At 36.6% G+C, this 72,089-nt stretch overlaps 2 protein-coding genes across 6 annotated transcripts in view; both read right to left on the bottom strand.

The window, feature by feature from the left end:
- Positions 1-19,873: 19,873 nt before the first annotated feature.
- CCDC53 (coiled-coil domain containing 53) lies at positions 19,874-58,180 on the bottom strand. Of its 3 annotated transcripts, none has more exons than XM_005880721.2 (7): positions 58,012-58,180; positions 57,344-57,442; positions 49,398-49,463; positions 46,850-46,945; positions 42,671-42,778; positions 26,306-26,370; positions 19,874-20,155 (listed from the first exon to the last, which is right to left on the bottom strand). In XM_005880721.2, the coding sequence occupies exons 1-7, from the start codon at positions 58,060-58,062 to the stop codon at positions 20,071-20,073; spliced, it is 570 nt and encodes a 189-aa protein (XP_005880783.1). In that variant the 5' UTR covers positions 58,063-58,180; the 3' UTR covers positions 19,874-20,070. The 3 variants fall into 3 exon arrangements, with proteins under 3 accessions (XP_005880783.1, XP_005880782.1, XP_014384230.1); XM_005880720.2 differs by having other exon boundaries at positions 42,671-42,781; positions 58,012-58,179; XM_014528744.1 differs by lacking the exon at positions 42,671-42,778.
- Positions 58,181-68,094: 9,914 nt separating this feature from the next.
- The window catches only part of NUP37 (nucleoporin 37kDa), a 35,019-nt gene continuing 31,024 nt past the window's right edge, over positions 68,095-72,089 (bottom strand). For 2 of the 3 annotated variants that reach the window (XM_005880717.2, XM_005880718.2), the window contains exons 8-11: positions 71,856-72,037; positions 70,789-70,839; positions 69,116-69,209; positions 68,102-68,292 (exon numbers count right to left, since the gene is read on the bottom strand). In XM_005880717.2, the coding sequence (XP_005880779.1) occupies positions 68,179-68,292; positions 69,116-69,209; positions 70,789-70,839; positions 71,856-72,037 (441 nt within the window). In that variant the 3' untranslated portion in view covers positions 68,102-68,178. Of the gene's footprint in view, positions 68,293-69,115; positions 69,210-70,788; positions 70,840-71,855; positions 72,038-72,089 lie in introns of all 3 variants that reach the window. The other variant, XM_014528746.1, reaches the window with a different exon arrangement.

The raw sequence follows: 72,089 nt of genomic DNA, 5'->3' as shown, positions 1-72,089 counted from the left end.
ATAAAAAGTTGTGATACAATTTCTAAAATTTGAAGACCCAGAGTTAGAAGAGGATCTTTCAATCCAAACCATTCATCTTACAATTGCTAACTCCATAAAGGTGAAATGATCCCCCAAAGACCCAAAAAGGTGAAATGACTTGTCTAAGACTACACAACTAGGAAATTGTCAAGTCAGGGCTTGAACCTTAATCTCCTGGATTTCTGGCCCAATGCTCTTACCACTCACTTTTCTCTAGTCAAAGCCTAAGCAGTTATTCCCTCATTGGCTGACCAGGAATACCTGAATTGCCACTGGATAGAGCTTCTTGGAGGTCTTAGTTCCAGGAGTGAAGACATCCCATGATTAGAGACAGAGGTCAATCTCTATTAAGGGACTCCCCAAAATAGTTAAAAATATTTAATGCCAAATGCTTTACGTATATAATTCATTTACTCATTCACTTAAGTTTTTATTCATACCTACTGCATGCCAGGCATATATGTGCTAGGATACAATAGTGAAAAGACATACATGGTTCTTGACCTCATGGGACCTCTAGCCTTCCCCATAATAGATATTTCATAAAGTTTGTTTGTTTATTGCATCCATTTTACAGGTGAAAGAAAGCGCTCAAAGGGTAACAATGATAGCTGCTGCCATATATTGACCACTTCCCCACACCAGGCGCTTTCTCACACACTCTCTAAGTTAATTTACACAACAGCATATGAGATAGGAAATGAAGGCACAGGAAGCGGAAGTGACTGGCCCACGGTCACATAGGTAATAAGTGGTATAGAGAGGATTGGAACCAGGGCTGTCTGGTACCAGTGTTCATGATTTTAACCACTACATTATACTGACCAGTTGGATTCCTGCTCTTAATCTCTCCACTAAAAGATAATGCATATTATGTCAAAACATTGTTAGCGAGCGATAAGACCCCAGGAAGCAAAAATTGTGTTGCCTACAGACACATTCTGGGTTTTCAGCAGATGTATGTAGAAAATATTAGTTACTTGAGTGGTTATCATATGAGTACTGCTCCTGTAACCTGACATATAAGTGAAACACCCAGCATAATGCTGGCCCTTAGCAGGTCCTCAGTTATAGTAGGCAAAAAGTAAGCAGTAGGGATAAATTTGTAAGTCAAGAAGAAACCTAGAAATTATTGAGAAGTAGGGACTGCTAGTAGCAATATTGCTAGATTTTTATTTGGACAAAAACATGTCATTATTTTGTGAGTCTGGGTTTGCTTTATTTAAATATAGGCATAGCAAGAATCTACATAACTTTTACGTATCTGTTAGAAAGAGGGCAATTTGTATAGAATTATATTTCAGCCACACAATTTATTGCCACTGCATAGAACTTCTTGGAGGTGTAATATAATTTACCCATCTGTTTAAGCTATCATATCACAAGGCACGGACACACTCCTTGAGAATAAGAAACAGATTTGAACAATTTTCAGTTTCACATAAATTCTATTAAAGAAGAACAAAACAGTGCAATCGCAAAATTTCTCTTCTCTTCCACCATATGTTTTTCTTTGAGGTTTAATAATATTATAAATAAAGCAGCTTTGAGATGAAATACAAAACAGTGAACAACAACTTAGGAACATTTTGAAGAAATAAGTATTATATCCTAGTGCTGCCCGGCTTTCAACATAAAAGTAAGATGGAAAACAGAGTGAGAACTCTCATTTGTTCTATCAAGAAGGCATAAATACTGACTCTGTATTTAGCCAACCTCTTACAGCTGTACACCAGTTCTCAACTATTAAAAAGATTCCTAAATTCCCAGGGAAACAAAAATCAATTTCAGCCATATAAGTCCGTACATAAATCTATTGTGCTTTATTCCAAATATTTTCTCATCAAGGAGTTTGGAACAAAAACTCTTTTGCAAGAGAACATCTTCAGTTTACCCATTCCACCACTATTATAAATATTTGAATGACTTCCAGTAACCTTGCTTAGAAAATCTCAATGTCTGCATAACATGCCAATGACAGCTCAGCAGTATGTCAATACATTTGGTTATTTGGCTAGACAACACTTAAGAGCAATATATTAGAATTCTGATTGCCACTCTCATATATTATATTTTGCTTTTGTCAAAGCACACTGATGGCTACCCTTGCCCTCTTGGCAAGGTAGTCATTTCCGGGCTTATATTAAAAATCTATTTTATCTGTTAAAGCATAGAATGAGCTAAGTGATTACTATGTTAATCCCAAATCAATATGTATAGTCAGGTCTTGAAAGAATTCCAGTCACTATAGTCCTTGTCCATATTTTAGGTCAGTGGTTCTCAACCTTCCTAATGCTGCAACCCTTTAATACAGTTCCTCATGTTGTGTTGACCCCCAATTTCATTGTTACAAATTGAACATAATTAAAGCATAGTGATTAATCACAAAACAATATGTAATTATATATGTGTTTTCCGATGGTCTTAGGCGACCCCTGTGAAAGGGTCATTCGACCCCCAAAGGGTCGCGACCCACAGGTTGAGAACAGCTGTTTTAGGTGGATAATAATGCTATTGGATTGTTTTCCCTAAAGCTAATTTTACATATTTTGTTTGTTGGAATTATGATTTTGGGCATAATAACTATTGTTCACAGTGTTCAAATAAAGAAATGAATTGATATAAATTTTCTGGGTTTGTAAGAATCTGTACTGGCCAACCAAAATATACATATCGGCTAAAGTTTGGAGATATAGAATAGGATGGAGATGTTCTTCTCAAACTTTGTGTGCATTAGAGTCTCTCGGAGAGCTGGTTAAAACAGTCTGCGGTCCCACAACCAGAGATTCTGATCCAGCAGGTCTGTGAGGGGATCAGGACTTTGATATCCAACAAGTTTCCAGGTAATGCTGGGTTGTCAGTTCAAGGACCACCTTTTGAGCAGCAGTGGAATAAATGGAGTGGTCACTAGCAAAGGCTAAAATCTTCCCTTTGCCATTATAGACTTGTGGATCTGGAGTAATTTACTTAGGGGGGAGGTCAATGGGAAAAAAATGAGACATATGTATTACTATTTGTAATACCTTAAACAATAAAATAAAAAAAACATTTTTAATTCATTTCAGAGAGGAAGGGAGAGGGAGAGATAGAAACATCAATGATGAGAGAGAATCATTGATTGCCTGCCTCCTGCACACCCCAGATTGGGATTGAGCCCACAACCTGGGCATGTGCCCTGATGGGGAATCAAACCATGACCTCCTAGTCCATAGGTCGATGCTCAACCACTGAGCTATGCTGACCAGGCCACTTAGCCTATTTTTAAGCCTTAGTTTCCTCATCTGCTCAATGAGGATTTTGTAAGGATTAGATAAGTCTGTAGGGCACTTGACACAGGGCTGGACAGATACCTGGTACATGCTCAATCATGACAGCCATGGTTACTGGAAACTCCTTTTCCAGGGTCCATCTGGTTGAAGATGCCATGCTTCCACATCATATCTTGGTGTCTTTGCCAAATTATTTGTTAAGTATGTCTAGATAAGGAGTTCTCTGATTAGCAGCTATTCAGGACTTGAATTGCTCAGGTGGGCCCTAAAACACTTCAATATTTTGACCCTTGAGCCTTCCAACTAAACACCATACTAAAAACTTTGATTCTCTGTCCTTTGGGTTATTTTTCATTTCAATTGCTGTAGGTTCACAACTCCACAGTTATGTCTCCTTATGAAAGATCTTGTTAAGAACAACATCAGTTTAGTTTCAAACTCAAACCCAAGTCTTTGGAGACTAATAATCTTCCTCTCCATATTTTACCGTTAAAAGGTCTGGTGTTCTGCCAAAGCAACGTATTAATAAATTTAAGCTTGAGATTTTCATTGTCATGTGAACGTTGAAATTGGCTCTCAAGCACATCAGGCAGCCAATTCAGCAGGATCCATGTACTGGATTCACAACGAACACGCCTGTGAAAAAATGACTTTAAAATCCCTGATTTTGTGGTTTGCTTTTAATTTGTTAAAAAGGCATGATCCACCAGTTATAAGAATCTCAGCCAATTCAGGCTAAGTTAATTTTGAGAAATATATTATTTCACTTTAGTCAAATGTCAATAAATTATTTTGTCATGCACCCAATCATTTATTCAGTTGTCCATTTAGCACTAAGTCCCATTTCCATGGTAGGTGATGGTCTAGCCAGGGGTGGGCAAACTTTTTGACTCGAGGGCCACAATGGGTTCTTAAACTGGACCGGAGGGCCAGAACAAAAGCATGGATGGAGTGTTTGTGTGAACTAATATAAATTCAAAATAAACATCATTACATAAAAGGGTACGGTCTTTTTTTTTTTTTAGTTTTATTCATTTCAAACGGGCCGGATCCGGCCCGTGGGCCGTAGTTTGCCCACGGCTGGCTAGACTCTGGGGAAAACATTTACCCCAACTTCCCAGACTTTACAGTTTGGTGAGAAAGGTAAAAGCACAGTTATTAAAACCTCATTTTCACAGTAGTTTGAAGACTCTCCAGTCTTTACCAGTTAACAAGCAGTAGAAAGTAAGCTCATTATTTGTGTTTATACCCAATTACTCAGCAATCTGTCAACAATCACCGAAAGCTTCAAACATATCTACAGCACTGGGCAGTATCTTCTAGAATTAAGATTGTCCAGAGCTTCTAACCAAAGGAATACTTTACATTCCCCATGATTTTATTTGTAAAATGAACTTAGAGGAAGAAAATCAACTTTGCTTTCTTGCAACTAGGTATTACACAAACTCTCTAGTAAAAAAAAAATACATGATTGAAGGTACAGTACCAATCTGTACATCAAACTTGATTTCTGTGGCTTTTCAAAAGGTACAGGGATTTAAATTCACATGACCTGTTATGGACTGACTGTTTGTGTCCCCACCCTTAATCCCCCTTACCCTCACCCAATTCATAGTTTTAAGGCCTAAGCCCCACTGTGCTGTTATTTGGAGACGGGGTCTTGAGAAATCATTAGGTTTAGAAGAAGTCATGAGGGTGGGGCTGTATGATGGCATTAGTGTCCTAGAAGAAGAGACACCAGAGAGCTTGTTCTCTCTCCACCATGTGAAGACACAGCAAGAAAGCAGCTGTCTGTAAGACAGGAGATGGGCTCTTAGGAGACACTGAATCGGCTGCTACCTGGATGTTGGACTCCCTAGCCTCCAGAACTGTGAGAATAAATTTCGGTTGTTTAAGCCACCTAGTCTATGGTATTTTGTTATGGCAGCCTGAGCAGACTAAGCCATGACCTTAGAAAAATGTCAGGGGTTTTTATAAAACTATGAAAATTTGTATAAAAACTTATCTGTTATTATTCCCAAGCAGGGCCCCTCTGCCTCAGGCTGTAGGCTGACTCTTTGCTATGGCCTGCACACAATTTGCTCTTTCTTGACCTTAAAAGGCATTCCAATTTGTGTTATTTTCTTTACCCAAAATGCCCTCCCCAAATCTTCCACTTCTGGCTCAGAGGCTCACCTCTAAGAAATGTTTTGTGATTAGTCCCTAGTCTGTTTCCAAAAAAAATCCTCCATTGCAAAGATTTTACATCTCACTCTATTGTGTCTTTTAGTTGGTTCAAGGATGTAGGTCATCTTTCCCCAACTAGACCTTGAGTATCCCCAAGACAAGCTTAGGGTCTAGATTTTTCAAATCTTTTGTGTCCTCATTGGCCCTTTTAGAGTGTTGTACAAAATAAAATGGAGATGAAATTTACTGAATGAAAACTGAACTAGATGCTGAGAGCCAACAAATGTTCTGAGGCAAATGAATCAAGTAATGCAAGGAAGTCCAATCCAACTCTGGCCCCAGAGCCTGCGGGTCCGCGTAGGAGGGAGTCGTTCTGGATAAGTGAGTTTAATAGATGGCTGATGGTGTATTCCTTTAAACACCAAGAGTTTTAATTATCTTGGATGGAAACATTTCCAATATGTTAATCGTCGCTGCCTTTTAAAATAGTGCAGGGTAAACCTAATCCAGTGTGATGGCTGGGGTTGTCATTAAAAGTAGTATTATGCTATGACACTGGAAGTCCTCCGTCCCCATGGAGGCATGCAGAACTGTTTGTCCTTATTCTAAATGGCTGCAGATTGCTGTGTTTTTAGTGTGTGTGTGTGTGTGTGTGTGTGTGTGTGTGTGTGTGTGTGTGTGTGTTTAGCCTCTCTAGGGCCTCCCTGGCTGCTGGACGGTCATTCTCACAGTTGCCTGTGTGACTGATTATGCCATTTCGACTCCCTGTTCCTAATTTTCTGCTTCTCATCTGAAATGAGTTTGGAAATCAAATGCCCCGAGCTCACTGTGGTTGTTGTCATGCTTATTATTGTTAGACATGTGTGTGTGAACTGAGAGAGAGAGGGCTCTGTGTGAGGCTTGCCAGGGTCTCCATGGCTAAAGTGTGCACAAATACATATATGTTGTGAGCTCCCCGATCAGCTCCTCTGAAGACTTTTTCATTGACTTACTATTCTTACTCTTTGGGTCTGAAAACAAAACTTTCTGGAAGTATTTTTTTCAGATAAGTTAGGAATTCAGTCCTGGATTGTACAAGTAATCAAGTGCTAACAAAATGCAAGACAGATGGTAGGTGCTGTAGAATAACCCTCTGAAATGGATACTCTATGTCTGGCTTGCTTATTATTTTTTATATTGCACTAGCACATAGTAGGTACTCAATAAACAAGTGTTGAATCAATGAAATGAACTTTATAATCTGAGCAGAGATAAGGTATTGACACACATATACGCCCAAACAAGCTAACAATGTAAACCATAGTAAGGCTCATAACAGAAATACAAATAAAGTATGTACAAGGACCAAAATATTATTTCTGCTGGAAAACCCAGAAGGACTGCATGGAAGAGGTAATAGTTTTGACTGGGACTTGAAGGATAGGACTATATTTCAACCAGCAAGAAGTTAGAGAAGTAAGAAGAGAGAAGAATGCCACAGACAAAGATCAGATGCTTCAATGGTCAGGGCGTATTTGGGAGACAATTAGTACATTTTGGCTGAGTACATGTCGCAGAGTAGGAGGAGATCACATTATAACATTATATTGGTGTCAGAGCCTTGAGTATGGGGCTATAGAATCTGTACTTTGTTTATTAGGTGATGGGGAGGAATTGAGGGTTTTTGAGCTGGGAGGTGACATGCTTTGAGCTGCATTTTTGAAATCTTAGTAGATATTGGAATTTTGGAGTTGAAGGGAAACAGGGCTGAGATGATTCCAAGGGTATGGATGGGACTCCTCTTGGATTCCAATCGTCTTTAGCGGCAGGTAGGGTGCTGTTCCAGAGGCCGTCAAGAGTAAAGGGTTGGCACTGACTGGTTTGGCTCAGTGGATAGAGCGTCGGCCTGCGGACTCAAGGGTCCCGGGTTCGATTCCGGTCAAGGGCATGTGCCTTGGTTGCGGGCACATCCCCAGTGGTGAGTGTGCAGGAGGCAGCTGATCGATGTTTCTCTCTCATCCATGTTTCTGGCTCTCTGTCCCTCTCCCTTCCTCTCTGTAAAAAATCAATAAAATATACTTAAAAAAAAAGAGTAAAGGGTTCTAGAAGATTAATACTATAGTCAGAAGTCAAGGTTCATCTTTGGCTTGGGGCACCATGTTAATACAGTAGACATAGAGAAGCAAAATAGCAGCAGGGTCTGGTGGACCCACTTCCTTACAGCATGCAGAGCCCCCTGAGGCACAATTGTTCCAGAAAGGAACAGTCAGGTCTTGGGGAGCAAGTGCAGCTTCTAAACCAGCCGTGGGCAAACTACGGCCCGCGGGTTGGATCCGGCCCGTTTGAAATGAATAAAACTAAAAAAAAAAAAGACCGTACCCTTTTATGTAATGATGTTTACTTTGAATTTATATTAGTTCACACAAACACTCCATCCATGCTTTTGTTCCGGCCCTCCGGTCCAGTTTAAGAACCCATTGTGGCCCTCGAGTCAAAAAGTTTGCCCACCCCTGTTCTAAACCATCCAAGGGAAAACTGTAAGAATCCCCCACCAAAGAGACTGTACTTTTTTTTTTTTTAATACAGTGACTATGTAATACCGCATAGAATTACTCTGTCCACTATGGTAGACACTAGTTCAAATCTAGATTTTGCCATGAGTATAAATTACACTCAAGATTTCAAAGCTTGAGTAAGAAAAAAATGTAAAATATTTCATTAATATTTTTATTGATGATGTATTAAAATGACAATATTTTAGATTTATTGGAGTAAATTAAATGTTATTAAAATAAATTTACTTTTCATCCAGCTGGCGTGGCTCAGTGGTTGAGCGTCGACCTATGAACCAGGAGGTCAGGGTTCGATTCCCGGTCAGGGCACATGCTGGGTTTCGGGCTCAATCCCCAATGTGGGGCATGCAAGAGGCAACCGATCAATGTTTCTCTCTCATCATTGATGTTTCTATCTCTCTCCCTCTCCCTTCCTTTCTGAAATCAATAAAAATATATTTTAAAAATACAAAAAAATAAATTTACTTTTCAAATTTGACTCCTAGAAATTTAAAATAATTTATGTAGCTTATATTACCATTCTGTTGGCCAGAACTGCTATGAAAAGTTCATTGTTATTTTCTATCACAAAAATAAAATTGTTCTATCTCCTCTGATTTTTTAATATGTGCATTAGGAATAAACTCAAAACCTGTAATAATCAGGTTAATGCATACTTGTCTACTGTCCAGAATTGTTTATCTGCCTTTCAATGTTTCCATGGAGATTACTGCAACTGCAAGTTTCTACTGTGCAGTTGGCATATTATAGAATTATTTAAATGAAAAATTTTAAAGGGTTCATTATCTGGGGCGATTGAAAGACAAGAAATATGGGAGTCCAAAAGTTTCATACCAATCACTTTCGTATCAGGGCAAGTGGTCGCCTGGGAGGTTTAAATAGACCCAGCCTTTGTAAAGAAGAGGTTATAGCAAAATACTCCTCTCCTGCAAAGAACTTGGAGTCAATATTCCTTTTAGAACATCGATTAACAATCACAAATTCTCAAAACCCAGAGTCCTTGAAGGATCATTTTGCTGTCAAGGACATTCCTGTATTCACCTGCAGGGTTTCCTTTTTCTTATGGGCTAGTGGAAATGGTCACATTTGACCCTAATTCTGACCGTTAGCTTAATTTGCCTGAATGTTGCAGAGCCTTCCTACTTCACACCAACAACCCCCTATGATTCTACAGATTTGGTGTGTGATAGTGTTTAGCAGAATGTGAAAGAGCCCCAAGCATTCCCCAGCCAATGGAACTGATTGTACAATGAAGATAAACTTCGGGAAGGATCTGAGTCATTATGTATTTTACTAGTACTATGTCTTTGCAAGGCCCTTTGATTTGGAAGCAAGTAAGTTTGTTTTAAATAAATGTGATCTCTCTTTTAAAAAAATAAATAAAAGCAAACTTTTATTCACTGTCTTGGAAGTGTAAGTGAGCAACACTCCCCCCCCCCACCCCCCGCCCTTCCCCAAAGTTTAATGATGACTATGAAATCCACAGGGGAGAATTACAACCCGAGGCATGTCTGCCACACAGAGGGTCTGCTTTGCTTCAGTTTATGTATACAGACAGCCTGAGAGCATTCGGCAGACAGAGAACCTTTAGGGACAGAACAGGCAGTTCTGAAATACCTGTCACCAGCCCTCGTACAGCCGAGCAAGATGGAACTGGAAGGTTCTCGTGTCAAGTCTTTAATATCCGTACAACAAAAATGACTTCATCCGTGCAATTAGTGAACAAGCTGTTCTCAGAGCTCCAGGAGGAGAAACTTATTTTGACTTTCATTTGTCCCATTTTTCCTGCGCACTGAATGTTGCAACCTTCTGTCAACTCCAATCTCTTGGCCTAGCAATTACAGCCAACCTTAAAACATTCTGCCCTGAAACCGTTAGTACAAATAAAAGGAGGGAGAAATAAATTACACGCGGCCCTCCCACCCCTATGTCACATCCCCTTCTGCACCCCAGAAGGTCTGTGGTCAGAATGTCAGCACTTCTTCATCCATAAAATCAAACTAAATTTCTGTCTAATAAATTTTACCAACTCGTGTTTTACAATGATCACTGCTTTATTTTCCTGTTGGGGCAGTGTATGCCGTAAAGTTTAAAACAACCACATACAGTTACTTAAAGGGAAGAACTCTTAGAGATCCCTTTCTTTCCCATTCAGTTGTCTGAAGGGACAAGGTGGAGTCTGAAAATGTATGGATGGCAGGAGGCCAGTGTACATGAGAAACACACTGTGACTTGAATATCTCATCTAGAAGAAAATGTTCAAGTATTAACATATTATATCCCAGAAAAAGCAGAAAACGGATTTTGTGTCTTCACTTTGTCTTGATGGTGAGTCCAAATAGGCAGACCCATTGATCTTTTCCATCAAAATCTGAAAAGAAATATCCCCATTCTCCCAGGCCTTATCTATCGTGCTAGTAAGAAGCCCTAGGAATCTGGGGACTGTTAGCAAAGTTGCTTCAGTGATGCAACTTCTTCCAGGACGTAAGCATTCCAGACTCATTCTTCCAAAGTGAGAAATAGATGTAGAATTAGGGCAATAAGTGGGGGAAATGCTCCCTCTACAAGCTGTAGGAATAAGCCACTGACACTGTGGCTTAGCAGATGGCACCCTTACCCTACACCATATTCCACTTTAATTTGGGGAGAATATGTTACTTAAACAAATCACTTTCACTTCACAAAGTGTTTCCATTTAATTCCACATCTGAATTGTAGAAAGTGTTAAAAAAAAAAAGGTTTTTTTGCTTCTTAGTGCTGATATATGTAGTCCCACTCTTGTCACATCATTCTCTTTAAAAAAGTGTCAATTTCAGAACTTTTAAGGCTTAAGAAGGAAATGCAAGTTAATGTATTAGCACAATACTCCAGTTATAACAGCTTCATTTTCATTTCAGAGATTGCCTTACATGAATATTTTTATAGTGAAAAGTCACGATTTTGCTATTGCGTGCCATGCATTGTGCTTTGACTCATATTTCTTCCCAGCTAATCAAGGGTGTGAGGAGCCCAGCGGGGAACTGCACAAAATGTAGAACGTTTCAGGAATATGCGTGTCACCCTTGCACAGGGGCCATCCCAATCTTCTCTGTATCGTTCCAATCTTAGTATACAAGCTGCCGAAGTGACTATGTCATTTCATTTTTCAAAAGGCAAATGTGCTAATAGGGATGAAAGAATAGCAGCTATAGGGACAATGGGGGAAGCTCAAACGCCCACTATGGGCCAATACAGGTATTAGCTGAATTTCCTTGGGCATACCTTGTAATTAAATTTAAGAGTCTCAAATTGAAGCACTGAATTTCCACTTCAGATCATGATGGAGTAACAGGGACCACATTTACCACCCTCCTCCTTAAACAACTCAACAACTGGTCAAAAATCTGTGAAACTAATGTTCAGACATTGGAAAACAGGCAGTGCAGGATAGCAATCTCTGTAGAAAACGGGTTTGTTGGGGGAGCCCAACAAGATGAGCGTGATGAATGCTCTAGTTTACTCTCTGGTGAGTTTCTAGGCCATTGCAGAGTTAGGTGATTCCCCTGAGTTGAGACAGAGTTCAGAGTACAGAGATGCCTAGGCAGCTAGACTTCTTGGGCAGAGCACTGGAGAGAAGAAAGCGGCAATGAGAGAGCTCCAATATCCACAGAGGGTCCCCTTAACTCTTGAGCTGAATAGTAATCAGTGCATGAGTTTGAGGAGACTATCAAGACAGAAGAAGCCACTGGAAAGGATTCGGTGGAGCAATCCTTGGAGCACACAAAGGGCTGGGAATCTTTAATATGCTTACAAGCCAGAGTAGAAAGACTTCCTAACACATATGGAACTGTGGAGAGCCTTCAGAAGAGTATTGCCTCAATAGCAGGGTCAAATTAGCTCTAGATTAAAGGCTGTTCTGCCCCCACCAAACATTTAAGAGCAAGCCTCAAAAACATCAAACTGTTCCCAAGTAATTTAATTGCATCCTATTGCAAAACTCCCAAATATTGAAAGCATTACAAACATATCCAGTACCCCCAAACTGTTAAACTTACAATGTTTGACAGTAAATTAAGTTACCACTGTAACTAATACAAAATAATATTGAACTCAGACTGTAATTAAAAAATAAAATTTAAAAATGAATTGCCAGACATTCAAAGAAGCAGGAACATAAGATCCAAAATGAGGAGAAAATCTACAGAAACAGACTCAGAAATGACATAGATGATGAAAGTAGTAAACAAAGACATTAAAGCAACTATTACAAATACATACCATATGTTCAAAGAGTTAGAGGAAAGCATTAGCGTGACAAGGAGAGAAGTGGAAGATTATCTAAAAAGACTCAAGTCCAACCTCTACAGTGGAAAAGTGAACTGAATGAGGCTGAGATTAATAGCAGATTAGACATGGCAAGAAGAAAAGATTAGTGAATCTGAAGACTGCAATACCAAAATGAATAGTGAGCTATGGGACAATAGCAGCCTAACATGTGTAATTGGAATTCCAGAAGATGAGGAGAGGCAAGTTGAGAATGAAATATTTAAAGAAACAATGGCTGAAATTTTTATTTATTTAACAAAGTACTTACTAAGTATCTGCTGTGTACCTGGCGCTGGGGCTATGATGGTAAGGAGTACCAATGCCCTCCCAGAGCGCAGGTCTGGTAGGAAAATCTAATTATCTAAAAATGTATGATAAGTTCAAGTGACTGCTCCCTCCCACGTGAACCACTCTTTGATGTTGGCTCCTGTGACACCATCCTTTTAAGGTCATATTCTCCTAATTCTGACCACATCTTAATACTCTTTATACTGACCTGCTCTTCTACCAGTCCAAGGAGTTGTGTGTTTCCCCTCTGCTTACTTCCTTGGCCTTTTTCCCAATCTACATCTTAAGTTTCCTTCATGAGCTCATCTATGTCCATGGTTTCATCTATTTACTCTGAGCTGACACTTCCAAATCTCTATCTTTAGCCCCGATTTCCTCCCCTAAATTCCAGACTTGGGTTATCTACCGAACAGCTTCACTTGGATATCCACAAGTGCTCCCAAGCAAACAAGTATCAAATGGAATTATTATTTACCCTAAACCTGTTCTCTTATGTACTCCTTGATTTAGTGAATGGTACCTAGTGATCATAACCTTAACCCTTGGCATCATCCTTGACTTCTCTCTCCTTCAAACTTCACATCTAGTTGGTCACCAAAATCTTGCTGATTTTCTCCCCAGCATTTCTCAAGTGGGTCTCATTTCTATCCCTAAAGCTTGTGCGTTAATTCAACCTTAACATTTCTCATTTAGAATAGTCCTATCTCCCTGCTTCTGGTCTTGATCTCTTTCAATCAGGTCCTTACAGCAAAAAGTGATCTTTTTTTAAAATTTAATCTTTATTGTTGAAAGTATTACATATGTCTTCTTCCCCTTCCACATTGATCCCTTCCAGCCTGTCCCACCCCCAACCCCAGGCCTTCACCACCCTAAAAAATGATCTTTCTGAAGTAGAATCCAATTATGTTACTTTTATGTTTGCCTTTTAATAGTTCTGCATAGACTTTTAGATAAAATTCAAGCTCTCCATCATGCTTCACAATCCCCAACCTGCCAGCTTCATCTTTCATTTCATATTGAATTACTCGGTTCCCCAGATGCCCCACGGTGTCTCGTACATCATGGTATTTGCACACACTACTCTTTCTTGGTTTTGCTCCCTCCTGCCAATAATTCTTTGTGGCATTCTTTAACACTCAGATTAGACATTGCCATATCTAAACAGCTTCCTTGACATTCACCTTCTCTAAGCTGAAATTAGATAATCCTCCTCAGTACATTCATAAAATATTTCCTATATATTCTTTTGAAGCATTCATCTTGATTTTTTTCAAATGTAAGGCTTAAGTATTTTTTAAAATATATTTTTATTGATTTCAGAGAGAAAGGGGAAGGGAGAAAGAGATAGAAACATCGATGATGAGAGAGAATCATTGATTGGCTGCCTCCTGCACATCCCCTTCCCGCAACCCAGGCATGTGCACTTGACCGGAATCGAACCTGGGACCCTTCAGTGTGCAGGCTGAAGCTCTCTCCACTGAGCCAAACTGGCTAGGACTCATCTTGATTTTTAAAATGTGTTTATGTCGTTCTCATCACTAGATTGTGGCTATCTACCAATCTTCTCTATTACCTATCCTCCTTCCTTGCTTAATTTTTCTTTAAGCACTTATCGCTATCTGGCATACAATATATTTTACTTATTTGTTTGTCTCTCTCACCCCCAATAAAAATGTAAGCTACATGAAGGTGGAGACTTTTGCCTGTTTTGTTCATTGCAATATCTTTGACACCTATAACAGAACCCACCACATAGTAAACACTTAGTAGTTATCCTATATAATAAAAGCCTAATATGCTAAGTGTCCGACTGTTCATTCGACCATTCGACCAGTCGCTATGATGCACACTGACCACCAGGGAGATGCTCTGGACCAGTAGGTTAGCTTGCTCCTGGGGTCCAGCAGATCAGGACTGGGTGAGATGGGCCGGACATGCCCTGGAGCCATCCCGCGGTCCCTCCCCTGCCTGATCATGCATCAGTGGGGTCCCTCAGCCTGGCTTGCACCCTCTCACAATCCACAGGCCAGGCCGAGGGACCCCACCAGTGCATAAATCTGTGCACCAGGCCTCTAGTTCATTATATAAACAAATAAATCTTTGTCCAACATCTAGTACATGGTACTGGTTGTTAAACTCTATTGTAGCCTTGTTTGCTCATCTGAATCCCTTTCTAGGGAAGATCTCATAGGAACAATATTCCCTAATTAGGTTCTTAGGTTCTGGCATAATTTAAATAGGTTTTTTAAAAATTGTGGTAAAATATACATAACATAATTTAACATTTTAACCATTTTAAAGCATTAGGTACATTTGCATTATTGTGCAATCACCACCACCATCCATCTCCAGAACATTGCCGTCTCCCTCAACTGAAACTCTGTACCCATTAAACATTAATTCTTTATTTCCCTCTCCTCTCAGCCAGTGGTAACTACCACTCTACTTTTTGTATCTGTGAATTTGACTACTCTAGATACCTCATACAAGTAGAATCATATGACATTTGTCCTTTTGTGTATAGTTTATCATAATATCATGGAGGTTCATCCATGTTGTAAGCTTCATCAGAATTTCCTTCCTTTTTGAAGATGAATATTCCATTGTATGTATATACTACATTTTGCTTATCCAGTCATCCATGAATGGGCATTTGAGTTGTTTTTCCACCTTTGGGCTATTGTGAATAATGCTTTCATTTCTTTTGGGTATATGCCCAGAGGTGGAACTGCTGGATCATATGGTAATTCTGTGCTTAACTTTTTTTTTTTAGGAACTGCTGTGTTATTTTCCACAGCAGCTGCAGAATTTTACATTCCCACCAGCAATGTATAAGGGTTCCAATTTCTCCACATTCTCACCAACATTCTTTATCCCTTGCTTTGCTTTGTTTGATAATAGCCATCTTAATGGGTGGGGGGTGATACCTAATGATGGTTTTGATTTCTATTTCCCTAATGATTAATGATGTTGAGTATCTTTTCATGTGCTTATTTGCCATTTATTTATCTTCATTGGAGAAATACCCATTCAAGTCTGGCACCCATTTTTTATTGAATTTATTGAGGTGACATTGGTTAATAAAATTATATGTTTCAGGTGTCTAATTCTATAATAATACTAGTAGCCCTGTGCATGAATCTGTGCACCAGTAGGTCGCTGCCACCCTCCTGTAGCTCTCCGCCCACTGTCCTGCCCTCCTATAGTTCCCCCCTCCCCCCCATAACTTGCTGCCTTGCCCCCTCCTGTAGCTCTCTGCAGCCCGCTTGCACCTCGCTGGCCCACCCTCCTGCTGATCCAAGATCTGGTCGTGAGGCACTTGGTCATTATGCCTCAGGGTGTAACAGCTAATTAGCATATTCCTCTCTTATTATATAGGATATCGACTGTGTATTGTATTGTGTGTTCACCATCCCAAGCCAAGTCTCCTTCCATCTCCACTGTGCCCATTTTTTAATTGGGTTAGTTGTTTGTTTTGTTGAGTTCCAGGATTAACAGTTTGATTATGTTTATAATTGAAGTTTAGTTTGGCTGGATATAAAATATTTAGCTTGCATTTTTTTCTTTGCATGTCTTAAATATGTTATGCTATTGTCTTCTGCATAAACTATTGCTATCAAAAAATTTGATGACAATCTCATGTTGTTTCATTTAGAAGTGACTTGGTATTTTTGTTATTGTTTTGACTAGATGTTCAAAAGATTTTTTTTTCTTATTGCCCAATAGGCATAGTAAAATATGTCTTGGTATTAGCCGTTCTGGGTTTACTTTTCAGATATATAGTGTGCCTTCCCAATATATAATTTTAATATGCACTCTTTTTATTGTAGGAGAGTTTTCTTGGATTGTGCTTTTTGTATTTTGTTACATTGTATGATTTGCTTTTCTTTTTTTATGGACTCATATGTATGTGGAATCTTCTTTCGTTTTATTTATATATATATAAACTTTTCCTCAAATCCTCCACATTTTTGCTAGTGCTTGGTATAGTCAGCCTTTCTAGTTTTAGCCATTCTAATAGGTGAATAGTAGTATCTGATTGTGGTTTTAATTTGCATTTTCTTAATGACTAATGATGCTGTGCATTGCTTTGTATACTTGTCACCTGTATACCTTTTTTTTGAAATATCTGATCAAATCTTTGTCCATCTTTTTAAGTTGGATCTTTTATTATTGAGTTTTGAGAGTTCTTTATATATTTCAGAGATGAGTCCTTTATCAGATGTATAATTTGCAAACATTTTCTCCCAGTCTATGGCATGCCTTTTCATGAACTTAGCAGTATCTTTCGATGAAAATTTTTTAATTTTGGTGTTATGTTTTGTTAATTTGATTTTTTATGGATCATACTTTTTGTATTGCATTTAAAAAATCTTTGCCTAACCTGAGGTCACAGATATTTTTTCCTATATTCTTTTTCTAGAATTCTTGTAGTCTTAGGATTTACATTTATGTTTATAATATATTTTAATTTTGTATAACGTTCAAGGTATGGATTAAAGTTTAACATTTGAATAGTTCCATCACCATCTGTTGAAATGCTGCCTTCTTCAATAACCTGCCTTTACATTTTCATTGAAAATTAATGCCAAGTATATGTCAGTTTAATTCTGGACTCTCCATTCTGTTCCATTGATATGCTTGTCTATTTTTACACTAATACCATACTTTAATTATTGTAGCTTATAATAACTCTTGAAATCAAATAGTTTTAGTCCTACAACTTTGTTCTTTTTCAGAGTTGTTTTGGCTATTTTAGCTAGGTTCCTTGAATTTCTATATGAATTTTAGAATCAGTTGGTCAACTTCTATTTAAAAAATTCTGGAATTTTTATTGGATTGCATTTAATCTATATAAAAATTTGACAACTCGACATCTTAACAAAATCTTTCTCCATTACTTTGAGAAGGATAACTAATGGCAAGTTTCAGCTGAGAGAAAATATAGTCCTTGATTGAGGAAGAAATTTACTGAAAGAATTTTAGAAACTGGCTAACAAGTAAGTGATTTTAGTGACCATCTCTCTGTTTATAAATCTTATCAACAAGAAAAGTAAAAGGGAATGATTTTGAAAAGACACCTTGGCACTGCTGCAGCAACTGCTGAAGCAAAGAACTGAACTGTGAGAATTTAAGTTCTTCACGACTCCTGGAAATCAAGCTTGTTTTTGTGAAGAAGTTGATCAGAAACAAAAGTTTCCCTGAACGTTATGTTGTCTGGGCGCTCTTCAAGAGCACATGGACACAATTTACTCTCTAACAGGAGCCACGTTCTGGTTCAGATATAAAAGTTTTGCAGAAGAACTCAGCGGGGTATGTGTAAAAGGAAACATTTAAAAATTGTATTATAATTGCAACAGACTATAAAGATATAGATTTAGTCATTGTTTATCCTTTGGTCATTGTTGGAAGATTTTAAAAACTAAAAATTTTAATGAAAAAGTTCTGGAAATCTTGAGTGTGGCTTACCATCCAACTTATCTTTATATCCAAGAAGGAAAATCATACATTTTAAATGATAGCAAGTCCAAGTCAACTTGGTATTTTAGAAGCAGCTCTGTCTGTAGCCAATGCTTGTGGTGGTGGCCCTACAACATATCCTCCGGGCCCACCTGGGGTTTCAGCCAGCGCTGTAGTAGGGTCCCACTCAATCTCAGACTCACCTTTTGGTGACAGCAAACCCATCTCAAATAAGTGCCCCATTTCTCCACTTTGTGACAAAGTGTCCTTTCAAAGGCCATGGGAACCCCCAGGCCTATTAAGTATATCACATAAATGAAGAGGAGTAATGCCTTCAACCAATGGGTCCAAGGCTAGTAGACAGAGGGTCCAGCCTCTAGTCCTTCTGGCAGACAATCCTGGGAAGCACTTGCTCATTTCCAAGGTGGTGCTATGGTCCTTGGACCAAGTCCCAAGCTCCCCAATGGTAATCTGGTAAGACACCTCTTATGGATCCCCCCTACCCCTGCCTTACTCTCTCTGTTCTCTTACTTTTGCTTCCTGGGATCACCTCACAAATGACTTGCATACACTCAAGTCCTTTTTCAGGGTCTACTTTCAGGTGGCCTAAACTAAAATGAGCACCATTAATCAAATGTATTTATATATCTTTCCATGTAAGTGTAGGTGGTTCTTCATATCTGTAGATTCACCATTTGTGAATTCAACCAACAGTGGATGGAAAGTATTTTGTTAAAATGTTGCACTATTGCTGACAGGTACTATGTAGTTAGGCTTATGATAGCTGCGTCTGTAGTGTACATGTGCAGACTTTTTTCCCCCCTTGTCATTAGTCTCTAACCAGGGGTCCTCAAACTACGGCCCACGGGCCACATTTATCCGCCCGCCGGGTGTTTTTGCCGCCACTGCCTGTCCTGCTTAGCAGCTGACTCATCCCGGGCCCGCAGTGCGCATGTGTGGAATGTCTGAGGGACAGTGAACTGGCCCCCTGTTTAAAAAGTTTGAGGATCTCTGCTCTAAACAACACAGTGTAATAACCATTTACATCGCATTTACATTGTATTAGGCATTTAAAGTAATCTAGAGAAGATTTAAAGTACACAAAAGGATGTGTATAGGTTATTTGCAAATATTTTGTCATTTTATATGAGGGACTTGAGCATCCATAGATTTCGGTACCCATGGGGGTTCCTGGAACCAATTCCCCACATATACCAAGGGTCAACTGTATTTTACAGATTTTCTAGATTGTGTGCAAATAATTATTCTTGAAGAATTATTTGCAAGGTGAGGTGAGGACATTTTAAACCTGTGCAAATTAAATATATTTTTTTCTGTTTAGGCAGTAAAAGAGCTGATGATAATGATGCTTGCTCACTATGAACCACATTGAAACTACCTTTAATTCAATTTCTATCTGATAAAAAATATAATACGAATATCTAATTTTGATGGTATATGAACTAATGGCCAAGTGGTGAAAAACTCTATAAGATAATAAATACTACCAATAAGTTCCGTATCCATACTATATGATATATAAGCTTTGTCACATAAAACTTCAATATTACTTTCTGCCAGAAATTTAGCAACTCTTCTGATACAAATGCACATAATACTTTCATGCTAAAAGTCATAAAAACTGAATAATTTACTCAGCCAAATTCACTTTTTTTTTGCATTGAGTCTATTTTTATCACTAATCTTACATTGATTTTATGTTAAATGTTCATTACATCTCTGCAATATTCCATCTTAGTATTGGTAGCACTAATTTAACTTTTTTAGGTTATTTTATTTTCCAGTTCAGGGCCCTTAATTGGTAACAACATATACTGCCAGGTTATAAATGCTTTATTATTATTACAATTTTAGCACTGAGGAAGCTTGGTGGTGAATATCTGGCCACTTGATGTTGTTTTGAAAAAGAGGTCAAGTTCAGACTCTCTTTCTGATAGAATGTAAAGTACTTCTACACGTGTTATCTGTAATTATTATGAAAGTTAATCTTAGTCACTAAAAGAGGATTCACTATCTGAACTTTCTTCTGCATTTTTTTCACCTTCGCCATCAGGCACTGGAGCATCTGGCCTCCTGAAAGAGAAGGGAAACGTTTTTAAAGTTTTTTCCAGTTGAAAGAAGCACTTACTCATTGTAAATTAGGTTCATCCTAGAATATTGCTGCTAATAAATCTGCCAAGTCTGCGTCCTTAACTGAGAGAGACTCCCACTCGCCACCGCAGCGCGCTCTCCCTGGCGTCTCCAGCATTGTGGGGATTAAGTGCCTTTCCTGTGTGGGCCGTGGCACTGTCTTCTCTTGCCAGTGCTTACAGAGTGTGCTGCTTCAGCACTTTGTGCTTCTTATTGCCATGGAGATCAGCTATAGACAGAGATGCGATCAGGGGAGGCTGGCAGGACCATTGCCACAGCCAGGCAGCCTCCAAGTGCCTGAGGTACAGAGAAAGAAAAGCCAGCAGTGGAAAGAAAGGGAAAATCTTCATGTTCAGGAAAGCTGCAGGGAGAAATATTTTAAGTGGAAGAGAGTTCACGAGTGGCTACTGAGAAACACAGGCAATAGAAAATCTGTGGGGGCAAAGGTTCTTCATTGTATTGAATGTTTTCACTTATGTGCAACATGGACATATGAGAAGGGTTAAGCTCCAATTCTGCAAGGCTGTGCTATAATAAAACAAAATAAAATTTAATACTGTCATTAAAACCGTCAACTAGATAGGCTCCACCATGCTTGTCAGTAAACCATTCAGTTCACCTGGGAGCACTATCGCTCAGCCTGTGTCCCTGCTACCAAGAAAGAGAATTAAGCGAGCAAAGTATACTTTGGGGGAAACTAAAAGAGAAAGGAGGAATAATACAGCTGCTCTGTCCTAATAATTAAAATCTACCACTTATGTCACCCTCAGCCCCTTGATTCTTATTAAAGATTGGGAACACCAACAAATGCAACTCTTCTTTGTCAGACATATAACTATTATGCATAGTTTATTATTTACTCTTATTAAAAATTATGGCTGAGTTTTGGCTTATATTTTTAATATCATACCTGGCATACTACAAAACAGAACAAATACTGGCACTGCTTTCTAGTCGTCACATATAAACCCATTCAATTTTAGATTATGCCTAGGAGGAAATCATATGCACTCAATACAGCACAACTTTAAAGCTGGCCACAGCATTTCTAGGTTTTGACTGATGCTCTGTCTGCCTAAAATACTAACATGGGACCACAGTCTTCATCACTACCCATGGAAGCAAGAACTCTAGAAGCAGTGGGCATGAATACCAGGCACATTTTCCCAGTAAGTTTCTCTTTGCTATATAGTTCATTTCTTATTGTCTTCACTTTGTTTAAAAAGGAAAATTTGCCAGAGGGAATTATCTGACTATTACATCAAATTACATTAGTATCTATGGCAACTCAAACAAATAAAACAATGTACACAACTCCCCTAAAATAAATGCTACTTAAGAAAAGGGTAAAAGTAACTTAGGCCTAGAAGAGAGTTGAAACAATAAAATTAATTGATTTATGTGTGTAACCACTTTTTGATGTATATAATGCTGTATGGCATAGTGGTTAAGAACAAACACTATGAAGTCAGATTGACTGAGTTCAAATCCCAGCCTTGCTACTTATTTGTTAGGCAACTTTAGGGAAGCTATTCAACCACTCTGTACCCAACTGACTGGATTGTTGTGTTGATTAAAATAAATCACTAAGTGTAAAGTATATTGAATAATATCTGGCATATAGTAAGTATATTAAATGTTATTTTCTATTATTTTTATTGTAGAATTATTATTATTCTCATCATTATCATGTGCCTACTATTTGCCAGGAACTGTGGTAGGTGCCAGAGATACGGAGATGAAAACCAAACAGTTCCTGCCCTGCACAAGCTGATATTTTAGGGGGGAGATAGAAATGCAATCAATTATTGTTATACAGTGTGATATACACAAACACAGTTGTACGAGCTACACGTGTGAAAAGAAAAGTAATTCACTCTACTAGGGTTGGTTAGAGAAAACTCCAGAGATGAAGATACTTGTGCAGGGTCTTGGGATGTGAGTAGGAGTTTGTCAGAAACAAAAAATGTGGGAATAGGTGGGGATGAGACTCTGAGTAAAGAGAAAAAATGGGAATGGTACGATGCTACATTAGGAAGCTGGAAGCCATTCAGTAGCTAGAGGGTAAGGTATATTGCGGTGCAAAAGTAGATGACATCAGATAATTTGGCAGGAGTAATAGGTGAAGGATGGGGAAAAGTTATATAAAATAAGTTTTCACTGCAATTGCACCAGTTTGGGATTCTTATGTAGTCATTTACTTCATATTCACGTTGTTATGTAATAATCACCACCATCTCCAGAACTCTCTTCATCTTGCAAAACTGAAACTCTATACCCATTAAGTAATAACTCCCCTACACGCTTTCCCTCCAGGCTTTGGCAACTACTATTCTACCTTCTGTCTTTCAATTTGACTATTCTAAGTGGAATCATATAGTGTTTGTCATTTTGTGACTGGCTTATTTCATTTATCATAACAAAGGTTCATCCATGTTATAGCATGTATCAGAATTTCCTTCCTTTCTAAGGCTGAATAATACTCCATTGTGTGCACATAGTAGATTTTGTTTGACCATTCATCTGTGAATGGGCATTTGGGTTGTTTCCACCTTTGGGCTACTGTGAATAATGCTACTATGAACATGGGTATACAAATACAGGGTGGGGCAAAAGTAGGTTTATAGTTGTTCATATGGCAAATAATACAATGATAAATAAATAATAATAAAAGAATAAACTCTGTTTCATGTACTCACAATTGTAAACATACTTTTGCCCCACCCTGTATATGTTTGAGTTCTGGCTTTCACCTTTAGGTATATGCTCAGAAGTGGAACTGCCAGATTACATAGTAATTCTAGGGTTATTTTTTTTGAGGCACTGCCAGACTGTTTTCCATAGTGGCTATATCATTTATACATAGTACATAAGTGTTCCAATTTCTTCATATCCTTGCCAAAACTTGTATTGCTTGTCTTCATTCATTTTTAAAAATTGAGATATAATTGATAGATAACATAAAATTAATTTTAGGTATATAATACATTTTGTTATTTGTATATAGTGTGAAACCATCACACATTAATTCTAGTTGACATCCACCCCATATATAACTTCAAAAATTTTTTTCTTGTTATGAGAACTTTAAAGATCTACTCTCACCTGGCTGGTGGGTCTCAGCTGGTTGAGCTTTCATGTATCTTTTTATTTCAGTGGCATTGGAAACTAACAGGACTGACTCTTGGTTAATTATAACTATTGTTATTTTTGAAAACTTGGATTTTTAAAAATAATCACTTAGAAGTAGCAAACAAATACCATTTATTTGGTAATTATCAGGCATTTACTTCAGTTTCATAGACTTCCTAAAATCCGGTGATAGACATTTTTCTAGGAAAATAGGCAGGCTCTCTTCTCCTTTAGCATGTTAAACTGCTTTAGTTTAAAATTATGTACTCTTTGCTACTGAAATTTTATACATAATCAAATAACAATTTATTTTCTGATCAGTATTTATCTCTGCTTTGCTCTTTGCTCAGTACAGACTATCTTGACTATTTTTTCTAAGTTATATGAATCTGTCTTACTATCTGAGGCTAATAAAAAAAGTGTAGTTAATACTTTAAAAGAAAAAAGAAACAGAACAATCTTTCACTGAAAGTTCTTGGCTGAGGCTTAATATGTACCTAAGATTCTAAATAAAAGTACACTCCTCACTTGGGTGGCACATTTTCTTCTCCCTCATCAGCCAAGAGCTTTCTTCCAGCATGAGGCTCCTTAACTTTTAGGTAAACATGATCCTCCAAGCGCCAAAATTCCTCTTTAACAAGGCAGTTGATTCCACTTCTCATATCTGGCTAAGTGTCGTTGGAGCTGGTCTAGTAGTGGTGGTGACAGGTTATAGTGAGTCACCCCCACTCCAACCAGTGCCCCTTGTGACCAATGGCCTGGACTTATGAGGTAATGGGTCAGAATTCCAGCTCCAGGCTGTGGTTGAGGAGCAGCTTTCGTGTAAGACGATGTTTTAACTGTTACTGGAATTCTACCCTAAAACTTGGCACCACCTTATAACCAAATGTTTCTTAACATTTAAAGACAATGACATACCCTCAAACTTGCTAAGTGAGATATACCAAGGAAGGATTGGGGGTACCGGGAGTTCTCCCCTCGGTAGTCTTCCATGAACTTCTTAGGGTAGTGACACCTAAATGGAGTCTTGGAGAATATGAACTTAGCCAGGCCAATAAGATGGGGGAAGGAAGTTCCATGGAGAAGAAAGAAAACATTAAAAGACATCAAAAGGGAATAGGAAAATGATACAATCAGAGAAGAGCCAGTAGTGTGCTACAGCTACACAATAGAGGTGATATGGAACAGTGGCAAGAAATGAAGCTTGAGTGAGAATCTGGGTCTTGATGACAAAAGCATTTATATGTAATTCTAGTGTTAGACTACATGCTGAAGGTAATGGAGCGTCACATAAAGATTTGAAGCAAGAATGAAGTATTAACGGAAACACTCAAGCTTTAGTGACAGACGAAAAGAGAATTGGGAAACCAATCAGGAGCTACTATCATAATTCAGGTGAGAAATGATGAGAGTTTGAACTAAGCAGCAATGAGCATGGAGGTATGTGGTCAGATGTAAGGGATATTAAAATTGAGACTATCGTAGTGACTGACAGTCGGGGGTAGGGAAGAGGACACAATCAAGGATGACTTTCAAGTTGCTAGTGTGGGTAGCTGGTTAAGTAAAGGATTATGAAGGTTTAGTCTGGGCAAGGGATAACGTAAAGCCAATAAGAGGTAAAAGGAGTGGATAGCCAGCATCTGCTGATGCTTGTAGGGCTGCTAGTTTTCTATTTATTACATTTTCTCTAGAGAAAAAAATCAGCCTTTTAAAAGTCATTTTAGCTTTCTACTGTGTATTTCATCTACTGTATATTTCCAGAAGCAAAAAGGAGGCCTTGGTCAATGTTAAATATATTTATAACATATATGTCAATGAGTACCAAAATGGATTGGACCCATATGTTCAATTCACATTCTAATATATGTCACAATCCATCTGCTTTTAAAGTGTGTGTCAGAAAGAATTTCCAGAACAAATGTCAAATATCCTGGAGATGTCTTAGTTCAAATTACCAACCTATGCCATTGGACTTCAGTTACTTGGATATACACTAAATGTAGATACATGTTGGAAATCAGTTCTTGTAGACTTTTAAAAAATTCTTAAATTTCATATTTTAGAAGATAAAATAAGAAAAAAAGATTGTTTTATGGTGTTTCACATGCAAAATGCACAGTTTCTTGAAGGGCTGAGAGCCAAGAAAAATAACAAAGCAGTATATTGCTAGTAGAATACAAACGCCTGGAACACACAGCTAAGTACATCGAGAGCCAAGAAAAATAACAAAGCAGTATATTGCTAGTATAAACGCCTGGAACACACAGCTAAGTACATCGGGGTGGACCAAAACCCCAAACTGGAAAGACTTTTTACAAGTATCTAGATACTTGCAAAACAGACTACTTCTGAATAATCCATTAAGATATATATATTTATCCAGGATGAACTATGTAGCTAGGTTTGCTTGGATGAAATAAATTATTGACAAATTTCTGAACCACATATTTATAGCATTTCTCAAAAATATTTTATAAAACTCACAAAAACTGATATCTAGTTCCATAATTATCATTAATGTGGACCTAGAGTGACTTTACCTTATTTATTTCTCAATCTGGCTCAACTTAGATCTTGGTAGAGTAAATTTCCTATATAGTAAGGCATTAAACAAAAATCTGGTAGATAATTAAAAAAGAAAAAAAAAGAAAAAGGTAGCATGGAGAGAAAAACACCACTGCTTCTTGAGGACACTACTGCTGTGCAACAAAACTGCCATCAAATTCCATCTCTCTGGATATATAGATTCATCACTGATCTACTATAACTGCCCTTAAATGTGCAAAGGATGGTTTTAACAGCATAGGATAGATTTTTCATTTTTGTAAAACTATTTATGAATGTAGTTCCCTCAACTATAAAATACTGTATAGGAAAAATATATCATTTGAAATCTTTTTATTATAACTGATATATTAAACATCTCGGCGGTAATATCATTATATTAGAAGAATTACTTACTCGAGAAGATCTGGGTCTAGTCCTTCTGATATCATTTTGTTTCTTATTGCCATCACTGGGACACCCTAAGCAAAGGACACAATATAATAATTCAATGATTAAAAATGCTTTCTTCATAAAAACAGAAAAAGAGACCAATGGATCAGAACTGAGAGCCTAGAAATAAAGCCCAAGCATACATAGTCAACTAATATTTGACAAAGGGGCCAAGATTACTCAATAGAGAAAAGACATTTTCTTCAATAAATGGGGCTGGGAAAATGGAGTATAAAAGAATGAAACTCAATATGAAGAGTTTTCACAGTTATATCTCTCAGAGAAATGCTACAGATCTTGACAAATTAAGTTCAGATCATTGTTAACTATAATCCTCATTTTTTAAAATAAGGAAATATGCCCAGCCAGTGGGCTCAGTGGTTGAGCGTCTACCTATGAACCAGGAGGTCTCAGTTTGATTCCCAATCAGGGCACATGCCTAGTGGTGTGGGCTCAATCCCCAGTGGGGGTGCCATGCAGGAGGCAGCCAATGAATGATTCTTTCTCATCATTGATATTTCTATTTCTCTCCCTCTCCCTTCCTTTCTAAAATCAATAAAAATATATTTGAAAAAATAAATAAAATAAGGAAATATATTAAAATTTTAAATATTTACTTTTTTTTTTTTCCATGTAGAGGGCGTAATGTCACAGGAAGGTCATAGTATCCTGCCACCCGTGAGGAGTAAGCCCAAGTCGCTGTTGGATGTGTTATACACAGAGCCATTCTTCAGGCACTCTGCTCTCTTTATACCCATTAATTATTTACTTAAAAAATATGTCCAGAAAAGATGCCTTTTACAACCCTCATCTCTTATTCTGGCTATGGAGGAAGAGAAAGTCCACATTCCCTGCAGCTTGCTAGGCTCGAGGAGGATGGGAAAGCAAAGGCTTCCGCTCAGGTTCGCAGGTTTCCAGGTTTCCAGGAACACTCTCTCCTGAGAGGCAGCAAAGACACGGCTGCCATTTGTAGGCCCGTTTATACATTTATCTTCAGAACTGCTATGTTTAATTTTATAAATTAGTAAAAATTAATCTGTTAAGACTTGGCTAAAATGAACACCGAAATGCATCCTAAATATTAGATGGATGAAAATAAATAGCACCATCACAAAATTCTCTTCAAAAACATACTCCTGAAAGTAATACTGTTTCATGGGGACAATCATATTCTGCAAATGACAAAGAAGGCAGAAGATAAAACTCTGGGCTTCTTGTTTGCTTATGAAGTTTAACAATAAATCAAAGACAGAAAAATGAAAGTTGTGTAGGGGCATTCATTCCATGTTAACAGACTCTTAAAGTAAGCATGAGAATAAAACTTGCACCATTTTTAAATATATATAGGGTGTCCCAAAAATGTATACACATACTTTGAATAACTATAAAGGCAATGTTTATTAAAATACATTTTCAAAATTGAGCTGTTAAAATATACATTTTTGGATACTCTATATATTACCTGGAATTAAGACTTGAGAGATTTTTATAAAATATACTTAATAATCACTTGATAATAAAATTTATATAATAGTGGAGGAGAAAGCTGACTACTTGAACATCAAGATTGGGAATTTTATTTGATAATTACATGCCATTCAACTATTCAGTATAACAGAGAAAATTAGAAGTTTGAAACTGTTCAAAGAAGAAAACACTAAAGTATTAAGGAGAAATGGAAAAGAGAGCAGAGTTAACATCATACTTCTTTAAAAAGACCTATCAGTTTCTGTAAACTATGGTTTGATGGTATAAGGGCTTTCTACAAATTCAACTGTGATTTATTTATTACACTTTAGCATAATCCACAGGAAAGCATTAGAAAGGTTATACAAAATTACAAAGCTGAGAAAACAGGAGGGAGAAGAAATGAGGTTGAAAAAAATTTCCTAAAATATAGCAAAGGAAGTGTGTGTAGGGTGGGGTGAGGGGAGGTGGTAACTGGTAAGGGAGGAATAGGGATCAAGGAAGTTGATGGAATTAACTAAGCTCCCTATTTTAACTTTAGTTTCATGAGATTGGTTATAGTATAAGAATAATAGTTTTACCCTTAGTTTCTCAAAGCTGACTCTAGCAAAAGAATACAAATATTACATTACCAAAATTTGGTGAGTCTTCAGTTGTTTCTGTATATAAATATTGATAAAAGAAAATACACATAACTTATAATATCTTACCCTATTAGAGACTCTACCACTATCATCAGCTTAATACAAATGTCACGAAGCTTGATAGAAAAATAATTTGGTCTGTTGGAGAAGATGTATTCCAAAGGGATTTGCTCCTGTTTCTAGTGACGTTGCTTAGAAAATTTGTTTTGCTGTATTCATCCTTAGAGGTTATAAGAAACAGTCTGGTGTGTTAAACATCAAAAAGAAGTGTCCAATTTCTGATCTCCAAGAGACAAGGCTACTGGTGGTCTAAGGAGGACACGACAGACCTCAAGACTAAAATTTACTGAACTGTGGGATTATTTTTGGCAAGTGATTACGGCCGTTTGTCCAACATAAGTAATGCAGAAGAGAGAAGGCAGCCATAAGTCTGATGTTCCAAAAATCACGTCTGTATTTGCGTCACTGGAGAAAGTGTGCAAAGAAGCCACAGTAATGAAATTATGAAGGCAACACTAATAGCTAAATTCTAGTTTCTTATATCATAGTAACTGTTTTGAGGTTATAGGACTGCCAATATTTACATTTATTTGTTATTGTGTTAATGAAATCCAAGCTACTAAATTCCTTTATAAATCATGTTGAAATTTTCCTAAAGTTTTAGATTAGAAGGGGGAAAAACCTTCTTAGTCAATCTAATAGTGATGATTTTCCCTTTTTAAACATAACAAAAAAATGCTCCTTACATTTGAGTCTTTCCTCTCAGTTTATGAGCTTGAATCACAACAATTCAGTTCTAAAAGATGGAAAATATGAAGTTTATGAAGGTTTTTCCCTACTTGGTCAACAATAAAGAAAAGATCTATTGAGTTGATGGGTGGGTAGTACTTTTTTATTTTCAAGGAGAGGGAATGAGTAGGAGTTGAGAAGATGCTATGGGTTAGGAAAAGGCAGGCAGTCCTCCAATCAGGCTCCTTTCACTTAAATTTTAACTTAGTGGAATCATTTCTTTGCCTTCTGATTTTCAATAATGCTCTCTTTAAAATATCTATACTGCATTTTATGTAATATTTTATTTTTTAAATATGTTTTTATTGATTGTTTTTTAGAGGGAGAGGAAGGGAGAGGGATAGAGGGATAGAAACATTGATGAGAGAGAAACACATCGATTGACTGCCTCCTGCATGCCCCCTACTGAGGATCCAGCCCGAAAATCTGGCATGTGCCCTGACTGGGAATTGAATTGGTAACCTCTTGGTTCATGGGTCAACGCTCAACCCATGGACTTATGTAATATTTTAGTAGGGTGTTATATTTAGGATTACATTTTCAGATGAAATATTCTATTTAACAGATAATAAATGTTTACTCAATAAATCATAACACAAAAGCAAGTGTATGCTTAATAATCTTTTCTCCTTCTAGAAGCTGTCTGTGAAGGGATACAAAATTAATTTAAATAAATCTCTTAATCACTGTTGAATGAATATCACTATCTATAAAAAGAAAGCTTTATTTTGAATGACTACAGATTTAGAAAATGACAAACTCTAAAATTATCTCTGATACTGTTGCCTCCAAGGGTCATTAATTTGAACCTAAATCTGTGGGCAAAAAAGAAGCTCACAAATCTTGATTGGTTTCTATGGAACTAATAGTAAATTATGCCCTTTTCAGTGATTATTTCAACAGATCAGTTTCATAGGGAGAAAGAATTCTTCACTGGGCATCAGATATTTTTAAAGGTGAAGGAATAAATCATGATAAAATGGATAAAAATTAGACTAGCCCTTACTAGGGCCCCAGGAAGTTGGTAAGACAATTACTGTTACTTTATCCATCCTGTGTCTTTTAGGCATGGGAACTAAGGGTAACCTAAATGCCTATCAAGAAAGCCATTAAAAATTATTTCAAAAAGTTGGGGATGCATTGTTATGCGACTCAAAATATAGCTGCATCAATTTCCCCATGTGACTGATTTTTCCCCTGGGTGTTCTTGTAACATGATAAATATTAGATGTTAAGGATCAAAAAAGCACATGATGTGTTCTTTGCATTTTGTAGTTACTCAAGTTTTTAAAGAATTTCAAAGTAATTAGATGCTATGGAAGACCAGTTTTCCTCTCTTCATTATAATATAAAAGCAACATCTAAAATTGAAAGACTTTCTTTGACAATCTAATTAATGCTATAACTTCATTAGGAATACTTTAGCTACATTATAGCTTTGCTAAGCCTCATTTCACTCAACTCATATTTGTTGTTAAAAATATGTGTTGATTAGAATTTTCTAAATTTAATTCATTTGATTTCTAGGAATAGAAACTTTAAAAGAATTTTCATAGGAAATCATTTTGGAATTCGCTACGTGACTTAAAGTGCAATAAGTTCAGATGGTGTCTTACTCAGTTTTTAGAAACTAATTTTATATACACCTATTCAAGAGAATTTAAAGAAATATCTCCAAATACAGCAGTAAAAGATAAGAATAAAATTCTTAATAATTAATTATAAAGATAATTTTACTGATCGAAACCAAAGAATATTCACTTTTGAACTAGTTTTTTAGTATGATAATGAGTTTGAACTGGTATATTATGAATCGCTCATTCAATGTCCTTAGAGATCATGAGTATCTATTTAAAGAGAGATAGCCAGAATTAGGCATTCCCTCTGGCTACAGAACCACAATAAAGGCTCTGAATCTGATAAAGTGTCATCAGCACATGGTCTAACCAACTAACTGAATAAAAGTTATTTATGTACTTGAACTAGGAAAAGAAAAAGAAAAAGTTGGGATGCTGTATTATAATATTATGAAAATTCCAGTGGGTTGTACTAAGTTCTGGTGATATTTATTTAAATTGCAGTAAATACAAAAGATGTAGATATCTTCAGATAGAGGAATATATAATTTTCATTCATTTTTCCCAATAAGATATTTTGAAATTTATTTTATTTCCTTTCAAAACATACAGTAAACATATTTGCATTCTCTCCAAATTGTAAAATAATCCTTACTACAAAATTACCTAACTTAAAAATGAAGTTTGTTCTTGCATCTTACATTGCTGTAATCTATTCAAAGCACATTATCTTCCACACCAGTAGTGCACACCTTGTTATGAATGCTCACACTGAGATCCTTGTCCAAACAGGGTGCTAGAACGCCTTCCTCAAGCAAATGGTGTCTAAGACACGTCTTTCCTCTTGCAGTGAGTCTACTTCCTTACTACAGCTCATTTGCTCCCTGGTTTTTACTTTTCCTTCCATTAACTACCACAATCTTAGCCAAACAAATTTATATTTATGGTGAGATTCACCATACTTCTAAAAAGAGTAAATGTAAGTAAGTAACTACTTAATTTACATTACTAATTTGGAAAATTTTATGTGAAGTACCTTATTTCCGGCAGAGGTGGGCACTGAGAAATCAAAGTTGGGTAACTAAAACATTATAGTTGGTCAGAGTAAAAGAATTATACCACACATTTCACAAAGGATAAAATCTGTCATTGTTAGTATATATCTTCAAAAGCTTCCTATGAACCTTAACAGCAATGTTCCTTTTGTCACAACTTCTAAAGTAAGAACTAAGAAGTTGTGTAAAGGAATTGGAATGAAAGATCCAAGTCCAAAGTTAAAAATATTTTTCTGCTAAATGCTCATCTTTGTTGCTTCCCATTTTTATATATCATTTAAAGGAAATCCCTATGAATTTTAAAACTACATTAAACTTATCCTCTAAAAGTTCTTTCCCCTGTGTTTACTTGCTTATATTCCTTCTTTTCTTTCTTTTGTGAGGAGAGATGTACAGAGATATGATGTTACAGTGAAAAGGCAGATGAAGTAAATTTGACATTTAGCAAAATAAATAAACTGAAATAATAAATTACATGTTTTGGCTTGAAAGGACTTTTCAACAAACTGTCCTATACATTACCTCCATTATTTTAATTATGCCAATGACACAAAATATGATATAGAGAATATGTTCCTGAAGAAATATATTCTCTTCAAACATAATTTTATACTTAAAAAATTGATTTGACAAATTTAGCACCATAAATGAATTACCTTATCAATTATTTTTAAAAGATTATTTTGCATTCTCAATTTTATGTTTCACTTACTCTCCCCCTTTTAAATTATTTAAAAAATTTATTATTTTAAAATTAATTTTTAATTATCTGATATATTATTAAAAAACAAAGAATTCAAGTGTGCAGTAGCTGAATATCCTTCTGCGATTCTACTGGAGACTGACATCTGGGTACATCAGCTTGTTGGTGTGTGATAATTCTTCAGCTATGATTGAGAATTCCAAACCCTCCTGAGTGAGCTTCACGGTTCAAAATACTTTTCTCCAGAAACTATAAGCACCATAAATAAAAATAGTTATGGTTACATAACTAGATCCTGGAAACAAATTAATCACAACTCAACACTTTCATGGTAGTTGAATGCCACCTGAGGATAACTATAATGAAAAATATGTGATATCCGTATTAAAATATTCTGAGCCATATGATTAGGGCAACAGTGGTAGAAATAGATAAGAATCAAGGCAGGTACACACAGTATTACCAAATGGATACTGACTACCATCTAACTTAGTACCTGCCCAGTACATGCTTCTCCCTCAGTGTTCTATCTTCATCATGCATTAGGAAACAAGAAATCTAAAACCCAAACTTAGCAATCATTGTTTACTGCTCTCGAAGCAAACAAATATAAGAAAAATCAAATAGCAAAGAATAACTTAAAAGCAAAACTTCTCAACATTAAACGTGTGCACAGTATGACTGGTTCTGAACTCCCTACCTTTCAAGGCAACTCGGGAAGGGTTCAAAGACAGCCAGAATATTGAAAAATAACAACCGGTAATACTGGCGTAATTCTTCACACATGGCTTCCTTAGAAGCTAGTTCATTGACTTTAGCAGAGAATAAGTAATTTTGGTAATTCTTTGCCAACAGTACATAAAAAAGTTATCTGTTTCTAGATTCTCCAGATGCTCAGGCCATGGCAAAGCACAGCTAACACCTGAGGGGCTCCTGACTGGTGGTCCACTGTCACAGCTTTCTCTCTCAGGAGAAATCTCTATCTAATCCTTGCATTTGATGTAAGACAGAATGCTGAGGAAGGAGGTAACTGTGTTCACTTGAGTCCCATTTATCCCAACTCAGAGTTAGTGTATCATTCTGCTAAGCTTGGTTTCTTTCTTTTTAGTTGTGATCAAATGAACTGGCTGACCATTCAGTTGATGGAAGGAAGAAACTATTTTCCATTTCCAATTTTCAAAGTTAGCTAAATTATGCATTTAATTAGACAAATGTTCATTTGCATCTTTTCATTATCTACATTCACATGTAGCTAGGAAAACAGTCATTTTACATATGGCTTTTACCTTCAATGTGAAACACCACAAAACTTGTCCCCCCAACACTGAATGTACTAAAAAAAAAATACTGACTTTGATAATGATTAGTAAATCTTTGGTATTATAAAGGAAACAAAACACATGTTGACATTATAATATCTATAGAGTTAAAAAGTACAAAAAGAAATAACATATAGTTGCTACACTAAATCCATACCAGTGTTTTCCACAGCTATTACTATATATGAACCACTTTTTAAAAATTTTAATTGACTTTTAGAGAGAAGAAGGGAGAGGGAGGAAAGAAGGGAGAGAGAGGAAGAGAGGAAGAGAGGGAGAGAGGGAGAGGGAGAGAGGGAGAGAGAGAGAGAGAGAGAGAGAGAGAGAGAGAGAGAGAGAGAGACATCGATTTTTGTTCCACTTACTATGCATTCATTGGTTGCTTCTTGTATATGTGCCGACCGAAGATTGAACCCACAACCTTGTCCTATCTGGATGACGCTCTAACCAACTGAGTTACTTGGCCAGGGCTGAACCACTTTGGACTAGACTGTTGATCAGTGATGGGGAACTTACCCTGGAGCTCTCTAGAGTTCCCAAACAAGGCTTGAGATCCTTTAATTACTCTTAGAAAAACTACACCTTATCTAAAGTGCACCACTCTACTTCATGCCTGATTAGTTTCACAAGGTCCAAGGTACATCACTTCTTGGTGGACATCTTTAATAATCAGTTGGATACTCGTCCTCCTTAGGTAATGGAAGTCACATTTCCCCAGGCCAACATGCCCTGCTGGCAACAGATGCATCAGAACCACCAGGACCAAGGAGATTATTCAATTCACATTTGGAACCAGCCAAAGAAAACAGAGCTTTAAAAAAGCCTAAGTGTCCGAGAGACTGTTTTGGCAAATTTGGTTTAAAAAAATACAAGTCATTAGCTTCTTAATGTGGAAGTCGGACTTTTCCAATGCACAATTTATTATTGGCAAAGGATTCACCAAGTCCTGCCAGTAAAAGGGGGAGAATTGTTGGAAAAGTGATCTATGTACACAATTCCAGTTAAGTTATAAAAGCAATATGTAATTTAGTAAAAGCTTGTGCTGCACTATTATAACAACAAGCATTAAATCAATTATCTGCCACATTTGGAACACAACAGTATTACTCACTCAAAAATCTTGTGTAAAACTTGCTTAAAAAAGGGGAAAAAAAAACCTCAGAAAATGCCAGCAGGTGTTCCAGGAACATTCATTAATAATGAGATCCAAATCTGGATCAATTAAATAGAGGACAAATCTAGAGATATCATTTTATGTATGAAGAAACTGGTCTTAGAAGGTGACATGACTCAAACATGGTCACAAGGGATTGTGTGACAAAGCTGAGAAACTGTATCATGTTGCATACCAGAAGCACAGAGTACAGATCTGGGTGTACTCTTCGACATCCAGATGTCTTACAAAAACAACTCCTTTCTGGAACTGCCATCACTCATGCCCTGCAGAGGGTAGTAATCCGAAAGTGACAGGAAAAGGTATGGAGACCAAAAAACAAGGTACTACTTATTTCTCTGTGAACTGGTACTGGTGACATTTGAAAAATTCTGCTGGCTTATGTTCAAAGGAGCTTATATTAATTAAGCAGTTTTAACAATTTAGGCTCTAAAATCGATTTGCAGGTTCTGTGACAAGTGAGGCGAAGCAAATGTAAAAGTAGGATATTCCAGGAGACAGCTAGACCCAGGAAAAGGCAGATTTTGTGGCAACTCAGGAAGAAAGCCAAAAAGATTATAGTGCATTGAAGCCTGAAAAGTTTTTTAAAAAAATCTATATTTGTGATGTGTAAGACTTCCTATGTCTTGCTATCTAAACTGAGTGACCACTACATGGGTGGTCAGCAAACTTATTTTAGCAGAAAAATTAAAATGGCTTGGAAACATCTGTCTACTCTCTGCCTTACTAGAGAGAATAAAATGGTTCTAAGCAAAAATTCAGAAAGGAAGCAAGAGAAGTCACCGCAAGAGGGTTGAGGGTCTAGTGAGTATAAGATGCTGAGATAAAGAACATCACATTTTGGAAAAAGATAAACTCAGCTTAAGTGGAATGATAGGTGTAAGACTCTGGCTATGGAGCAATAACTCACTTTTAAATGATAAAAACATAAAGACAATTAAAAATGAAAGAAATCCCATTACTATCTGTAGGAGGTAAGAGGACTTCTGGCACTGTTAACTCCATTTTGAGGGTATAGAAATATTAGTTTGGGGATCCTAGAATAGATTTTTATACTGTTGGTATAAAGTGATTTTTTCCCCCCAGAAAGACAAATTTTTTTTTTGGTTTGTTTTTTAGACCATACTAATGCTATCTTCCCTTTTGTTAATACAAGCAATCCCCTATCCAGATTGTAGGCTTCTAAAATTCAGCTTTGGTAACATGTAGTACAGTGTACAATGGGTGAGAAACTACTCAAGACCATGCCAATAGACAAAGTACAACGCTTTGATGAGTTATGCAGATACTAGTCTTTCTCTACATTAATAACTAAAACAAAATTTTGAGTAGCAGGTAAGCTAGAGAAACTTTAGTCACCTTCTGAGGTCAAGAAAAATTGGGGGTTTTAATAAAAAGTTACACTCTTGTTGGGAAAGTGAAACACTTTCCAGTATTGATAAGGCAATATTCAATGAAGCTACCCTCTAAAACAGTGGTTCTCAACCTTCTGGCCCTTTAAATACAGTTCCTCATGTTGTGACCCAACCATAAAATTATTTTCGTTGCTACTTCATAACTGTAATGTTGCTACTGTTATGAGTCGTAATGTAAATATCTGATATGCAGGATGGTCTTAGGCGACCCCTGTGAAAGGGTCGTTCGACTGCCAAAGGGGTCGCGACCCACAGGTTGAGAACTGCTGCTCTAGAATGAACTGGGATTAGGTTACTCCTTATAGGAAATGTTCACATTTGTTTTTCTTTCTATCTATAGCCCATTGAGCCCTGTTTGTTCTCAGTCACACTCAAGGAACTGAACCACCTTAGGAGAATGGACAATTGATTAGAAGACTAATACAGAAAACAGGAAAGGCATTTCATCACCTGGAAGTACAGATACAAAGCTATCTAGGTTCTTCCCATGTCAGTGGCAGAAACTGAAGGGTTCAATGATACAGATTGCAATGGGTGATAGTGTCATCTGTTCTCCTTGCTAGAGTTGCAGTTCTGTGAAGATATGGATATAGAAAACACTACTAACTAAGCAGATGCTGTTGAAGAACAATATTTTTGATGATGACTTATGACAATAGAATGATTATACTCCTGGAAAAGTGCTAAGTGATTCAGAAGAACCAAAAGATGATGCTCAGCTAAACCCACAAGGGGTTTTAAATAGAAATCAAAGGGTAAAACATCCTCAGGGCAGGAAACCTAAATAGACATTTTTCCAAGGAAGATATACAGATGGCCAACAGGCATATGAAAAGATGTTCAACATCACTAATTATTAGGGAAATGCAAATCAAAACCACAACAGACCTCACACCTATAAGAATGTCTATTATTAAAAAGACAAGAAATAGGAGTTAGAGAAGATGTTGAAAAGGAAACCCTCATACAGTGTTTATGGAATTGTAAACTGGTAGAGCCATAATGAAAAACAGTATGGAGGTTCCTCAAAAAAATTAAAAATAAAACTACCATATGATCCAGCAATTCCTTATCTGGGTATTTAATCCAGAAGAATATGAAAACACGAACTAAAAATATATATGTACCCCTATGTTTATTGCAGTATTATTTATAATAGCCAACATATGAAAACAAGCTAAGTGTCTATCGATGGATGAATGAATGAAGATGTGGTATATATACAATGGAATATTAGTCATAAAAAAGGAAAAATTGCCATTTGTGACAACATAGAAAGATCTCGAGGGTATTATGCTAAGTGAAATAAGTCAAATGGAAAAGTACAAAAACTGTATGATTTCACTTATAAGTGAAATATAAAACAAAAAAGTAGCATGAACTAACATAACAAAAATAAACTTATAGATACAGAAAATAGAAAGGGGATTACCAGAGGCAAGGGATGAGGGTGGGGGGAGGGCAAAGAATATATGGTAACGGATGGAAACTAGACTTTAGGGGTGAGCATGCAATAGAGTATAGACACTGAATAATAATGTTGTATACTTGAAATTTATATAATGTTTTTAACCAATGCTACCTCAGTAAAAAAATAATTTAAAAATTTTCAATTAATGACAGGAGAAAAAAAAACAGTGGGGAGAACTAGCAGGTAATTATTAAGAGGAGAGATATAAGGATATCGAAAACAATAGCCTAAAGTAAAAGAGAGAGAGAGAGAGAGAGAGAGAGAGAGAGAGAATTTATATAAAGCAAACATGAAATTTTAAAATAAGTAAATATCAGGGATTGTTAACACTTAGTGGGATGAAATTAATAAATAAGAACTGGCATTTGAAAGGCATGTCTTACAATGTTTTACAACAGGAGAAAGATGCCTATAAATCAATACATATCCAGATATATGGAAATTCTTGAGCATGGAATAAAGGAAACCCTAAGTGAAGCTAAAAAAGGCAATAGGTGTATTATCAGATGGAGCATTCTTTTTGGTCACTTGACCAGATACAGCACTTAAAGTTTTCTGAAACATGTTGCAAACAAGCATAAGGACAAAATACAGACATGATATAATGATAGCTTAATTTTGCCCAAATCAAAGCATCTGATGAATTCTTACATGCTGAAAATTTTCTCCTTTAACAGATAAAGCGAGCATTGAGGGGAACTGATTTAACTATTTCATACTTATATTTGAACAAAGAGACAGAAGTGAATGATGATGTAGAAGTGACAGGAACGGTGGTAGTGGCCATGTCCAGGAAAAACAATCAAGGACGTTGTCAAACATGTAGCCTACACCTGTAATTGGACATTTGGACAGTCACTCATGGTATACTTAGGAAACAGGAGACATGGTAGATTTATAGATGGCTTAAGCAGAGCAATGATTGGCAGATTCATGTTAACCGTGAGGAAGTCCACTACTTGATCTATTTTTGCTTTGGTCCTACAAAACATTTTAGATCAATAGTTTGAAGAAATGGGAGCACTTCTATACATTTCCAGGTGACACAAAGCTAGAAAGGAGAGTTAACTTGCAGGATAAAACATTCCATTCAGTAAATATTGATGGAGCATCTTTATTGGCAAGGTGTTAAAGTGAATACAAAGATCAAGACATAGCTCTTCTTCTCATGACTTTCTTTTTCAATAGGAGAGACAACATATGTGTAAGTAATCATTGAAGTAGATAAGAATAATTTTCACAAAAAATGTAGATATCGTGGTTAGACTGGTCAATGTTGGGAGATACTGCCTAAGTTTTATGTGTTGGTGGGTTAGGAATCTGGGAGGATTTAGTGGACGTGTTCACAGGAATGTGTTAGATGAGTAGAATCTGGGCATGCAGTAATTAAGAGAAGGAGAATTTAGATTCAGAGGTGGAAAAGCATGGAGCATATATTGGGAAGGATTTGTGGTTTGGTATGAAGAATGGAATTCAGGACAGGGAGCGGTAGGAAACAAAAGTTGGGAAATAAGATTCTGGGATCCAGGCTGGCACAATAAACTGAAAACAATAAAATGAAATTTAACTTGGATGAACTTGGAGTTTAAAGATGGCAGTGTAAAGATGTTGTTCCCCCTTTCCTCTTGAAAATTACCCCCAAACAGTGAGGCTCAAACTCCACTTTTAATGACTCAGAGGTATATATGAACCACAATAACATGGAAATTAAAAGCAGGAAAGCAGGTAAAAGAATGATTGATGACTCTGCACAGATAGGCCAAGTTCACTTCCAGAACCCTGGAAATGTTGAGGAATCAGAAATACCCGTACCAAAGGCGGAAAGGAGGCAAAGGACTGAAATCAGAAAAACTGGGCTAAAAACAGGAAAAGTCCAAGGCAGGAGAAACTAAACCCCTGCCCATAATCAGTGACACGAAGCAAAAGGAATGGGCTGAAGCTAAAGTACTATCGAACTTAAAAAAATAAAATTAATAATCATTTATTCTTTCTTAAATGTTTCTAAATAAAACTTACTTTAATGATGTTATAATATAGGTTGGAATATTTTTAAATAGTTCTTAATGAGAAGGGCTTTTTTTTTTTTTTTTTTTTTGGAAATACATATGCTCTGGCTTGAAGTCCCAACTTCAGAGATTTTAATTCAGTAGGGTAGGGACCAGGAATGTGTATTTTGACAGAGCTTGTCAATCTAAAAATCACTGAGCCAGTGTAAAAAAGAAATCTATCTCCAAAACCCATCAAAAGGTAAATGGCCTAGAGAAAAACAGAGGCATTTTCATTTGTTGGTAAGCACTATGTGGTAGGTATTGTTCTAGGAACTGGGAATAGTGCAGTACCTCAAGTAATCCCCTACCCTCATGGAGTTTGTATTTTCGTACAGGGGGATACACAAACACAGTATGTAGGATATGTAGTATTTAAAATAATATCAGAAGTTTATATGAAGAAACATATAGCAGGTAAGGGGTAAAAGGAATGGGGCCAGAGAGAAGGTACTACTCGGGTAAAGATTTGAAGGAAGTGAAGGTGTACATCATGATGATGTCTGGGAAAAAATGTTTGAGGCAGAGAGAACAGCAGATGCAAAGGCCTCAAGGGACATCAAGGAAGCCTGCAGAGCTGGAGCACAGTAAGCCAAGGTAAGGGATCAAAAGGTAAAGAAAGAGCTAAATTGTACAGTATCTTGTGGGCCTCTGAAGGACTTTGGCTTTTACATCTAGTGAGATAGGAAGGCATATGAATAAAAAAATGAATACTAAAGGAGCCATTTAAAAATATATATGTGTATACACACATATATTATATATATAGCTCTGAAAAGTAATGGAACTTGCCTAAATAATTAATAACAAAAATAATTTCAAGTGGTATCTAGAAACCTTAGCTGGCTAAATTAAATCTAGACAATACTTAGTATAGTACCTTAAAGTAAGTGTTTAATAAACACTTGTGGAATAAATGGACAGTGTTTTATACAGAAAAAGAAAATAAGTGTTTTTAAAGTTGTTGTAAAATCAGAGGTAATGCATCAAGAATATAAGTTATGTCCGGTGGCATGGGTCAGTGGTTGAGTGTTGACCTATGAACCAGGAGGTCACGGTTTGATTCCGGTCAGGGCAAATGCCCGGGTTGTGGGCTCGCTCCCCAGTGGGGGCCGTGCAGGAGGCAGCTGATCAATGATTATCTCTCATCATTGATGTTTCTATCTCTCTCCCTCTTCTTTCCTCTCTGAAATCAATGAAGATACATTTAAAAAAAAAAAAAGAATACAAGTTATTCTAAGACATAGTCTTTTTACAAAGATGTCTGGGCCTTCTTATAGAAACCATCCAGTAGATTTTCCTATTTCATACTTTATATGTTAGGCAAGAAGAGTCACTCTGAAACCTTTCTTTCCTCTTTTGTTTGAGAGAGCCAAACACAGTTTTTAACACTCCACATTTTAGACTTAGCTTAAGCTTTTGTGGATTTTAGCTTTACAACACTAATTTATCATGGTTCAGATCAAAACAGCTCTACTTTATTCTTTTAATAAAAGGACTTCAGCCCTAGCCGGTTTGGCTCAGTGGATAGAGCGTCAGCCTGCGGATTCAAGGGTCCCGGGTTTGATTCCGGTCAAGGGCATGTACCTTGGTGGCGGGCACATCCCCAGTAGGGTGTGTGCAGGAGGCAGCTGATCGATGTTTCTCTCTCATCAATGTTTCTAACTTTCTATCCCTCTCCCTTTCTCTCTGTAAAAAATCAATAAAATATATTTTAAAAAAAAGGACTTCATATAGTTTCATCCCAAAGTCTGGTTCAGTTTTTCCTACAGACTGGATAGAGCCCAGGATTTTGACTATCTACGGAGAATTCTGAAAGTGACAAACCCACTGCTCTGACAGCCAGGAAAAGCGAAGGTACTTTCTCCTCCCCACTGTGACCACTGCAGCTTCCAAATGAGCCCATCCACTCTTTCTGGTTGCCAGATACTATTTGTTTTAAATTATTTTGGTGATAAAAAATGCATGGACAGCAAAATAAATCTGTTCTTCTTTAGTATTAGTTCTTCCTTTGCCTGATAATGGAATGGTACAAAAACATTACTCTTTTAATTGACCGAAAAGTGATGGGCAGCTAGCTCCTTCAACTATAATAGGCCTTCCTACAGGAATGAAAGGAAATTGGCTTTTGGTGTTATAGACAGCTGCAGATATTTCTGATATCATACCATGGAGTGATTTCCTAGGAAAAAAAATATAAATTCTAAAATCATATAATAAATTAAAAGCATTACCTTACATGGCCAAGAGATGTATGCTCTTTTCTATGAACCAAACCACTGACAGATAAAATTCAGAATAAAAATATACAAAAAATTGTTTGTGCTAGCATATGGGAACTAAGCTAAAGCCTTATGAATAGTCTGCTTTCATTCCTCTATCAATACATCCAAGATTTGCAATAACCTTATGTAAAACAAAAAAATATATATAAATCTATATTAAACTATTAGTCTGAACTGTGAGATCAATTTTAATTAGAAAGAGTTGACTTATGTTTACTTTTTTTTCAGTGCATTAATTGAACATCGGAAAGAAATAAGTAAGAGAGTAGAAAACTTGGGTCACTCGGTTTAGCAGTTGTTCAGGTTGAAAAATAACATGAAACCTCCAGGGTTAAGAATTTCAAATGAGGCTGCTAGACAGAGAAGACAGACCAAATCAGCTTACCACTTGAACCATTTTGAGATATCTGGCATATCTTGGATCCTTGGCTACAGTTAAGATATTTTCTGCTGTTACTTCACTTTCCTGTGGTCCAGATTCTTGTAAACTGTTCTGCTGTAGAGAGTATTGCGTGTAAATCTTTAGACAGTTCACAAAAGGGGTCCATCATGTTACTTAAAAGGGATGTATCTTTTTATAATTCTAAAGCAATTAATATCAGAAAAATCATATTTATAAATTTAAATAGCAATAATTTAATTATAAGATGTATGTTTCCAAATATTTATAAACATTTAAATGACTTCAGAGGAAGCTATACTTAAAAACACTATATTGTTCCTTAAGAATGCAAATATATTTATGGAAATAAAATATTAGAATTTTGCTTTACTTATCCCCAGGGTGCTGATAAAAAAAGATGCATTATAGGTGGACATATTACTTTAATAAAACTTCTAACAAAGCTAATGAAACTATTTGATTTGTCTATTGTTCAACTCTAATGGACAATGAACTCATTTTCTAGGTATCTACCATCTACACAATTGAATTCTTCATTCACTAAACAATCTTTTTCTAAGTAGCTATGGCTATTCTAACATCTCAGAAAGCAATGCCCAGAAAATTTATGGAAGAAAAACCCACTTTTTAGACAATATTTATCTGGTTTTGTGTATTTCAGCTACTGATGGAACTATTAATGGTAGCATTCTTCACAAAGTCAAGATTAAAGACTAAATACTACTTATAGTGAAGAATACTGGGGAATGATCTTTTATCTTACGAGCAGTTCTCACAGTACTGTGTCCAGACAGCTACCCTGCCCTCTCTTAAGTGCAAAGGTAGGCCTGTCTCTATAAAGTTATGGATTTTTCTATCAACCTGAACATTTAAAGTAAGTTTTCTTTTACGAATTCTCGCTCATTATCTGTATATCAGCATTAAGAGGAATTTCCTTAACAGGATGAAATCAATTTTATGTCTATGCTGAAATGTAGACAAATCAAGGAATATCTTTAAATATCCATAGTTTTAAAAATATGAATGTGAATTATAAAGTAAGGTTCTTCCTCAGATAATTCAAATATAAATTAAATCTGTCAAAAAAACTGAAGTGAATAAAACATCCAAAAATCCCTCAGGTTTCTACTGTTATATGACACCATTAAGTGCACAAAAAGGAGTGTGTGCGTGTGTGTATTTTATTCATGTATAAAATAAATAAATACAAAAAGTCCAAAACATTTAATTAAATAAAAGATTCAGACAAGACCCAAGTAAGTTCTTAAAAAATTATGAATAATAAACTCATACAATATTACAGCTGAATAAATGATAATTACATGCAGGCCCTCTGGATCTCAAAACTTAGCCGTTAACTTTTGCCAAATAATAAGAACCTCAACAAGGTTTAATTATGTCAGGTCTTACACCTTTCCTAATTGAATGACCCAATAAATTTTCTATCACATTTCTCCATTGCCCCTCATTTTATTCTCAATTTGCACAAGTGGATGTTCTATTGTGAGTAATGATGAAATCCGTACCATGAAATTTAAGTTGCAGATAAATCAGAATGCAAATCTTGGATATTTGACTCATATAGAGATTGCAAGGAATGGATGATTAAGAAAAAAGGCATGTTCGTCCTTTATCTGATAAGTGAGTTGACTGTAATGCCAATGGAAATTCCGCATTAAGCAATACTTAATACTTAAGTCCATTTCAAAATGTTTTACAAAAACATACCAATTAACAATGAAGACAAAATAACTTGATTTGATATTAAGAACATGATAAACAATTATATTATTAAACTAATCAACACACAACTTTACCACAATTTATAAACTCAGGAGTCCAACAGAACTTCATAAATTCTCCAAATGAACTAATATACAATTTAAAAATAAAATTGCCAGATATATTAGATTATTCTGAATTTTAGAAAATTTTGCTATGATTACTCATAATAATTTTTTGAGACTTTAAATAGGCAGGACAAATACAACTGCCTAAGTTTTAAAAGACATATTATAGGTGGCATTCATGATTACATTTGGAAAATTAATATTCAAAGTTACACAGATACCACTTAAAAATTTATATGAACATATGACAGCTAGTGTCCACTCTATTAGGTAGAGTGGAAACACTTTCTTAATATTTTTACATGTCATATTTTAGGAAAAGGGTGGTCCACATTTAATTGAAAGAACCTTGTAAAGTTAAACACCTGCATTTCCTCTCATATATTATATATTCCAATGGCCATCATAATAGAATTTCCTATATTAAATGGTTGTTAAATTTTCTAGTATCTAATTGTTAAGTAAATGGTTATCTAATTTATTCCAGACACCTATATCTAAATATATGGCTCCAGTTGAGCATCGACCTATGAACCAGGAGATCACTGTTCAATTTCTGGTCAGAGCCCAGGTTGTGGGTTCGAACCCCAATGTGGGGCACGCAGGAGGCAGCTGACCAGTGATTCTCTCTCATCATTGATGTTTCCATCTCTCTCTCCTCCCTTTCTCTCTGAAATTAATAAAAATACATTAAATATATTGGCTCCTCCTACTGTGCCTCATACCACATGGGCTCAATATGTTTAAATGAATTCAACATAGTTGCTGGAAGCAGTGTAGTGTAGCAGGTAAGCGCTAGGACTTTTGGCACCAGATTGCCTGGGTTAAAATTCCAGCTCTTACACTTATTGTTTGACCCTTAGCAAGTTATTTATCCTCCGTGTACTTTATTTGACACATATGTAAAATAGAAGTGATCATAGAGTATTTACTTTGTACAGTTGTTTGAGGATTAAATGAGTTAATTTATGAAAAGCACTTAGAAGTATGCTTGACACCCTTTATGTGTTATTCATTATCATCATGGTCAATACAATAATGATCTAAAAAAATCCTGTGAAAAGTATCTCCATGTACAAATGCAGAATTCCATATAGATAGGGAGTCTACCTGTTCATTTTTACTTGGTAGACCACTACTTTAGTGATGATTTTATTTGGAATTTTAATACCTCACTGAGATACACTAGAGATTATTCTCAATCAATTTTTATTTCTTGAAATAAAAGTAATAAGGAATTTAAACTTACACAGAGGATAAATGGACATTATGGCATAAGAACCAAGTGTAAAGTGTGACCCTTACTATGTTACAGATCTGAACAAATCAAATCCAGAAACACACATTTTTAGACAATTAGTATTTCTTAGATCAGTATCTTTCAACTTTCAAGGACCTACAAACCACCTAGGGATCTTGTTAAAATGTAGATTCTGGCCCAGCTGGTGCTGCTCAGTAGTTGAGCATAGATCCATGAACCAGGACGTCACAGATCGATTCCTGGTCAGGGCACATGCCTGGATTGCAGGCTTCATCCCAGGTAGGGGGCATGAAGGAGGCAGCCAACTGATGATTCTCTCTCATCACTGATGTTTCCATCTCTCTTTCCCTCTCCCTTCCTCTCTCTGAAATCACTAAAATATCTTTTTTTTATAAAAGCAGATTCTGAGTAAGTTTGGGGTGGAGCCTGAGATTTCTAATAAACCCCGAGGTGATAACCACACTGCTGGTGCATGGAGCACACTCTGAGTAACAAGATGTTAGATAATACGGGGCAGTTACTGTCAATTATATGGTACATGATAAAGACACTGTGGTTCTGCTAGAAGATGTCAGAACTTTTCAGAGATGCTCCAGGATTTACACAGAGGTGAAATGACAAGATGCCTGGGACTCACTACAGCAAGTGATAGAGATGAAGGTTGGCCACAAAATCTTAACTAGTGAATCTGAGTAATGGGCATTTGGATATTCCCTGTACTGTTCTATTACTGTGTATATTTGAAAGCTTGCATAATAAAAAGTAATTTTATAAAAACTTGGAAAAAATTTCCATCGTGAGCTTGAAGAAAATAATTATATTTAAGACTCTTCCTAGTCCTGTATAGATCAAAGAAAATATAAACTTCAGGAAGCCCTTCAAAATAACAAAACAGCTAATTTTTTTTTCAAACTTCATTTTCTATCTTAAGGCTTTAAAATATTACTATTCAAAGCCTTATAAGTTTAATTTCTTCCATCAAATCTGCTGCTTAGGTCTACCTGGTTCAACCAGAAGATTTGCTCATGTTTCTTGGAAGTTAATACTTACCTGTGATGGCTCTGAAGTGGTTTCATTTGTGACTCCAGTGACACTTACAGGGGAGACTTCAACTGTGACATCGTCTAGGCCTGGGATAGATGACAACTGAGAAAAGAAAATTCATGTTGGTATAAGAGGATAATAATAGGTGCTTAAACATTGTAAATCTCTAAGTGTGTGTTTTAAATAGCTGTTATGTTTTTAAGCCTATAGAAACAAGTTTATAAAATCTCATTTTTGGTGTTTGAAATTCGCCATGCCACAAACTACTTAAAACGGGAAAGGCAATCACAAATAAAATATTTTTGAACAATTTCTTACAAATCTAACTTAGATTATAAACATTCTTTTCCCAGGAATTACTTTGAAAATATAAGAAATCCCAGTGTAGTAATGAGAGCATGGGCTTTGGAGTCAAAGTGTCTGCTTTTAGGTCACAAGCATGTGACCTTGTATAAATCTTCGTAGGCCTCAATTTTCTCACCTGTAGAGTGGGGATAAAAAAAATTTACCTCACTAAAATGTTAAAAGATTATTACTAAACATACTTTGTAAAAACAAAGTGCTGTGTAGCACTTTTTTAAAAAAAATCCTCATCTGAGGATATTTTTTCAATTGATTTCATTGATTTTTAGAGAGAGTGGAAGGGTGGGAGAGGGAGTGGGAGAAGGAGAGGGAGAGAAACATCAATGTGAGAGACACATCAATTGATTGCCTCCCACACTTGCCCCGATGGGAGCTAGGGATCAAACCTGCAACCCAGGTATGTGCCCTTGACCCAAAATGGAACCGGAGACAGGTGTGTAGGCTGACGCTCCAACCAGTTAGGCACACGGCCAGGGCTTTGTAGCACATTTTAAGTATCCATTATTTGAGAAATGACAAAACTCTTTTTCTAAAGATATTTATTATTATTTTTTTAAAACTTCCAAGACATATTGTTGTTTTTTAATTTACTGATTTTAGAGAGAGGAAGAGAGAATACTGATTTGTTGTTCCATCTATTTGTGCATCCATTGGTTGATTCTCCCATGTGCCCTAACTAGGAATCTAAACAACTGAGCTACTTGGCCAGGGCTGACAAAACTCGTCATCACATTTTAATGTCTGACACAGCTCACTCTTTTCTTCTTTCTTTAAACATTTACCACTGAATGCTACTAAAATGTGTTTATTTTTCATGCACAAAAGATGGGTGTGCTGTCAGTGGTTGAGCATTTCAGGTTGGAGTTGCACAATCCATGCAAAACCTCTTTTCCAAAATCACCTACATATCAATGATATACATTTGTCAGATGTTTGGCTAGTTTCGGAGATTAACTCTATGACCATTGAAATAATTAAGGTTAACTTGTCCACATAGTAACTTAATTTATGACCTTGGACTCTAACTCAAGAATTCCCCAAACATTAAAACAAGACACATAACTATAATAAAGAATAATGAAAAAAAATATTAATAAGACCTGAAGCAGTGGTGTTTATTGAGAACTGTTGACTGATGACAGGACTTAGCACAGTGGCTATGGCCCAAATAGTTTCAAGTGGGCATGGCTGCTACAATTTCTTGCACATATTCAAGGCCAGGTATCCTAAATTTTCCAAGCTAAAGAAATGTTCTGAGAGAAATATAGTGGCTGAAGTCTATCAGAAGATATAGAAAGTATAAACTAGACATCCTAATCCTTATGCTAAAAATATTAGTCATTTTACTTCCTAATAAATATGTAATATTTTTTCAGATTTTTTTTGATAAAATGACAAAGTCACAAAAATATACTAGTGTTTCCCTTACTTTATAAACAGAAAAAACCGCACAAAATCTGCAAGGTTTCAAATCAAAACACCCATTTTTGCTAGTTATCTTTTGTAATTTCTGACATCAAAATGTGTATTCTCCAATATGTATTTAATTTATTTGTAAATAGGAAATAGTTGATATTTTCTCCAAATTTTGCTCTGGAGACATCTCAAGTTTTATATATTTTTACTGTGTTATCAAATGATTACTATTAAGAAAACTGAAAAATTTCCATCAAATGAAGCAAATTATGTAATAGCTCAATTTGTTAACATGTTACTCACACTTTTGACTAGAATGAAAGAAATCTCAATCCATATGTACATTTATTTATTTATTTTTTAATATTTTTATTGATTTCAGAGAGGAAAGGAAAGGGAGAGATAAAAACATCAATGATGAGAGAGAATCATTGATTGGCTGCCTCCTGCAGGCTCCACACTGGGGATGGAGCCCATAACCCAGGCATGTGCCCTTGACCGGAAACGAACGTGGGACCCTTCAGTCCGCAGGCCAATGCTCTATCCATTGAACCAAACCAGCTAGGGTCATGTGTACATTTAAATAGACTCAGGCTCATAATAAATTTCTTTTCCTTTTTAAATTATAATGAATTAAAAAAAACACCAAAGAACATTGTATCACCTCAGGATGCAGGAGCTGTTTAATTAGTTATTAAGTGCAATTGAAGTATAACTGAGAAAGTTGATAAGTGTACAGCAAAGTTTTTCCCATAAATTATTCAGAAATACAAACCTTTGCATCTAAAATATTGAGAGTTGTTTCAATTTGCTGGATACGAAGAGAAAGGTCTGCCAGCTTCTGGAAAAGATTAGAAACAAAAGAATGAAGTCTGATTAAAATAAACTTACGGTTAACAAAGGGCAGATTGGAAAATAATAAAAACTATGGTTTAAGTATGTAATTTTCTAATATACTACTCTCTCATTTACATGAGTAGGAATAGGAACTAAAGTATCCTATTATTTTCATTAGCATGCTTCACAATTATTTTATAAAACTGTTTCACAGATAAGAAGTTACATTTACAGCCTTATCAAACTCATTATCAGAGCCACAATCAATACTGGGATCAGAATGTAAACTCCTCCCAGGACAGTTTCTGTTCACTGCTTTTCCCCAGTGCCCAGGATAGTACTTGATACTTACTAGGAGCCTAGTAATTATTTGTTGATGAATGAAGAAATTCTTCACAGAAAACAGTAATAAAAAATTAACACAAGACAACCTGGAACAGTATCTGCCTTTATAAATTACTTTAACACGTAAGTATATACAATTAGTTCTAAATTCAAACTTTTCAAGTTTGAAAAGTAAAAGGAGATGAAATTGAAAGGTGAGCAGTTCATGTTGAAAAGAATTAAAAAAAAAAACCACACACACACACACGAGTTTTAAAAAGCAAAAGGAATCAATCTACCATCAAAATCCCAAATAAACTAGAACCATAGGCTTATAGTGCTCTAGTTACTCTGCACAATTAAATTATCTATATCTATCTATATCTATCTATCTATCTATCTATCTATCTATCTATCTATCTACCTATCATCTATCACCACACAAAAGTAACATCATAAATTATGAACCATAAGAACATTTATTTAAAGTGCCCTAATCCTAAACATTATTATATTTAGTGACAGTGCAAGAGCAGTTTGCCAGTTTTCTAGTTGGCCAATACACAGCAATTTGACTGCTTTCTAGGATATTATCTCGTAAGCAGATTTGGTCATTTTGCCCATATTTAGAAAGAGAGAAAAACTAAAAGCCACCACAGAGTAGTTAGTGCTTTTTCACTTATTTTTAAGATGAGCATCTTGATATTTTTAAAGATATAACTCACAAATAAAACATCAAAATCTAGTTTTAATGGCATTCAAAGCTAACTTTAACTTTGATTTCTAGGATTTGTTTACAGAAGGCTTTTATATAAAGGTAACACAGATTTATAAAATACCGTATATATGAATTCCTCCCCAAATTATAAGTGTTTTCCTAAAAATCATGAAAATTACATATTGGTCAATTTAATCAATCTTTTAATTCATTACAGAAGCTTAGCAATTGCAGAAATCCTACAGCAAATTAATGTGTAAACTGAATGATAATTTCTGACTTTTATGAATGATAATTTCTGACTTTTACATATCATTTGAAATTTCACACCAAATGTATGAAGTAGGAATTATCATTATGATAATTTTTAGCTGAGAATAAATAGTAAGTCTTCAAACAAGTGAAATAATCTGAGCTCAAATACTGCAATTCCAGGTACTTTTTTTTTTTCAAGGTACTTTTTTGAAAGAATTTTACATTGTTTTGAAAGAGTTTTACACTGTTAAAACATGATGCCAGCCTAGCCGGTGTGGCTCAGTGGTTGAGTGTCGACCTACGAACCAGGAGATGACAGTTCAATAACTGGTCAGGGCACATGACGGGGTTGTGGGCTTGATAACCTGTAGTGTGTGTGCAGGAGGCAGCCGATCAATGATTCTCTCTCATCATTGATGTTCCTATTTCTCTCTCCTTCTCCCTTCCTCTCTGAAATCAATAAAAATATATTTTAAAAATACACACACAAATAAAACATGATGCCATAGGTGATTATGTGTCAATGTAGATTGTAACAAATTGGTTTTAACAAATCCCTCCCGCTGGTGGGGGATGCTGATTAGCAGGAAAGATTGTGCGTGGAGGAGAGGGGTTAGCAAGTATATGGAAACTCAGTGCTTTCTGCTCAGTGTTTCTGTGAAGCTAAAACTGCTTTAAAAAATAAAGCTTATTAATTAAAAAAGATGGAAATTACTGAGTATTTCCTAGATAAGATTTTTCTTATTCAAAGCTAATAAATAATAAATTCTTTTCTTACTAAGACAAAGGATGCTACTGTGCTATAAACACTGGGGATCAAATTTTTCTGATCAAATTTCCTAAGACAGATGCTGTTTATTTGAAATTATTTAAAAATTGGTATTAAGTTCTTTTCAAGGTTAAATCATAATACTAAATTGTCCTTCAATTAATACTCAATGATTCATATTTAAAAATCGATATTAAATTTTTTCAGGGTTAGATCATAAAACTAAATTGTCCTTCAATGAGTAGTCAGTCAATGATTCATACCAGAGAGGCTAAGGATTAAAATACAAGTCTTAGTAAAGAGGAAATGAGAATGAAAACATTTATTTTGAAAATTACTTGTTGATACGGAAGATTAAAGAGGCTTGGACAAAAAAAGTTATACAGTCGGCCCTCCATACCTACAGGGCCTGCATCCTTAGATTCAAACAAACAGGAACAAAAATATTAAGGAGAAAGTTATGCGTTGCTAACATTTACTAAGTAGATGGACTACAATGGTTGTGTCTGCACTAAATATGTACTTTTTTTTCCTTGTCATTATTCCCTAAATAACACAGCACAACAATTATTTACATAGTATTTACATTGTATTAGGTATTTTAAGTAATCTAGAAATGACTTGAAGTGTACAGGAGGATGTGTGCAGATTATATGCAAATACAATACCATCTATATATATAAAAGCCTAAACAACAGAATGACTGAACAACCAGTCACTATGACACGCACTGACCAACAGGGGGCAGACACTCAACGCAGGAGGTGACCCCTGCTGGTTAGTGCACTCCCACAGCCAACCTCCCGCGGCCCCGATCGGCCCAATTGCAGGCCAGGCTCGAGGGATCCCACCCGTGCATGAATTGGTGCAGTGGGCCTCCAGTTTTACATAAAGGACTTGTGCATCCCCAGATATTAGTGTCTCTGCAGGTCCTAAAACCAATCTCCCGTGGATACTGAGGGATGACTTTACTTTCTAGAGCAGGGGTGGGCAAACTTTTTGACTCGAGGACCACAATGGGTTCTTAAACTGGACCGGAGGGCCGGAACAAAAGCATGGATGGAGTGTTTGTGTGAACTAATATAAATTCAAAGTAAACATCATTACATAAAAGGGTACGGTCTTTTTTTTTTTTTAGTTTTATTCATTTCAAACGGGCCGGATCTGGCCCGCGGGCCGTAGTTTGCCCACGGCTGTTCTAGAGCAATAATTCTCATTTTTTTTTGGATGCAGATTCATGTGGTATATTAACCTTTGGCTTTAGCACTCATTTTACCTACTCTCATCTACTTTATCAAAACCTCACCAAACCCTACCTGCTTTGGCTCAGTGGATAGAGCATTGGCCTGCAGACTGAAGGTCCCAGGTTCTATCAAAACCTCACCAAACCCTACCTGCTTTGGCTCAGTGGATAGAGCATTGGCCTGCAGACTGAAGGGTCCCAGGTTCGATTCTGGTCAAGGGCATATGCCGGGGTTGTGGACTCAATCCCCAGTAGGGGGCGTGCAGGAGGCAGTCGATCAATGATTCTCATCATTGATTCTATCTCTCCCTCCCTCTCCCTTTCTCTCTGAAATCAATAAAAATATATATTAAAATAAAAAAACCTCACCAAAATAAAATGATATTTTTTAAAAAAACAATACAAGATCATAGGAATGATTTATTCATGCAAGACATGAAAGACACTGATCTAAACATCAATATATTCTTATCTAAACATCCTTGATATCTAATCTAATAACAACCACAATTGTGAAATACAGTAGTCCCCCTTTCTCTGTGGTTTTAGTTACCCAGGTCAACCATAGTCCGAAAATATTAAATGGTAAATTCCAGAAATGATTCATAAGTTTTAAATTGCATGCCATTCTGAATAGCATGATAGAATCTTGATATCACCCATCTAGTGCATTTTATTAAAGTGCAAAAGAAGATGAGAAGAAAAAATACGGAGTGAATAGTTAAACATGGAAACAAAAATAAAATCCTGTAGATTTTTTCAGATTTGTAAAATACCTAAATCTGCTAAAAGAAAAACAGTATTTTAAAATAATGGATCTCTTGGTATATCACACTGGACTGCACATGTCCTAGAAGTCAGAAAGAAGAGCAATTGCTTGTTTTTATTAAGCTTCATCTGACACATACGCTCAGAAGTTGTAAAAGTTGTAAAAGCAGTTGTAAACATGTAGCATTACATAGGGTTTTAAGCAAAACATTATTTGGTTGTAGATTAAGTCCAATGGTGGACTTAAAATTGGATGGAGAAGATAAGCACTACAGCCCTAGCCAGTTGGCCCAGTGGACAGAGCGTTGGCCTGTGGACTGAAGGGTCCTGGGTGAGATTCCAGTCAAGGGCATGTACCTTGGTTGCAGGCTCCTCTCTGGTCTGAGCCCCCCTGGTTGGGGTTCATGCAGGAAGCAATCAATAGATGTGTTTCTCTCACATCGATATTTCTCTCTGTCTTTCCCTTTCTCTCCCATTCTCTCTAAATATCAATGGAAAAATATCCTTGGGTGAGGATTAAAAAAAAAAAAGATAAGCACTATAAAGTTTTTTAGATTATGTGAGAATTCTAAGCACTTCTGCCTATACTTAAGCTTTTTTTTAAAAAAAAGCATTTTAGAATATTTAAAAATGATTAAAACCTCAGTGTTCTAGGCATGTTACAAGTCTGAGTCAAAATAACACATCTGACTGCTCTGTTTATACGGTACCTTTGACTTTAAAGTTCACTATAAAATGTTAAATTTCTGCTGAGTTTTATTTGCAATGTGCACAGAACTTGCATTGTGCCCCGCACCCCCCCTTACCCCCATTTAAATTTGCAGTCTCAGTAAGATTTTGCTGATTAGGGCCAGAATAGAAATGCTTACAGGGGATCTGTGAAGGAAGAAGAGATGACCCTAAGTAACTCTGTAACTCTGATTCAACTACTTTCCTTTCTCCATCTTCTAACTTCTCTCCTACCCTGGTTCCAATCATTAGAGTTACAAAGTAGCCTGATATCCAAAAAACTTTTTTAAAAATCTAGTTCTTCACTTTTTTCTTTATTAAAGAACTCTAAAAACTAGTATTAGTGATGAAGAGAGCCCCAACAATTTCTTTGAAATTTAATTCCAGGTTGAATTTAGCAGTGAATGAAGTTGTTACAGCTCAGTTCAAACTGGATTATGTGAAAAACAAAAACAACAAAAATAATAGATTCTCCCTCTCCCTCAGTTCACTTCCAGTTAAAATAACACGCGAGGTTCACTTTTTTGTGAAGGGAAACACAGTCATTTGGTTACTGTTTGAGACTTTAACTAAACAAGGATTAGTAGGTGCTATTAACAATTTACAATATAATTCGAAAAACCACATCAATCTTAATGTGGGAGAGAAAATGGCACTTTATGTTTAAATACATATATTACATCTATTAAAAAGACATTACATCAAATGGACATGGCATAGCAAAAAAAGAGAATACAAATCTAAACAGTTATAAGTGTCGGCTGGTGCACTGAAGGGTCACAGGTTTGATTTGGGGCACATGTGGTAGGCAAATAATCAATGTGTCTCTCTCACATCGATGTTCCTCTCTCTCTCTCTCTCTCTCAGAAAAAAAAAATCAATGGAAAAAATATCCTCAGGTGAGGATTACCTAAATAAATAAATAAATAAATAAATAAATAAATAAATAAATTTTGAAACAGCTATAAAGAGGACACCACAGTCTCACTTGAAAGTGATGTAAACATACCTCTTATTCATTACAGAAGGTGCAATATAACAGAACAGTGAGACATTTTTGCATTTTTCAGTTACTGGCTCAGAGTCGGAATCCCAGCTCTGCTACTTTCTAGCTGTATGTGGGCAAATTAGAGCAGCGACTGCAGCTATAAATACCATGCACTCAAATATATGTTGAATGAGTGAATGGATGACTAAGCAAATGGTTTAAACTTCTCTACATCTTCGTTTCTGTAGTTCTAAAAGAGAGAAAACTGGATCTCTCCCAAAAGGCTGGGCTGTGATGATTAAATGCATGCAAAGCACTTAGTACAATGCCTAACACAGAACAAGCCCACAATAAATATTAGTTAATGTCATCGTACCAAGCAAACAGCCTACATATATATCCACACTGCTGAAATATGGATTATAAAACATGAGTTACTATCAACTTAGATGATCATCCATTAAGGAGAAAAAGGCAATAAACAACATTTAAACTTCATGAGTTTTTGGTCTAGTTTTGTGTCTAGAGTTCAAGGAAGAACAAGGGACTATCGAAACAGTCAAAACAGTTGATGGGAAGTTTAGAAAGAAACACAAGGAAAGAAAAGAATGGATCATGAGGCTCTGATGATTAATAAGCAATCAATAAACAAGAGATGGTTATTGTATAAATAGCACTCACTCCTCAGTGAAAATTGTCAGGCACTACTAAGTTGAGGGTCTGTCCTTGGCCCAGAGAAGGTCAATCAAGTTGCTTTCATAGGTCTGTTTGTTGTTGTTTATTTTATTTTTTAACTGGTGAGGAGAAATATGGGGATGGAGTATTTGCTCCTTTCTGCTAACAATCCTGGAATAATCTCTCTTCAGATACTTCACCTTACCCTGACATAAAAAAATAAGGGACTAAATCCTTGGCTTATTGCTTTTTAACCAGTCAATGCTATATCCCATTTAGAGAGGCAACAGTGTAAAGTAAAACTCAGGGAAGCAAGCACCTAGTCTTTGGGTGATAAAATGAATTGAGCTCCTTAATCTATCAACAATCATTTCACTTCTTTTTGTCTTAGAGAGAAGACAGAAGAGATTTTGATAACTAGACAAAAACAGCAGCTGGAATCTATAAGTGAAAATAGTTTTCCTGTCTCCATGCAATTTTTATTAATAAATCACCCAACAAAAACTCCACTTATTAAGGTTATACCTTATATGAAATACAAGACAGAATGAACTGAATACTGTTTATTTAATCGGCTCACCTGATTGTGAATTATCAAATTTTACCCTTTTCTCCTTTCTTAAACCCAATTTCAACCCATGTTTCTCCCCATTCTTCTTTTTTTGGCCTTTATTTATTTATTTTGATGATTAATTTATTTTTTATTAAATTATTGGGGTGACATTGGTTAATATGATCATATAGGTTTTTAGGTGTGGGTTTCTATGTTACACTATCTGTATATTGCACTGTGTGCCCACCATGCAAAGTCAGATCTTCTCCCTTCACCATATATTAGGTCCCCTTAACCACCTCCCTCCCTCTGGCAAGCCTTTATTTTTCAAGGACAGGGATCCCTGGATCTAGCAACTAATGCTTAATTGGGTACTGAATCTTCACTTCACAAGTCATTTATTTGCAGACAGTATTTTTATTTCCATAATGAGATTTGATGCCAAAGTTATGTTTTAGGCTATCTTCTTAACCATTTTTTTGGGTCAAGGAATGTAAAGTAATTTTAATGCAAACTGAAACAATGTGTACCTAAAAATGTACATCTATGGGGTAAGAGAAACAGCCAATTTGAAAAAAAAAGACGCTTTCAACTGTGATGTTTTGGAATTCCTTCTGTTCTCTTTAATCACAATACGCCTTACTGACCGTACTTCCCAAAAGCCTCTAGAAAATTCAGCAGGGAGAGGGGGTACAGGATTGATGGAACAGAATCAAAGAGGACTTAAAGTTTGTTAGCATAATAACTGAGTGACCAGGTCATGATATGCGAACAGACTATCATTCTCGTTTTATTCGTTTGCTGCCTTCAAAAGTGCAAGGTGATTTCTAGGCTGCTCACGAGACCGGATCCCAGGACCTACCTCCTCACAGACTGTGGAGAAGCGGTTGAGGAACTGCACCGTGTGCACCACAAACTGGTTTAGAAATGCCACCGTTCTTTTCTGTTGGATAGCTGGCACCTGCGTTATGTGAAAGAAAGAGGTGATTCGTACAGGAGGAACGTACACTGAGCAATCCCTTTGGCGTGTGCGACCAGGGGTGCTTTGCTGTGTGGTATGAGCCCCTTGGGGTCCTCTGAGTAGCCCTGAACTTGCTTTCCTGCCCCGTGGGGGTGGGGCGTCCCAAGATGACGGAGGCCACCGAAAAGTTCATAATGGGCTCTGGATTCACAAGTACGAACTTGCCGGTGAGGACCACACACAGAAACACACAAAAAACCTGGGGGCCGAATACAAGAGGGAGGGTTAGAGGTCACAACCGGCTCACGTCGCCAGTGCGTCACCCTTGAGCAGGCAGACTCGTGACATGGGAAGCGAAGGCTGGGAGAGGCACGCTAACCTCTTAAGCAGCTCGGGAGGGACCCCGTTCGAAGGTGGACAGTGGGACTCTCCCACCCGAGGTCGGCAGAAGAGCGACCTGCGGTCAGGGACAGCGGGAGGCATGGGAGACGGGGTCTCCCTGAAAACCGGGCGTCCCTTCACCATCCTCCTCCCAGGTCACCGGAAGTCCAGCTCCTTCTTTTACAAACCTTGGTCAGGTCAATGCCTGACCCCATGAGAGGAAGCCCGTCCTCATCCATCTCCTCAGCGGGCAGGGGACCCAGGCATCACCCACAAACCCTCCCCGCTGTGGTCCATCCAACCCCGCAATAGTGTTAGAACGTCTCCCCAAGTCCTCGCCTCCCGGGCCCTTCCTTCCGGAAGGAAACGCCTTCGCACGCCAATCACTCAGCGGTTCTCGGAGAGTCCGCCCTCTCGCCTGGCATTCTGGGATTGGTAGTTCTAGTTCCAGATTGTAACGTCAGTCCAGGGGGCGTGAGGTGGAGCGAGGCTGCGGTTCCAGCAGGAAAACCTTAACAACGTGGCAAAAAAAAAATTGCGACTGTTTGAGTTCTCCCTGCCTAGTCCTGTTATCTAAGTAGCTCATTTGTTAATCAAATAGTCACTTGTTTATCAAGGGAAAATAGCGTTCAGTATTGGCTTTGTCAGGGAACCATTATAGAGGCAGCTGCACCCTCTGATCCAAGAGTGGCTCCACCAAGTTCCTTTACCAGGAAGCACACTCAGCATCTCAGCATCAATGCACCACAGGTTTGAACTAAAAGCGCATCTGGGCTTTATCTCAAGTTTTTTGTGCATCCGTTAGCAAGGTATGTCCTAAGGCAGTGGTTCTCAACCTTGGCTGCACATTAGAATCACCTGGGAATCTTTTTAAAATCCTGATTTCTGGGCCTCATCCTCCAGAAATTGTTTGTTACTAACGTTGTGGCCTCGCCCCATAACAAAGAAACAGAATTTCCGGAGGGTGAGGCCCAGAAATCAGGATTTTAAAAAGATTCCCAGGTGATTCTAATGTGCATGGGCCACATGCGGCTCTTTGGCCCCTTTAGTGTGGCTCTTCCTAAGCCTTAGGAGTACCCTAATTAAGTTAATAACAATGTACCTACCTATATAGTTTAAGTTTAAAAAATTTGGCTCTCCAAAGAAATTTCAATCGTTGTACTGTTGATATTTGGCTCTGTTGACTAATGAGTTTGCTGATCACTGTCTAAGGTATCCAAAACCCTAAGCTCCTAAGGGTGTTAGCATAAAACTGGACATAATTAAACATTTAGATCCTTGTAAACAAAATAAAGACATTGTGCATGTACTAAATTTTGAGACTGAGAAAGCTCAAAATATTTTCCATATAAATTAATGGTAATTGCTTCATTTCACACCATTTCAGCCTATGAATGCTCTACTTTTGGACAGAGGAGGAAACTTGTAACAGGCTAGGGATTGGTTGATTTGCATATGAAAACGTGCTTCCAAGTAAGTTGTTTTATTACCTTTAGGCATCAGTTAGCCACAAATGTCCTTCAAGAATACAGAAAACAGCCCTAGCCAGTTTGGTTCAGTGGATAGAGTGTTGGCCTGCAGACAGAAGGGTCTTGGATTCAATTCTGATCAAGGGCATATGCCTGGGTTATAGGCTCCATCCCAGTAGGAGGTGTGCAGGAGGGAGCCAATTGATGATTCTCATCACTGATATTTTTCTCACTCTCCCTTCCTCTCTGAAATCAATAAAAATACAGTGGGGCCTTGAGTTACGAGTGTCCCGACTAACGAGTTTTTCGAGATACGAGCCGTCTCGGCCGATTTTTTGCTTTGAGTTGCGAGCTAAAATTCGGGTTACAAGCCAGCTTCAGATACCCCACCGCTAGTTGGTGCAGCGAACGTCACAGTGAATGCCACAACATTAGCCCAGCATCACGTGTCTCACTCGTTCACTTTTGATTTGACATACGAGTAATTTGAGTTACGAGCTCCATCACAGAATGAATTAAACTCGTAAGTCAAGGCCCCACTGTACTTTTAAAAAATACAGAAAATAAATATCCTATATAATAAAAGCCTAATATGCTATGTATCCGGTCGTTGGTTCAACCAATCAAAGTGTAATATGCTAATGATATGCTAAGGCTGTTCAACTGCCTGCTCGCTATGACGTTCACTGACCACCAGGGGGCAGACAGTCGACTGGTCAACCAGCCCTTATGACAGGGGGCAGAGGCTCCGACTGGTAGGTTAGCTTGCTGCTGAGGTCCGGCTAATCTGGACTGAGCGAGAAGGGTCAGGCATGCCCTGGAGCTCTCTCGTGGTCCCTCCTCTGCTAACCAACCTCCCGCATCCCTCCCCGGCCTGGCCTGCACCCTCTTGCAATCTGGGACCCCTTGGGGGATGTCAGAGAGCCAGTTTTGGCCCGACCCTGCAGGCCAGGCCGAGGGACCCTACTGGTGCATGAATTTGTGCACTGGGCCTCTAGTAGTCAATATAATGAGACCTGTAATGAATGGATGCTTAAAAGACAAATATAAAATCTAAGAAAACACATAACACTCACCCTGCATATGTGGACTTTCAAGTAATGAGTTCAGTAAGATACCTCTCTCCTGAGTAGGGTCTCAATTCAGTTTCTCAAGAGGTGAGCACAAGGGAAGGAGTAACTGCCTGGCTACAAAAGAGGTGGAGGGCATTTGGGAGAACTAATCATTCCCCATCCAGACTGTCCATCAAACATGTTTTAGTGACCCCTGAAAGACTCCACCCTCCCTTCAGAACTGATGCCCCAAGAAATCCAAGAGTCTTAACTTTCCTGCCTTAGATGATGCCATTTCTCTTTTAATCCTTATACCAAGCCTTGCTTTCATCACTTGTTTGATACCTTGTACATGCTACCTTTACCTTTTGTGACCATGTGGTATTGCCAACTTCTTTGTAATTTCTTTAAATTCCCTAACAACATTATATAGCTGTGCTAGTTAGTAGCTGCCTATTTTTAAGTTAAGGATTTATTATGCAAGTGAAATATTTATCATAGGAAACAAAGTAAAGAAAAAAGTATAGGAGGAAAAAATGTCACAGTCACTCTTATTAGAAGTAACCATTGACATTTTAATAGAGCCAAGTTATTTTATCTTGAATTCTCGATATCAGATTTGTCCCCCATTGGTGGGGGTATGAATGAGATAGGTTTGTCGTGAGTCTTTGCTTAGGTTTATATACTCTATAGCACTCTGCACAGAATAACCCTCTCCATATATTAAAAAATAATTTGCAGCAAATGATGCCACTATCAGCTGCTTCTAATTAACCTCCTTTGGCTGTTTCAGTAAATGACTCAGCACCTGGACTTCTTAAAGTGGTCAGGTTTTTTTGAATCACAACCACATAAAATCACTTAACACTACTCTGGAAGTTCAACATCAACATTTGGTCCTGTAGCCTTGTTTCTAGAGTCCAAAATGATCATGCTAGAACCTTTGCTATTACCCTTTTAAAAAATGGGCCAGGAGGTGTGAGCCAGTCAGTCTAGGAAAGTGGTTCACAATATTTTCCAGTATGTGAAGCCCTTCACAGAAAAAAAAAAAAATTTGAGGATCCCTAGATGATTGTAGTTGGATATTTAATATTCACTGAGCAAACACATACATTGTTGGGGATTTAAAATGGGAACATTAAATGGAAATGGTGAACTATATTGGGAAACCCATCTTTAAAAGCCCCAATTTTTAATTCAAAGATAGTATTTCATGTCCTTTTATTTTCCAGGCTGGGTCCTACTAGTTTTCCTACCATACATCCTGCCTTAGAAAGTCTTGCCTCTTCTGTCACATAGGCAGGAATGGTTAATGGGTTCTGGCTTTCATCTTGAACTCCAGAGCCAAACCTGGGGTCACATAATAGATACCCAGATGACAGGCACACCTTATATGAGAACTTTTTAACCCTCTCAAGATTTCTGAATGAGATCTTCAAAATCCACTCTCTCTGAATTGGAGGGAAGGATTCTCTGGCAGATTCATTCTTCCTCCCTGTTAATGGTGTTTGGGAGGGGAAAGAGGCAGTTGGCAGGATGCCTGGCATCATGTAGGGAAGTTGGATTTTGGAGCTGGCTATGTTATCTCAGGACTCCAGGAAATTGTGGCTTCAAAGGAAAAAGAGGATTTTGGTAGTGGTAAGATGTGTATAATATTGAGAAACCTTTGCAATAATTCCACATTCTCCAAGTTATTTGCCCTCAATAGGTAGGAAGCAATGACCCAGGGTCTTGTAAAGATCATATACACATGTGAACACATCTTATTGTGGCAGGTGAGTGGGATGATGGGGAAAGGAATAGGTCAAAATGAAAGAACTGCAGAATGGCTCCATGGTCTTGGGGGTTAAAGTATTTGTGGGGTAAGACCTCTGATGCAGCTGTACATACCACCAGGCCCTAGATTTGCTCACAATCAGGCACCAGGGAAATCTCACAGATTTCAATGAGGGATGCATGCACAGATGTTCCCCTTGGTGCAGGCTCTTTGGAGAGAGAGGCATTGTTAGGCATTCACAACACAGCTTGAGGCTCCAGTGTCCAACTCTCAGGAGAGCCAGCCCTACAGAATATTTGGCAAAGTATTTCAGATTCTAGAGAGTCTAAATCTTAATGAAAATAATTTCTACTTATAGGCTAGAAACCAAAGTGAGCTCTTATACAACAATTACAATAAAATCTATTTGTAATAAACAAACACCCAGTTTTCATTAGTACTAGTAGAAGAAAGAATTAGCAATTAGCAAGGAAACATTAAATTAAGAAAAGATGTAGAAAGTTCTTTAAAGAATAACTTAATATTGGTCTGGTTTAAACTTAATGAAGAAAGTCATTTCTTACAGTTACAGTCTAAGTAAAAATGAACCCAAATGAACTAAGCTGTTTAGACAGTCTATCTTCCTTATCTCTGTGGTATAATTTATCACTAGTTGCCTCTGGCTTACTATAGGGGTTAGTTGTCTGGGCCTTATTTCATTTATACACTGTCTCAAAAATAGAGATTTCCTAAAACAGTATTAGAAAGCTCTTACTAGAGATGGTTGCAGAGATTAACCTTAATTTCAGCAATAGTCTAATCTTGTCTGGATTTGGCTCAGTGATAGGACAACAACAGCTGTGTTTGTAAAAAAGACCAAAGTTTTGTGTTTAACCATCATTAGAAACAAAGAGACCAGCAACATTCATTGCCTTTTCTTAGAGAAAGGAAATAGGTACTCAACTCAATATAGCACTAAAAATGCAGTTGGTAGAAATGCTTATTTCATGTATCTTTAAATCTATTGGGTTTCTCAAATTGCTTGCAAAGGCTGAGAAACCTGGTGGCCTCCCCTTTAATTTACCATTGTTCAAATTAAGTTTATGTTTATATACTGATAAGTGTTTCAAGCCCCTAGGTAGAGTATTCGGCTGGAGGCAAAGACCAACAAGTAGTTAGCATAATAAACGGGAAAGGTCCTTTAGAAGGCTGATGAACCTTGGGCTTTAGCAAGGGCTAAAAGCTATGCACTGATTCTTCTGTTGAGACAATGGTGGCTCAGGGCAATCTCCTAACTTGATAATCTTTTACTGTTTACCAAACCTTACCTTTGATATGTGTTTGCTTTGCTAAAGGGCAAATGTATATTCCAGTAAATAAAAAGCTATGGGTCCAGAGATTCAGGGAGCCACTCCACTAGAGGGTAAGGCCTCTGCCTGGCTTTCCCCATGCCTTCTAAATTTATATTTCTTATCTAGTATATCCATTTGCACGTAGCCCCTTCTCCAGATTCTGAATCCTTGCTGCAAAAGGTTGCGGCAGTCTTCTTTAAAAATTAGTGGAGAAGGCAAATAGCTATATAACAAAGACATAAGTTAAACAGAAATAAGCTGATCCAGGGAAATTTCCAGGCAAATGTAACTTGATCCTACATAAGGACCACAATTGTTTTCACTAAGGTAGTTCAAAGAACAGCTGAAAAGGGCAGAAAGATTCAATGCTTTTGTATCCCCCATGAAGTCTGTGTCCATGCATGATGCAAAAGAAGTTGGTTATGTTGAGAATGAGTAATGGATATGTCATCCAACGTGTATTCCTTTTCTCTTCTGTGAAATGAGATCCTCAAAGCTGATATCCTAATTATTTTGTTGTGTCACTGCGATTAGTTAACAAATGGTTGCTACACATTACAAGTTATTATGTTAATAACAAAAAAAGAAAAGAACCTGTTTTAAAAGGCATATTTCTTTAAATGTATAATTATAAATGCATGTTAGCTGTTTTGAAAACCTTTTCCAATGCCTGTTAAAATAAATGTTTTTGAATGAGCAAGGTGTTAGATTAAAGAAACAGAGTGTTCTCTCTGTCCCTGTTGCTGAGCACACTGACAGCTTGATAATGATATGCTGGAACGGAATGCTGCTGCTGAGGACTTGACCAGTTGCCTAAGGAATATGTGGAAATGGACCATCAGAATGGTCATTTTTACTTTGTAAATTTTACTTGGGTTCAGAACTAAGGTTATTACTGGTATGGCATAAAGTTAGGTTAAATTGAGTTTAACTTTTTGAGCTACAGAAAAACATGGGGGATAATCTGGACCAAATACTTTTTCTCTCCTCAGAAATTAGTTTTGGGCACAGTACTGTCTCCTAACTTCCCAATCAGCATTTCTGGGATAATGTCAGATTTTGGACAATTACAAAAAACCAGACACAAATGTGCAAACCAGATTTCGATTTCTTCTCCACTGACGTGAGATTTAAAACAGTAACAGGAACATTTCTAAGTCAGCGTCATTATGTAGTTGCAAATTACCAAAGTAAGAAACAAATTGAAGTGCATGGGTGTGCGATTTTGTGTTTTGGCACGGGAGAGACACTGAAATATTCACAATGCACAAGCCAAATCATAAAAATAAAAGGGGCTATGATTCCATCATTTTGAAAGTTTAGGATTTAGTTCTGACATCTTGGAGATTTGTGATATCCTGACTTTTGCTTCACAGTCCTAAATAATACAAGCTTTAGGACAAAAGCACAACTTTTTTCTTTTCACAATGTTTGTAAGTGAAGCAATCCTGAGCAAAACTTAATTTCAACAAGAGAAAAACCATCTTAGATGTATTTATAAACATGGAAAAACTAAAATTAAGTGACACACACACAATCGGCTCTTATGTTATTTACCAGGAATTAGACGTGATGACCAATAACTAATTCCAAATCATACATTTCTTCTTGCCTTAGTCTAATTTAAACATACTTTACTAAGAACAAAGTTTACTAAGGGAAAAGAATATCATTACACCATTTAAAGAATTGTACATACTAATGTTTAACAACAAAGTCGAAACTGGAAAATGGTTGCAATATTCTATATGTAAGATGTTTAAAAAAAAAAGGTTAGAGTTCTGTCCTTAGTAGGTAAAATGTATACCACTTCTGGAACCTGGACGTAAAGGCATTCCTCTCATTTCTCACAGCATCATATTAATATACAAATGGAACACAGCCTGTCTCTCCTTGGCATAACTGTATTTACACGACCACTATGACTTATCTTTCCCCTAGCAAAGAGTAGTCCTACTAGAAATTTCGTCTGACACTGTTTATATTTGGGGTAAGCCCTTATTCCGGAGATTCCATATCCCAGATACCAGGCCCAACATAACTCACCTCTCTCATCTCCACCCCTAAACATAACCCACTCAATTCCTAAGCCACCTTTTCTAAGTATAAGACAATTTTCAACTACACTGGCCCCATTTATTATTTCAGGATCTATCCCTTATTTTTATTAAATATTCTGAAATGACAAACTCTTACAAAATTTTTGGCCTATCCTGATGCTTTTAAGGCTCTCTGTCCCATCACAGAGACTGTTAATGGGAACCATGTCAAAATTCACTGCCATTTTCCTTTGTAAGTTCAAAACCTGCTTATAAGGGGTAGAGGAAACTATTTCTATTATTTGGTAGTAATATTTTACTGTATTAAATAACTGACATCGAAATTGCTATGCTTTGTAATTTTTCATCTGTACTTTAAAGCATATAACAGTTCATACCAAACATCTACATGATTACAAAACAGTATTGAAATTTTTTAAATACCTGTAACATTTCCCTATCTAAAGATAATTATCTTGATTCCATAAGATGCTATAAGAAATCATATAAATAGAGAACTTGAGTAAAAATATTTATTAGCATTAATTAAAATAAACTTTCAATTATTCAAAAATAAGAACTATACATCTCTGAAATTATTACTTATTAAGTATTTTTATTCACCTTTACTCAATCCTTACAGTAACTTCACGAGACACTGATTCCTGTCTCTATTTTATAGGATGAAATGTAGCTTCAACTCACAGGTATGCAGAGTTTGTAGGAATTTATTTAATTCCATATGGACTGAAGGCCAAATCCCAAGCTTACTCTCTTCTGATTACATCATAGTGTGTCACAAAAACATGGTGACTGCCTTACATAATACTGACTTCAATTTTGAGATGGTGAATACAGTTCTTTTGCCACTAGATGTCATCTCAAAAACACTTAAATTACTATAAAATGGTGAAAATTCATAAAAGGCAAAAGCTGTTAAAAATGATGTTATTTTTCAAGTTAAGCTTTATCCTATATACCAGATGTTCTAAGAATGTGGAGATGTATAGTCAAAAGGAATTTGCATATAATGAACAGGGTTGAGTAACATAATCGGTCACATTTTTAAGGAATTAATCATCTTTTTAATATTAAATTAAATAATAACCTTTAATAATTCCTGAAAAAGTCCTAAGATTCCTATATATCACAGATTGCTAAGAAAATAAGCGTGTGCATGCATACATGCATGCACACACACACACTCAACAACTTCCAGAGTAACACTGAAAGGAGATCCTTTTTTCCTTTTGTAAATACTTGGCCCTGAGAATTAGAAAAGTAACATATATTTAAAGTATAGAGGATAGGATATACTTTGGATACTCCTGTAATAAAATCAAAAGCATTATGTTTCCCTAGTCATTTCTTTTCTGGAACTGCTGAGTCAATTATATTCTTAAGAGTTGATTAAAATACATACACACACACACGCACACACACAGAACAGAGTAGAAAAATTTTTTTTCAAACCATTAATATTTTATTTAACAAAAACAACTGGGATATTTCTAGAGCTTACAGTATATTGAATATATAACATTTCCCTATCTAAAGATAATTATCTTGATTCCATAAGATGCTATAAGAAATCATATAAATAGAGAACTTGAGTAAAAATATTTATTAGCATTAATTAAAATAAACTTTCAATTATTCAAAAATAAGAACTATACATCTCTGAAATTATTACTTATTAAGTATTTTTATTCACCTTTACTCAATCCTTACAGTAACTTCACGAGACACTGATTCCTGTCTCTATTTTATAGGATGAAATGTAGCTTCAACTCACAGGTATGCAGAGTTTGTAGGAATTTATTTAATTCCATATGGACTGAAGGCCAAATCCCAAGCTTACTCTCTTCTGATTACATCATAGTGTGTCACAAAAACATGGTGACTGCCTTACATAATACTGACTTCAATTTTGAGATGGTGAATACAGTTCTTTTGCCACTAGATGTCATCTCAAAAACACTTAAATTACTATAAAATGGTGAAAATTCATAAAAGGCAAAAGCTGTTAAAAATGATGTTATTTTTCAAGTTAAGCTTTATCCTATATACCAGATGTTCTAAGAATGTGGAGATGTATAGTCAAAAGGAATTTGCATATAATGAACAGGGTTGAGTAACATAATCGGTCACATTTTTAAGGAATTAATCATCTTTTTAATATTAAATTAAATAATAACCTTTAATAATTCCTGAAAAAGTCCTAAGATTCCTATATATCACAGATTGCTAAGAAAATAAGCGTGTGCATGCATACATGCATGCACACACACACACTCAACAACTTCCAGAGTAACACTGAAAGGAGATTCTTTTTTCCTTTTGTAAATACTTGGCCCTGAGAATTAGAAAAGTAACATATATTTAAAGTATAGAGGATAGGATATACTTTGGATACTCCTGTAATAAAATCAAAAGCATTATGTTTCCCTAGTCATTTCTTTTCTGGAACTGCTGAGTCAATTATATTCTTAAGAGTTGATTAAAATACATACACACACACACGCACACACACAGAACAGAGTAGAAAAATTTTTTTTCAAACCATTAATATTTTATTTAACAAAAACAACTGGGATATTTCTAGAGCTTACAGTATATTGAATATAAAAATAAGGAATTCTCCAAAAATGCAAAACTTATGGATCCAAGCTAGACAGAAATTTATTTCACATTTCAGTTACCCAAAACAACAGCTTGTGGTCGCCTCCAACTACACATAGTGGGAGAGTTCTATGCCAGGAAAGGCCAGATCCAACGACTACTGAACCAAGGAGGATGGGCTATAAAATAAGTGAAGAATTAAAGAAGCTTACTAAATCATCAAAGTTAGTAAGTAAAAACTACCCTTCAGAAATAAAAAATACATTAATATATTGCCTTTATTTATAGCAGAATTAAAAAATATGCTTCCTCACAGGTGAAATAGGAATTATTTGTTTGCAGTTGGTTGGAAGGAAGGATACAAATAATCTATGAATTTCTAGTGCAACCCAAAGTCAAATATTTTTGCAGTCTAAACAAACCAAGCAAGCAAAATTATTATATTTAAATGAAGGACAGCCATGGCCAGTGCGACTCAGTGCTTAAGAGTGTCGGGTTTGATTCCCAGTCAAGGGTACACACCTGGATTGCAGGTTTGATCCTCAGCCCCAGTTGGGGCATGTGCAGGAAGCAATGGATCAATATGTCTCTCTCACATCGATACATTGATGTTTCTCTCTCTCTCTTCACCCCTCCCCCACCTTCTCTCCCTTCCTCTCTCTCTAAAAATCAATAAAAAAAGTATCCTCAGGTGAGGATTAAAAAAAATAAATCAAGGAGAAAATATAACAGAAGAAATAAAATGCTTCTTATATGTATATAGACAAAACATCTATTACCACTAGTGATTTAAGCATCAAAAAATGCCTTCCTTTTCCAATTTAAGCAGATGACATTCATAAATATCTAGATACACATTACAAATTTGGGGGCTATAAATGCAAAAGTAAAAAACAAATTAAAAAAATCATAAATATCTAGATACACATTACAAATTTGGGGGCTCTGCAAAAGTAAAAAACAAATTAAAAACCCATATGCCACAAAACATTTCTATATTACCTGAGGGTGTCCTAAATGATGAATTTGAAACTGGCTTGCCATTTTGCCAGGATAACCAGTGGTTGCAAACAAATTTTCATTAATTGTGGACCACCTAAGGAAAGAAAGGATAAAAATAATTTCAGTATTTTACAGATAACTATAAACTTTTCTAAAACAGGTTATATTTTGTTGTTGCACAAAACAATAATTTTATAACCCTGAATTTGTTAGTGGGGCTTTAAAATTAGAATAGAAATTCCAGGGAAGTTAACTATATTTTCTCATTCTGTAAATATTTATTAAGTGCTTATTGTGGTGTGCCACTTTGTTACATTCCAAAGTTACACAGGTTAGCAGTTCCTTTTTTATAACCAAAGGGCTAACAGTGTGGTAGGGGATATCAACAAGGTATCAGACTGATATAAAATATAAACTATTTCACAGAAATACATTTAATGTTCTTACTGACACTCGTTATGAAATAGTGATAAACTCACAAGTTTAAATTCTTGGAGATGATACAAACACCTAGAATATTTAGATATTTAAATATTTAAGATTTAAGACATCCTACACATTGGAATATAATGAATCAATGAATCAACGAATGTTAATGGAGCTCCAGCAACATGCCCAACACTTTAATAAGTAGAAAAGATAAGAGAAAAAAAGAAAAGATTCCCTGACCAAAAAAACAGACAAAATTCGTGGCAGACATTAGCTGCTTATTCAACAGCCTTTCTGACCTTTTTCCATGCTAACCGAACCCCAACTACCTTCTGGCAGTGTGTCCAACCCCAAAAGTTGAGACACAATAGCAAAGATAGCTATTCCCAATGAAAAGGGAGTGCTCTTCCTCTCCCCTTACTTTGGCCAATGAGGAGGCTATGATGCCTGGAACAATGGAGGTCATCTTGTGACTGTGAAGCAACAAGTCCAAAGCCTTGCCATGGAAGGTGGCAGAGGGAAAGGTCTAAACTCCTGATGACGTTGTTGAGCTACTAAACTAATCCTGACACTGCCTTCTCCAGACTTCTTGTTAGGTACCATATACTATTTGCTTACATCTCTGAAATCAGGATGCATCTCACAATCTATGACATTCTTACATTTAGTTGACTATAATCTTAGATTTCAAGTCATATACAAATATTACAGGTTTTATTGGTTTTAGTCTCAGTCAGTAAATTCTCCTTTACTTGAAAATGAAAGAGCCCTAAAGACTGTACTATACAATGGAATATTATGCAAAAAGGAATGAAAAACAAGGTAGACGTGAATGTTAATTTAAGCAAAAAAAAGAAAAGAGAGAGCAAGTTGCAGATAATATCTAGCATGTTCTCATTTAGCACAAAAATGAAGTTTATATGGAAAAATATGGTTCCACCTACATTTTATAGCTTGATCAGTACATAAAATAAGGAAGCATATGCTCCAGATTGTGGGGGTGGTGGTATTCGTACAGTGGCAATGTGTCTTACAAAATTAAAAAACAACATTGAAAAATCACTCCCTCGCCTAAACCAAAAGACAAGAGCAAAGCCTTAGTTAAGACAACCCCCCCAAACAAACAAACATAAATCCAGAGCAAAGAAGAGGATTGAGAAAGTATTCCAGATGGTGGCACTGCACGAACAAAGTAACCAGACTCAAAAAATAAAATTATAACTCCAACAGAAGTGGTACACTACCTAAATATGCAGGCTCGATCCATGTGGACAGGTCTCTTCACTTGAGGGTAACTAAAAGACAGTATTTTGGATTTTATAAATTATGTACTGATCTTAAGTAGAACTTAAATTACAGTTTAAAAAGTATTTTCTTTAAATTAAAAAATGTATTTCTATCGATTTCAGAGAGGTAGGGAGAGAAAGAAATAGACACATCAATGATGAGAGAGAATCATAGATCGGCTGCCTCCTGCACGCCCCCTACTGGGGTTCCAGCCCACAACATAGGCATGTATGCTGATTGGGAATCGTACCATGACCTCCTGGTTCATAGGTCAATGCTCAACCACTGAGAAACACTGGCCGGGAGGTATTTTCTTTTTAAAAAACACAATGGCCAAGCCCTAGCCAGTTTGGCTAAGTGGTTAGAGCATAGGTCTGCGGACCGTAGGATCCCGGGTTTGATTCTGGTCAAGGCACATACCTTGGTTGCAGGCTCCTCCCCGGCCAGGTACTGGTCGAGCCTTGTGCAGGAGGCAACCAATCAATGTGTTTCTCTCACATTGATGCTTCTCTCTGTCTTTCTGTCTCTCTTCCACTCTCCCTAAAAATCAATGGAAAAATATCCTCGGTTGAGGATTAACAACAACAACAAAATAATAATAATAAAAAATAATAAGAGATAACTTGTTTAAAAACAAAACAAAACATCACAATGGCCAATATACTTAAACTGTGACAAAATTCCAAATAAGCATGGGATTGAAATAGATGAAATATGATAAAGACATAAGCATGATGCAGAACCATCATAAAACACGATTATTCAACAGGGTCAGTGTTTGTTTTTTCAATGTAAGTAAACAATGCTCTAAAATTTCCTCCTCACATTGCTCTTTCTGGGTTGTGCTCAAAGTGAATCTGCAAAGCACCAATGCCCATCTTTGTTATCTAAACTCATAGCTCTGGCCCTTTCAAAATAGACTTGCCTTAGCTCAACTGTGAGGGCCAGCGATATAAAAATGGCTCAGTGGATCATTAAAAACAATGACTGATTTTTGTAAGCAATAAATGAACTAAGAAAGTACCTGGATCGAGTAATATCCCAAATTAACCAATCATTCCCTGCAACAGCTCCAACTTTGAAGGTGTTTTTTAAACACCAGTGTGCTGACATTAATGGTATCTGTTCTGATTCAAGAGATAAAATAGCCTGTTGGGACATAAGATCATAAAATCGGATTGTTCCATTCTTCTCTGCAACCATCAGCTGTGAGACAGAAAAATAAAGAAAATTCAATAACGTCATTCACCAAATTTGA

The sequence above is a fragment of the Myotis brandtii genome, unplaced genomic scaffold (genome assembly GCF_000412655.1).
Source record: "Myotis brandtii unplaced genomic scaffold, ASM41265v1 scaffold65, whole genome shotgun sequence".
NCBI lineage: Eukaryota > Metazoa > Chordata > Mammalia > Chiroptera > Vespertilionidae > Myotis > Myotis brandtii.
The sequence above is the reverse complement of the archived record's forward strand: the minus strand, read 5'-3'. Positions and strand labels throughout refer to the sequence as shown.

Excerpts from the sequence above, each read along its gene's own strand:
- CCDC53 (XM_005880720.2), bottom strand. The coding sequence starts at position 58,062 with ATGGATGAGGACGGGCTTCCTCTCATGGGGTCAGGCATTGACCTGACC. Across the intron at positions 57,443-58,011 it reads CAGGCATTGACCTGACCAAG|GTGCCAGCTATCCAACAGAA; the intron begins GTTTGTAAAAGA and ends CACATAACGCAG. Across the intron at positions 42,782-46,849 it reads CCACTTCAGAGCCATCACAG|CAGAACAGTTTACAAGAATC; the intron begins GTAAGTATTAAC and ends TACTCTCTACAG.